A 72,089-nucleotide genomic window follows, 5' to 3' on the forward strand; every position below is an offset into this window, starting at 1 on the left:
TTCGGTGAAAGAAGAAAAAATATAATGGAGGATAACTTTTAGTTTTTACTTATAATTAAACTGATTAATCTTAATTAATTTAACTTAAAACTTAATTAATTAATTTTTAATCTAAATTAGCATGGTTGGTGGATGCAAGATGTATCTCACCACTTTTTGTCACAAATAAAAAGGCCCAAATACTTAATTAGTCCTCCACTTAATTAAAAATCCATAACTATTAACTTTTTGCCACTTTTATAATTTAATCTTTATACCTTAATTAGTCACTAATTCAAAAAAAATTCCTATCCAAAATTTAATTCACCTATAAAATAACTCTGTAATTATTTAATAAAAATATTTACGGGCTCGATTTACAGAAACAAGGTTCCAATACCTTATTTTTCAACACCACTAATTTTAGGGTTAATATACTTGTACCATAACTAACTATCTAATTAAAAAATTTGATTGATCAAAATTCAATATAATATTATAATTGAATCATAAATATTAATTAATAACATTTACAGACTTGATCATCAAAAAATAGGGTTTCAAAACCATCGTTTCCGACACCACTAGCTTTCAGGTCATTACAATTCAAGCCCACACTCGAAACAGTTCGTAGTATGAAAATAGTGGAGAACATCCTCGGTTGAAAGCCTAAAATGTCTAGGACCTTTCTCGCTCAAAGTATAAATATTATTTCAGGAAAAAGTGTAACACCCCTCACCCGTATCCAACACCGAGATAGGGTTCGAGGCGTTACCAGACTTAAACATTTACAACATGCAAAATTGGGCCACAAAATTTTTGTCCAAAATTAAAACATCTTAAACACATTCATATCATCCCTTATATAGGCCTTTGAAGCCTATAACACACATGTTATAAAACTAGGTCCCTATACATGCCACTCACTTGATAATTCTAACATATGTGATTATACTCTCAAGGTGTTGGCTTGATAGTGTGATGCGGCCTCCGACGATCTCCAATCCTGAGCTAACCTGACAACACTAAAAGAAATGGAAAAGAGGGGGTAAGCTTTACGCTTAGTAAGCTCACATGAAAATAATAAGCAATTTACTAACATGTTTTCCATAGTAAAACTAACCCAATTGTACATTTACACATGTTCTGGTTAAGCTACTTTCTTGAGTTATAGCCACTAAATAATTTATATCTGGAGTTACGAAACTCCAAATTAAGATCCGTAAATTTTTCCAGAAACTAGACTCATATATATTTCCACCATAAATTTTCAGAATTTTTGGTCTAGCCAGTAAGTGCGTTTTATTATTCAAAGTCTCCCCTGTTTCGCTGTTAGATAGCTTCAACCTTTCTCACTAAAATTTATTTATCTCATAGTACGAGACTCAGATAATATTCTCGTCTCTTTATCCTAAAATTAAACTCATTAAGGATTATAAGAATATAAATTATAACCCATAATTATTTTTCTACAATTTTTAACAATTTTTCCAAGTCAAAACTGTTGGAACGCCGGTGCCTCCAAGGCGCAGCGGAAAAATAAAATAATTAAAAACATTCCGGTGATCCAAACCATGGATCCATGTGTAAAAAATAAATTTTATATGCTTGAAATGTTATTAAATAAGCTTGGAAGCTTGGCCAAACCCTAACCATGGTTGCTTTTGGTACATTCTGCTGTATCAAGAAGAAAGGGACACATTTAGGGTTTAAAATTTGTCTTTTAATTCATTTTACCCCTAAATGACCAAATGGCCTTGTTTGTGTAAAATTTGACACCTCTAACATATAAAACTCAACTTTTACACTTTTTACAATTTAGTTCTTTTTACTAAATTGAGTGCCCAAACATCGAAATTTTCACGAAATCATTTTGTGAAATTGTAGACCACAAAAATATAATAAAAATGAAATTTTCCTCATCGGATTTGTGGTCCCGAAACTACTGTTCTGACTAAGCCCAAAATCGGGATGTTACAAAAAGTTATTGCTATAAATATCACAAATCGACTCGATTTTCAAAATTTTTATTTTTCATTGTGCAAGAAAACAATTTTCGAATCGAATTTTTTTCACCAGAGTACACAACTTCTGTTGTATGTAGCATCATTCTGTAACAGTAAAATTCATAACCCAATCAAAGGGTAAATGATATCCTCTCATTAGCATTACATTATAGATGAAAAGTAAACATGGTCATTAGTCATTTATCTTAATGATAAATGATTTAATTACTATTTGATAGTAATTGACTTTTCATGAAGGAAAATATAATGGTCACCATGAGATAAAATAAGATCATATTGGGAGAATTAATTTATCCCAAAGTGATTAAAGATATTATATGAGGGTAGCACACTTATGATAACGTCATTAGAGAAACACTTATTAAGTAGCTTTTGTAATAGTATATAATAAGGGAGAGCTCAGTCACGGTACTTTAGTGAAATGACTTCGTGACTAAATAATATTGTAAGTAATAGATGAGAAGCCAAAAATTAATTATAAATTATTTTAGCCCTAATCATATATGTCTAATCAGACCTTCTACTAGCTCGAGATAACCAGAAATTAATTGCATATAGAACCAATGAATAGAAATAAATGAAAAAAGATAAAATAAGATAAATAGATCACATGTATCTCTATCTACAATGAATGCATTTTCTTGCTAGGTACAAGAAATTACTTATGAATTATTTTAAGATTCTTCGAATTATTAATTAATTAATTAATTAATTAATTAGAGTTCGAAGATGAAATTAAATTAATTAAATCGTTTTGAATTTATTGAAATATTTCCTTATAGATTCTATTCTGGTAAAATTGTTATGACTTCAACGGAACTAGAATTAGGTTGAGAAATTTATTTAATTGAGAAATTAATTTATTTAGTTTGATTAATTAAATTAGTTGATTAAATAATATTTATTTTGAATAATAGAAAATAAATATTGGGTTGGATAAATTATAAATATTGGATCAAAAGTCTAGAAAACACATATAATTGGATCAAATACATGAAAAGGCCCAACTAGGCCTTGTATGATACATAGGGGTGATAAACCCTAGTAAAATATAGGGCTTGACGTTGCCCTTCTCTCTCTCCAAAAGTTCAAGTAGGAGTTGTATTTTCTATTAAAATAATATTATTTTATCAAAACTTAATCAAGCAGAAATCTTGTACTTTTCTCTATAATTAGAGATCACTGGTTAAGCAAAATATACACTTCATAAACGTCATTATTCGGCTAGAAAGTAGTGGTAATTTATTTACAAAGAATAAATTCTATTTTCTAGAAATGTTGAATAATTATCGGTTTATAGAGAGTATTTATTTTCCTATTGAAAGTAAATAAATCGTTTTCATTCTGTGAGTTGGTTTGTGTTGCTTGAGCCCACACTTGAGGCAATTTGTGGTTCAAGAATAGCGGAAAAAGTTGTTCAGTTGAAAGCCAAAATTGAAGTTAGTCCATCTTACACAAAGCACATGTATAATTCTGGTTAAGGTTTATTGTTATAAATATCAGAAAATGGCTTGGTTTTAGAAAAATTTTAAAACTTCCATTGTACCTAAAATAACTGTTTTTCTCAATCAATTTTTCCAATAGGGTTATAGAGATAATTTACTTTCCTAGTGAAAGTAAATTAAAATATTTCATTATGTGACTTGGTTCGTGTTGCTCAAGTCCACACTTAAGACAATTTTTGGTCCGAGAATAATAGAGAAGGTTATTTGGTTGAAAACCAGGATTGACTTCAGTCCGCCTCACACAAAGCACAAATACATCTCAGTTTTGGTTTATTACTATAAATAACACTACATGCTTAGTTTAAAAGAAATTTTTAAACTTTCATTGTACCTAAAATATATGTTTTCTTCACCTAGTTTTTCCAACGTGTTGTTCATGGTAGGGTTGAGTAAAAAAGATGACCAAGCCGAGAAATCAAGTTGAGCCGACAATTTGGTTCGAGTTCTTTTTTTATAGTTCAGTTCGATTAGATGATGTCATCAAACCATGTCATTTTGGTTCAGTTGCAATTTATTCCATTAGACACTAAAAAGTTAAAAAAACCTTACTAAAATTTTTCAAAAATAAACTCAATATTTCTTTGAACATATAAACCCAATATATAAACTCATTTAAAACCCAAAATAAAACTCATTAATTCTAAATTCTAAATATAGCGTTTATTATATTTTTACATATCTTTCAAATAAAAAATCATAAATCTTATTTCAGTCTCAATCTCTCAAGAATGAAGATCTTAATCCCAAAATCCACTATGTTCATCATTATACTCACCAACTAACGACAAGAACAACGGGTGTGGATTTAATAGACTTGCTTATTTATTATTATTAAAATTTCTAAGAATTCAAGTGTTGATAACTTTTTTGCTTATTATTTATTGTATTCTTTTTCTATTATTATTATTGTTAAAACTTCTAAACTTTTGGTTATCATTATTAACATTTCTAAATTATGGTACTTTTTTTTATGTTATTATACATTGAGATTTATAAAATAAAAATAATTTAACAATTGATTATATTTAAAGAAGATTGAAAGTGATTAAACTAGTGTTTAATTAGATTTTTAATAAATATTTATAATTATAGATTTTACAATTTGTTTTTTAGATAAATATATTAATTGAGATTTTTTGTATAATTGAAAAAATTTGAAAATTATCAAATTTGGTCTAGAAACATAAAACAAAGATAATTATACCAAATTAAAATTGAAAAGTCCAAATTCAAAGACAATTTTGTCTAAATAAAGTCCAAAAGTTCAAGGCCCAACAACAATATGGAAACTTGAAACTCGAACTGAACCAAACCGATTTAATTACTACGGTTCAATAATAACAAGTTTCTTATGTCCATCAGTTTGGTTTTGGTTCGAAAAATAGAAAAAATTAATACATTGGTTTAGTTAAAAAAAAAAACAAACTGAACCAAACCGATCTCACCCCTAGTTCTTGATACAACCCTTGTTGTTATGATAGTTAAGCTTCAAAGAGTTTCATTTTTTCTTGCATCTCAATGAATCATTGGGAACTTGACTGGGGGTTTTAAGAGGTTTGGTTGTTTGGCAGAACATTGATATTACCTTGATGGAGTTTGGGATAGTACCATGTGGTGGATATTGATAATTTGGTAGGTAGGCATGGTTATCGTGAGGGATAATGGAGGATATTCTTGGTAGAGGTGGGTAGTATTGTTGGTTATGCTACAGTTGTTGATTTGGGTTGGTGGGTGGCTGAGTAACTTGAGGATGTTGCTAGGATTGTGTTTGGGTTGGAGGGAGCTTTTGGTTTTGGTTTGATGCATTTTAGAAATGATAGTAGAATAGTGAGCCATGGTGGTTCAATCTATGTTTACCACATCAATTGTTGATACAAGTAGTCAACAAAGAGGAAAGGACGGTGGAAAGGAATGTTGGTTCACCTATGTTAGGAGGAGAGCTGGTGGAAGGAAGAGAATAATAATGAGAGGAAGGTGAGGAAAAATGTGATGCTCTAAGGTTGATGTGTAAAGTCCAAAGGAGGGTGGGTCGATCCTTAGTCCTTTATGCATCCAAGCTTATATAAGGGGACATTGTTTGTCCTTTAGTGCCATGCAGCCGACAATAGAGTGGCTTGCATAAATGTTCGGGTTGGTTATATGTCAGTGTTGTTACAGGTCAGTTGTCGCCATGAAGTCTAATTATTGCTTGGAGTTCGCTAGTCGAACTTAAAAAAAAAAGAACTTACAATCTAATGACTTAAATAAAAAAATGTTAAATAGTTCAATAGGGGCAAAGCCAGAAAATTGTTTTGGGGTAGAAATAAAAAAAGGGCCAAAGTGTAATTTTTACCATTATACTAACTTATAATTTCTTAAAAATTAAAGGGATTGATATATGATTTTCTACTTTAGAGGGCCAAGGCTATTGCTTGCCCCACCCTTCACTCTTGTAATTAAGTAAAAATTTTATAACTTTTTAAAGTTAAGTGACAAAAATAGGAAATTTACTATAATTTAATAACTTTATATGTAGTTTGCCCTTCATCTTTTTATATTTTTATATAAAATCAATAAAAATATAAGAATTTAAATTTGAACCCAAAATATAATAAATTTTTTACCTTTAAATTTACCATTTCTATTAAAACTTTATTTATTTTATATATCTTTTTAATACATATATCATTTTGTTATATTTGAGGGTTATGTAATCTAAGATTACATATGCGATTGAGCTGTCAACATTTGTTATATCAAGTCTCTTTAAATATAATTTCGAATATGAATGTTTATGAGTGCTATAAATAAAGAAAATGTTATTATGAAAATTTTACTTATATTTAAATATTTATCTTTACTTGACTTCAAATTTTTTCGAGCACAAAAATCTCATAAAAATATATATTATTGAGCTTAATTCAATTCTACTTATAAAGATATAAACCTCTCACCCTAAACATAAAATATCTGTTTAATTTGATTAATCAAAATGTTTTTTTTTAATACTCATAATAACAGATAAAGAAAAAGAGACCCAAAAGTTGTAGGTTGCACGTGCGATTTCATCTTTGAAAAACCTACCTTAATGTGAAAAAAAGCGACTTTTTTAGTCAATAACCAGTCTTGTCTTGTCATCATAAAAAAACACAAGTTTTCTTTTTTCATTTTTACCAATTTAATTTTTATTTTCCACGACGATCCATTCAATTGTGTTTTTTTTACTAGTAAATATATATTTTTAAACTATTTGATAAATATATCTTTTAATAAAATAAATATTAAAATATACTATAAATCTTAATACACTTAGTACATTTAAAATTTAATTCTACTATTTTTATTTTTAGGAATTTAATCCTTTTATGTTTTAGAGTAAAAAATTCAGATTCGATTGTTATTATCATTAAAATTCTTTTATTAAATTAATTGATGTGTAATTTTGAAAGTTAAAAAGAAAAAACACTTAGTAGTCATAAGTGACGAAGCCAGAAAATTCTTTTTGCGTCGAAATTAAATTGTATATTTTTACGATAGTAAAGATGTAATTTACCATTTTAATAGACTATATATTTATAATTTTTAAAGGATTAAATAAAATTTTTATTATTTTTGGGCCCAAAGTGTAATTTTACTATTATTAATTTAAAATTTTATAAATTATAAACTGTCTAAATAGAAAATTTTCCATTTTAGGGGGTTGGGCTCCTACCTGCCCCTTTGGCTCTGTCACTGGTAGCCATGTAACAAAAAATAACATTGAAAATGCCGAAGTAGATTTTTTTCATAAAAATACGCCTTCGAATTTGTTATGATAAAATAATTTTTCTTTTGTTGGAATAGTATTCTTAAAATAAATTGACGCCAACATTTTGATTGAAATAATTTATAATATTAACTATTTAGATTAAATAATGACACTACAAAGTAGAGGGACCAAGCTACATAAAAATTGAAATATATAGATTGAATATTAAGTTTCAACATAATAAAATGATTAAAACTAAAATTTGACCATTGTCTTAATACTAAAAAAAAGGCAAGTCAAACCCAAAAAAATGAGAAGCTAACATTTTAATGGAAAAATTAATATTACTGATTATTTGGATTAAATAATAATATTATAAAAATATAGTGATCAAATGATATTAGAAATTAAAATATAAAAATTAAATATCAAGTTTAAGCATAATAGAGAGACTAAAATTAAATTTGAACCATATTTAAAATGTAAAAAGACACTGATGTGACACAAGTCAGTTGAGGAAGGCCCTTATATATATAATTGTATAGATTTAAAATGTAAAAAATAAAAATAAAAATCGGTCGGACACGTGTTAGCCTTCCTTTTACTTACAGTTGTATGGATTAAATTTCTATGTTTAAATTGATATTTCTATGTTTTAAAAATGATACTAAATTTAATTTTCATCACACATTTTAATTCAATTTTATAACGGTTAAAATTGAAAATTGTATTTCATGCTATTTTTCCATTAAAATTTGCTATTAGTTTTTATATTTAGACTAAATTTAATGTTTAGCTCCTACATTTAAAAAGTTTAAAAATTAGTTCTTCTATTTTTATGTAAAAATCTCAATTATAAGTATTTTTTATTAAAATTTACAACTTAAAATTTTAATTAAGTGGTCCTCATATAATATGAAATATAATTAATAAAAAATATTAAATTAGTAAATGTTGATAAAAACTATTAATGACGATGATGTTTAATTTACAATTTTTAAATTAAAAACGTAAAAAGATTAAATTTTAACTTTTAAAGTATAAATGCAAAATCTCAAAATCTATACAAGAGAGGAGTAATAATAATTTTAACCTATTTTTCCTTAACAAAACTTAAAGCATTGGGTTCTTTTTTTCTTTTTCTTTTTTTTTTTTGAAAAATCACTCAGATTATTTAATCAATTAGCGCCGGTCCATTTGTTTATTTTCATGCTTGCTAAAAAAGAAGTGAATTTTACTTTACTAGACCAGATCCGGTGATGTTCGTTCCCTCTCTGTATATTTTACATCTCCGTCTGTTGGTTCGTACGTATCAATCGATTCTTCTTTGGATTTTCTAAAAGATTGAACTTTCGAAATCTTCTTCTTCTTTTTTTTTTGAAAATTTTCTAGGGTTCCTAAGAGGCCGGAGCTTTTTTTCTTTTTTTTGGGGGGGGGGGTGGATGATGGAAGGTGTAAGGTGGTGAGTTAGGGGTTTATATTGTTTTCGTGGAGGGTTTGGTGCATGAGGATTTAATGCTGCCTCTGGTTTATCGACGACGAAGAAGACAACCATGAAGGAAGGGTTTTTGGCAAATGCTGACGACATTGAGGAGAATATTGTAAATGACGGCGACGAAGAAGCTCCCGCCAGTGTCACCGTCGCCCCAGATCGATTTGCATTCTCCGTAAACAGAACACTTAACAGTCGACGACAGAGAGACGAGACATTCTTGTTGTTTGAAGAAATGTCCGCCGCCATGAGGTGCGGTGGCAATTGGGTTGATGCTAAGTCGCTCCCATTGGTTGGCTGCTCGCGTCCTTCCCAGGGTGAGACTAGCGCCTCCGCTTCAACTGCCGTTGAAGATTCTGACTACCATGATTCGCACCATAAACGAGCCAAAGTCTACACTGTTTATCAGTGAGTTAACTGGACAAATGTAGGCAAAATTAGTTAAGAAATTAATTTGTTGCGGTACTTATTCTGCAAAGTTTTTCACTGCAGTGAGAGCACTTCTTACTCATTAGTACCGAGAGAGTATAATAACCACCAATGCTCATCGATTTCATCCAATAAAGGGGTATTTTATCACAATTTCATGTTGAATAGTGGGAGTGATGGGCATCGTTTTGATGGTAATGGTGGGAAAGATGAGGAAAATGAGGGTGATTTGAGAGCTGAAGATTCTGAAATTCGAATGGATCTGACCGACGATTTATTGCATATGGTAGGCAGTTTGTATAATCTACATTATATGTTAGTTTTTTTTTATAATTTTTGTATTGTTTAATCTTATTGAACCTTTTTGTTTGTTTTTCCTGTTTTCAGGTGTTCTCGTTCTTGGATCATCGGAATCTTTGCAACTCAGCCATGGTTTGTAGGCAGTGGCGATCTGCTAGTGCTCATGAGGATTTTTGGAGGTGTTTGAACTTTGAAAACCGGAGTAGATCTCTTGAAAAATGTGAGTTTTAGATTTACTTAATATCTTTACTTCGTTTTCATTTGGTTTATACAGTGTATTCCAAGCAAATGAAGTTCAGAAATTGATTAAATTTGACACTTTCTTTTTTCAGATAAGAAAACTTTATGAGTATGCAATTATATATCAGTTGCGCTTTTATCTTTTATAAATTGAGAATTAACATGTTTGGTGCTTGCTTCCTGAGCAAGAGAATACTCACGTCATATGTTACAGATCTTCATAAATAGCTCAATCTCTATTAATTGTTTGTTCATTACATTATTTTGCATGAGCAAAAGTAGTCCATTGTTGTGATGAAATTTGATGCTGAACTGCAATAATGTTGCATTTTGATTTTGCAGTTGAGGACATGTGTCAACGATATCCTAATGCCACTGAAGTGAATCTGAGTGGAACTCCAATTATCCACCTTCTTGTTATGAAAGCTGTCTATTCGTTATGGTAATATTTTGTCACTATATTTTATGTTCTCTAATAAAATGAATTTTGCATAGCCTCCTGTTAATTTGAATAAATTTTCCAATTGGCAGAAATCTGGAGGCTTTAACATTGGGAAAAAGCCAACTAGGTGATGCTTTTTTCCATGCGTTGACCGAGTGTAGTATGTTGAGGAGTTTGGATGTGAATGATGCTATTCTTGATGATGGTGTTCAAGAGGTACTTATTAACCATGATCGATTATGTGATCTGAAATTAACTAAATGCCGTGTGATGCGTATATCCATCAGGTGAAACAAAGTCTTGATTTGATTTTAAAGTATATTGTGATGTCAATCTGGTCATTCTCTATGCTGACATCTGATCTTTTGCAGGTGCCCACTACTAAAAAGTTTGTCTTTGAAACGCAGTAATATGGCACAGGCAGCCCTTAATTGTCCTCTTTTAAATCTGCTTGATATAAGTGCTTGCCACAAACTTACAGATGTAGCAATCCGTTTGATAGTGACTTCTTGCCCCCAATTAGAGTCTTTAGACATGTTAAATTGTTCTTGTGTTAGCGATGAACCATTGCGGGAAATAGCTCTCACTTGCTCTAATCCTCATGTTCTGAATTCGTCATATTGTCCTAACATATCACTTGAGGTCTGTTTTTGCAAATGGTTAATTTAGATCTAATTGGTGTTGCTTTTTGGGTTTATTTTGATGCATTTACTTGTTTGTGAAGTCTGTAAGACTACCGATGTTGAAGGTTCTTAAGCTTGACAACTGCGAGGGTATCACTTTGGCTTCAATGGCTGCAATAGCTTATAGTTATATGTTGGAGGTTTGAATCTTTTTTCTCGTGTATATATAAATTGTCAGATGCCTTTGCTATCTCTATTAAAGATTTCTAGCCATCCGTACTGATTCTGCTCTCTGTTGCAGGAGTTGGAGCTTGATAATTGCCACATGTTGACATCAGTGTCATTGGATCTTCCTCGTTTGCAGAAAATTCGACTGGTTCATTGTCGAAAGTATATGGCTATTCTATTGACTTCCCTTCTTATTTCCAATCTTCTTCTTTTTCTTTTATAATAATATATAATTTCTTCCATGCAGATTTGCTGACTTGAATTTTCAAAGTTCCACGCTGTCATCCATAACAGTGTCCAATTGTGTCGCACTCCGTTGCATTAACATCAGTTCAAATGCACTTCAAGTATTTTCTCAACGCACAATTTGGTTTCTATTTCTACTGTCTTTGTTGTTGATAAGAGTTTGAATTATAGTGTTGTACATGAAAATGCAGAAATTAGCACTGAAGACGGAAAATTTGACAATATTGGCACTGCGGTGTCAAGGCTTGCAAGATGTAGACCTCACAGATTGTGCATCTTTGACAAATTCTATTTGCAATGTCTTTAGTGATGGTGGTGGATGTCCTATGTTAAAATCATTGGTTCTGGATAATTGTGAGGTTTGTGAATAGGTTTTTCCTGTGTAGTGAGTCTTCTCTCAGTTCTCATTTATGCGCATGGATGAGGGCCTTACTATAGGAACATGCAAAGATATGGTGATAAATGAGACATAAGATGTTATATACACATTCAATGACTGGGTGATAAAAAAGGCATGAGATGATAGAGATCTGTAAGATGGTTTCATCTCAGCCCTTTGGTCACTTAAATTGGCATCTTGGTGCCTGCATTGTTGTGAGTCGTTTTCTTATGCCTTCTGAAAAAAATTCTTTGTTTTTTTTTGTTTTGGCTAGAGCTTGACAGCATTGCAGTTCTCCAGTACATCTTTAGTCAGTCTTTCGCTGGTTGGTTGTCGTGATATTTCTACTCTTGATCTTGCATGTCCTTGTCTTGAGAGGATTTTCTTAGATGGTTGTGATCATCTGGAAAGAGCATCATTTTGTCCTGTAAGCTTAGACCGACTCTTAAACTTTATATGAAATTCATTTGCTGTGTTAACAACTATTTGGTGCATGCAATTTCTTGCTCTTAGGAAAAATATAATGCCTAAAAATTTCCCTCATTTTAGGTGGCTCTCCGGTCACTTAATCTTGGAATATGCCCCAAATTGAACACCCTCAGAATCAATGCTCCAGATCTGGTGTCACTTGAGCTCAAAGGTTGTGGTGTCTTATCTGACGCAACCATAAACTGTCCTCTACTAAAATCTCTGGATGCTTCCTTTTGCAGGTCTGTTTTTCTAACTTTTGATGATGCTTTACTTTGTTCTGTGGCTGATGCTTCTATTCAAATTTACATGCAGCCAACTTAAGGATGATTGCTTATCTGCAACAACTGCTTCCTGCTCTCTGATCAAGTCATTAATATTGATGTCTTCCCCGTCTATTGGTTCTGACGGTCTTTACTCTCTGTGCTGGCTTCCAAATTTAACAACACTTGATTTTTCGTATACCTTTTTGATAAATTTGCAGCCAGTTTTTGACACTTGTTTTCATCTTAAGGTAACTTGGAAATCCTTGATATGTAAGCATGAATTGATGAGACATATGTAAGCATGAATTGATGAGACATACATGGCATGTCGGTGTTGTTTGACAGTCAGTAGATCATATTATACCTACCTGTTGAACGCATGAATGTTGCATTGGTTTGTACTCTTGTTGAATTTGTGTTTTGATAAAAAAATGCTAATACCATTTTAGTCACTTCTGTGGAGAATTTTTCTCTAATGACATTCATTGTTTTGCTTAATCTTCTACCATTAAAGCAAGTTTAAGTAAATTCTCACATTCTGGTAAATTGTCTGGTTTAAGCTTTCTATGCTTTGGATGGTCCATGTTTTCCATATTTCCTGCCCATGTTGTTTTTCTCACTTTTCATTCTCTCTTTTAGGTGCTAAAGTTGCAAGCTTGCAAATATCTCTCTGACTCATCATTGGAACCTCTTTACAAGGAAGGTGCTTTGCGAGAACTCCAGGATTTGGATTTGTCATATGGTACCCTCTGCCAATCTGCCATAGAGGAGCTTCTTGCATATTGCACACACCTTACTCATTTGAGCTTGAATGGATGTAAAAATATGCATGACTTGAATTGGGGTTCTGTTGATAGCCGATTCGAGTTTCTTAGTGTACATAATGGATCTACTATGTTTTATTTTGAGAACATCAATGAGCCAGTCAAGCAAGGGAACCGTTTACTGCAGAACCTGAACTGCGTAGGTTGTCCTAATATTAGGGAAGTGCTCATCCCACCAGCAGCACGTTGTTTCCACATGTCATCCCTAAATCTTTCTTTGTCAACCAATTTAAAGGAAGTTAATCTTGTTTGTTTCAGTTTGTCCTTTCTTAATCTAAGGTATGTATGCATCTTTTTTGCTTATGGTTTCTATTTATTTTATCTGGTACTCCTAATTTTTCCGTCCATATCTGAATACAGCAATTGTTGCTCTTTGGAAGTTTTGAAGCTAAGGTGTCCTAGACTGACTAGTTTCTTTCTTCAGGTATGCACCCTCATTTCTCAGTCTTTGAAACCACAGATTTTTAATGTTTTAGGTCCATTTTTCCCCCCTGTTCCGGTTATTTTCTACTAGGAGTGTACTTAAAGATGCTTAGTTTTTACTAAATAGGCTTCTGTGAGAGATCTCTTTTTGTTGAAGGCTGACATGCATGAGTAGCTCCATTGATTTTACCTGATGAAATATCATGCGAAACTTGCCTATTTTAACTTTGATGTAAACAATACCGATTTTGTTGACTCTGAAAACTGTCTTTTTTTTCTGTAGAGTATTTGCGTTCTGCCCCTAAATCCTCTTCCGGATTCCTGTTTCCTTCGTGCCAAGTCTTTCTGATTTCTTTTGTCATAGACAATCATACAAGTGATGCTTTATATCCGTCCTTGTAATTAATGTACGGACATGAATTTCTTACCCCCGTCTTTTTTATTCTTTTTTGCATACTGGTCATTTTAGTCTTGCAACATTGAGGAAGAAGCAGTTGAAAGTGCTATATCACAGTGTAGCATGCTGGAGACTCTGGATGTTCGCTTTTGTCCGAAGGTGAGCATTATTTTTGTTTTCCCTCCTTTCTTTCTCGCATCTCATAAAGTGCGTAGCTTTCTTTTCTGGTGCACGGCTTATCATCCCCTATATTTCAATCTCTAGATTTTACTTGAGAAAAAGAATAAAGAAAGAAACATAATCCAGTTCATTGATGTTTGAAATGCGGTGACTGATAGATTTGCTCAACGAGCATGGGGAGGTTACGTGCAGTTTGTCCCAGTTTGAAGCGTATTTTTAGTAGCTTGTCACCTGCATGATGTGAATGTGATGAAAGAAGTTTTATTTCCCTTGGCAAGTAGATATCACCTCAAGTTATTGGCAGCAACAACGGCATGGTATTTTCTCATAATCCTCACACTGTATGTAAAATGCTCACTCATTATCGCCCCCCAGTTTCTTTTGGATATTTATATATATGTATGTATGCGTGTATATGCATATGCATATGCATATGCCTATGTTTATCTTATTGGTTGTTTTTGTATTGACAGAAGGAATTACAACGGGGGAAGGTTGGGAGCTGTCCCCACTGAATTCCTAAACTACATTGGGTTTGTAACAAGTTGTTGAGTAAAGTTTTGCTCCCCCCACAACAAAAGGAGTTAATTAACTTCGTTATTTTTTATTGTGTTATTTAACATAAAAGAAGGCAAAATAGTAGGCTATGACTTGGCTCTGAAGCAACTGCAAAAAATGGCAGTATCATTATTGCTTGGGTCAACAAGAATAATAATTTAACGTACAGAGAGTTAAGTAGAGACCCAACCGATGGCATTTTATCCACAGGAAAACTGAAAACGGTCTTATCCGTCAGTATATGCGTTTTAAAATTCACAAATTTAAGCTCGTAATTTTCATTAACGCTGACATTAGATTTTGCGGTTATTAATGCCCAAATATTTATATTACTCCTAGGAATTTTATCAAAATATGTGTTTAAAAATATTGTATAATACATATATTAAGCATTAAATAAAAATAAAATACATATGCGTTAAGTATTAAATTAAATTAAAATTAAAAATTAGTTTAAATTGAGAGTTAAAAAAGTTTAAATAATTATATTAAATTAAAAATACTAAAATGTACATGGTATGATAATTTTTTACATTGATAATTGAGTTGATAATTTTATAAGTATTGATGGTATGGGTTTAAGTATTAATATTTTTAATTTTTATTAGTTTTTTTAAACAAGAAAAAAAATACTCTTTTAATTATATAATTTATTTAAAATATTAGAAGTTATTTTAGTAATTTTCTTGAGTGATTGTGAATGGCTATGAAGTTGATTTGTGACATCAATTTAATCACATCCTTAAATATTAAACAATATTTAAAATCAAATTAATCTGAATGAAAATAAAATATTTTTAAAAAGTATAAAATTATGTGAAATTACACATTTAAAACAAAACATATAATAAATAAAGAAATGTATAGTTTGAAACTAACTAATAATAGCACACGGAATATGTATGATATTAAAATGAAAAAAAAGAATAAATTAAATTTGCGAGGGAAATGAATTTTAAACACGTAAATACATCATATTAAGAATAAATAACATACAATAAATAAAGAAACCTATGGTTTGAAATTAATTAATAATAACAAATGAAATATGTATGATATTAAAATGAAAAAAGAATAAACTAAATTGTGAGCGACATGAATTTTAAATATATAAATATATCTTATTAAAAATACTAAATGTGCTACAATTGCTTATTGTGTTGTTATGTCAATCTTGAGTTAGTGTCGAGTTGATAAAGTGTGCATACGAAGATAATAATATGTAAAATGATTTAAAATAAAACATTGGATGATCGATAAATTTAATATTTTACTAATGCAATTAGCTTGATTTCAACCTGACCATATGCATATCATTTATTGTTTTTTAGATAAAAAGATTTAAGTATTCGTGACTAATATAACTTATTTTAATATGAAATAACATTTTAGTAATTTTTCTAGTCGAGTTGGTGGTTGGTTGATTCGTGCCACCAATTTATTTATATGTTTAAATAATAGTGTAGATATTTATTTAGAATTGACATGAAAATTAGATATTATGTTTGTTGAAATGGTAAAATTGGGAGTGTTTGTTTGTTGCCTTGGGTTCAAACTGGCATTATAAGCATGTATTTTTTAGTTTGGATTTTATATAAAAATATTTTTAAATTAATATTTATTATTTTGATAAAATAACGATTTTTTATTAATTTAACAATTGAATTGAATTGAGACCCAATTATGAGTAACACTAATTCAAGTACACACTTAAATAATAAAATGATGATACATGTCCGAATAATAGCTAGAATAAAATTAATGCAAAGTGCAAATCAAATTGAAAATAGAAATATATCCAAATTTAGATTAGAATTAGGATATAAACTCCATATAAATTTGGAAGATAAGGCTAATTTTTAAATATACGTTGAAAACAAACCTTATCTGAGTATATGTGTTTTTTTTTTAATTTAGCGATCTATATTGTTTTTGGAAGAGAAAGGAAAACACGTCCTACATGGTGCGTTTTCATTGAAAATAAGCAACTCATCTTTTTTGGTTAGATGATTAAATATTAGTATTTTTGTTCTTGAGTCCCGGATTCGATTTCTTTCCTACTCACATTTTGTATTTTTTATTTCATGTTGTTTTAAGCTTTTTTTAATTAATATTTTTGACATATTAACTCTTTTTTGGTTAGATGGTTAGATAATTGTGATTTCATCCCTGGGTCCTAAGTTTGATTCCTTTTATAAATATTTTAATATGTATTTTTTATTTCATGTTATTTCAAGTTTTTTTTTATTTTTAATTAAATTTTATAATTAATAAATATATTGTTTTTGTTATAAAATAAAGAGAGAAGGAAAGAATAAAAATAAAATAAAAAGAGATGGAAAGAATAAAGAATAAAGAAAATATGAAAGCAATAGAGAATGTACTTTATTGATCAAAAGGGATGATTTACTATGCTTCATCAGAGTCTTTATTTATAGGCATAAGAAGTAGAGATCTAAATTCTAATAACTATTAGAATTTAAAGTACATTAAAACTTTATCTTGATCATGATGGACATCCACTTAATAAGATATTCATAACACTCCTCTTTAGATGTCCATTGATAGATAATATGTCTCGTTAAAACCTTAATAGGAAAAACCCTGTGGGATAAAAACCTAATGAAGTAAAAAGAGTACACAATCTATAATACGCATAATATGCTGCCTCATTAAAAACCTTACCAAGAAAACTCAATAGGACAAAACTTTGGTTAAGGAAAAAATAGTACAACGCGTATTTACTCCCCCTCATGAAAACATCACATACTTTCTCATATTCTATGTATTCAATCTTGAATACTAGTTTTTCAAATGACTATTTAAATGCATTGCTAAGCATTTATATCACCATTCTTTTAAAAGTCATGAGTGAGAAAAATTTGGAGAAATATATTTTGATTCCTTCAGGAGATTCAACAATAATCATAACAAACTTTAGTCATAATTCTTTTATAAAAATACAAATAGGTATTTTGGATCATTTTATAATCCTCCTTCAACTACTATTCACTAAGTCAAATTTACCACATATATTCAAATTATTTCAATCCATATAAATGAACAATTTCTCGAGAATTTCAATATGCTTCTAGCATCCTAAATCCTTCAAGGATTTTACTATAAACCTAACTATATAGTGATTCATAAAAAGTTGTAACAATAACCATTAGACGCAAGTTAAATCTTTTATGAATTGTCAATTTAATAATATATCTAAAGGTTATTGCATCCTCCACAAAAGAATATTATATCTTTTTATAATCAATGCTAGAACTTAGCGAAAAACTTCATATTTTTATTCTGCTTTTGCAGAACTACTTCAATTGAACCCTCACGGCTTTATACCTTTAGATATTTGGACTACGGTCCAAAAACTCCACAAATTTAATTGTACTTGAGTTACATCTTTCTATTTTGATCAATTTAATCCATATTTATATTTCTCAATAGATTTATTTAAATTCCTCATTTTATCTCATTATTTCAATAATAATATTGCATGCAAAATCATTGTCGACCACTTTTATTATTCGATTCCACATTTTCTCGAATTGACATAACTTATCGAGATCTCTTATTTTCATTATTTTAAAATTCAGTTTCAGGTGCCTAAATCTCTTTTGAAGTTTTACTTATTAGTTATATCTTGGGTCTCTTTTGGAGCACACGCCTTGTAACACCCCTCGCCCGTATCCCTCGCCGGAACAAGGTTCGAGGTGTTACCCAACTTAAACTCAGTCAATCACACAAAAACCGTGCCGAAAAATTTAAACATCACTAGCCAACATAGGCCTATTTACATGGCCAAAACACTTTATCAATACAAGCCACCACCTTTGGCTAAATTATAATATCATATACTCAACATTAAAACCTTATACATGCCATAGACTCGAAATACTAAGATTTACTTATACCAATAGCGTGAGCTCGACAGTGTGATAATATCTCCGGCGAACTCCAACCCGAGCAAGTAACTGGAGCCAACAATCTATAAAACAGGGAACATAACAAACGGAGTAAGCTTTCATAAGCTTAGTAAGTTTTAAGCAGTGCAAACAATTAAATGCAATTATACTTCGATTATTCAATTTCTCAACAGGCCATTTTCTACGTATATTACCATTTGGCCGAATATACACAAGCACATAATGCACATTCAGCATTCTTATAACATTTAATCTGAATTCATATAACATAAATAAATCAAAATACTTTCACACCTTGACCGAATGTATCATGGTCATAGATATAGTTATAACATTTATTCACATATGTATCACATTATACACTCGTGATTCCATTCAAATCGAACTCACATATGAGTATATAGTGCGTACTTGGCCCACTTAACGTATTGAATGTATTCATTTGTCAAACTAATACGAGGTGCCTTAACCTTAGACTTTTATTCATTCACCGGCATTTCGCCTGCTAGGCTCGAGGCCCGATATTATTTCACCGGTATTATAGCATGCTAGGCTCGAAAGGCCCGAATAATGTCTCGCCGGCATAATAGTTTGCTAGGCTCAAAGGCCCGAATATAATACCAGCACTAGGCCTGCGGGATTTAACCCGGATATGATACCAGCACGAAGCCTGCGGGATTTAACCCGGATATATTACCAGCACGAAGCCTGCGGGATTTAACCCGGATACAATACCAGCACGAAGCCTGCGAGATTTAACCCGGATATAAACCAGCACGAAGCCTGCGGGATTTAACCCGAATATCATATTTCGATAAACAATTCACATGTTCTTTCCCACTTTCATAACTTATACTTCAATCATGTATAATTGAAACACATATCTATGAACAAAGATTTTTATCCTTTCAACCACATAGGGTTTAATTTCACATTGGAATACATATCTTAGTACATCAGTTAATAGTATCAAATTCGACTAGATATGCTAGTCATATACGGCTCATAACTTAAATTTAATGTTCATTCAACACAAAGAACATATGTATATTTTCATTGAAGCATCATCTCAATACAATACATCTTGCTCACTGATTCACACGCAACCATTCAAATTAGCAATTATAAGATGGTTCCGCACATAGCCCATCCTTATCGATAATTTACGATGGTTTTACCCTTACTCACCTAAATGACATAGGCATTTTCACCTATGCTTCTCAATTCACATTCATGATTCAATTCCAATCGGTTTAACATGCATAAGTACATATCGCATACCTGACCAACTTAATGTATTGAACGAAATCTATTGTCGATTTAACACAAGGTCTCATAGTTGAACATAAACATGAAACCATTTCTTATATGTTCGATTCACATCAATCATCAAATTCATTTAATTCACATGAACTTAATTAGGTTGTTCGTACCTGGATAATTTACTTTACGGAACGAATCCACATATCGTAATATCTCTACCAGCACATATACGGCATAGTTTATTCATTGTAACACTCATTTAGTGCATCAAATTTCCAAATCCAATTCAACTTAAGCATAATAGCCATAATCAGCTTATAGCCTTAAATCATTACATATTCGACACATTAACTAAATAAAATTTACATTCTCTTTGCCATATTAATTTAACTCTTAGGCATATAAAAAGGAATCAAACTTAAACACTTAAGAACTTACCTTGAATGTTGCCGAACGATTACAATGGCTATTCGATTACTTTCTCTTTTCCCTTATCTGAATTTGCCCCTCTATGCTCTTGAGCTTAAATTCAACAATTTTAAACTTAGTCATTATTCGACTATTCAAGCATCACTTTCAAAATATATTATATATATATATTCGAATTCCACACCTATAGATCATAGTAAGCTTATAAGAAATCAATAAGCAACTCATTAACAAATTTTTGTCAATGTTTACCACATAATCAAAATTTCACTGTAAGCTGTCTTCCTAAGCAACAGTCACTAAACCATTTATAACTAGAGTTGCAAAACCCCAAATCAATTTCTGTTAATTTTTCCTAAAAATAGACTCATATATCTTCCATCCATAAAATTTTCAGAATTTTTGGTTTGGCCAATCAATACCATATTTTTCTTAAAGGTTCCCTTATTTCATTGTTTGACTAATCTGACCACTCTTCACTACGAATCGAATTTCTCATTGTACAGAATTCAAAATATGTTCTCATTTATTTCATTTGAAACTAGACTCATTAAGGAGTCTAATCATATAACCTTAATCTTATGAATTTTTTTTACAATTTATAATGATTTTATAAAAATAGAACAGAGGATCTAGAAGTCAATTTGACCCTATCCCACTTCACTTCAAATATCTCATTATCGACAATTCTTTTGCTTACACGGTTTCCTTTATAAGAAACTAGACTCATTAAGCTTTAATTAAATAATTTATTATGCTTCTAACTCATCTCCCACAATTTATGGTGATTTTCCGAAATCACGTTACTGCTGCTGTCCCAAGCAGATTTATTACCAAATCACTCTTTCACACATACCTTGCATGCATGTTATTTAAACATGCATATCACAAATCAATCATCACATACCTATGATTTCACTTAAGCATAATCTCTATCTCATCATTTTAAAGCACAAACATTACTCAATATTATCCAAGTTCACATTCAGCCATAATACACACAACATGTTAGCCGATTTTCCCCCTTAGCATCTAAGGCACATGCATGCTCATTTGCTTGGCTCAGCTTCACCTATCTTCCATTTTTCATCAAAAGAACATGAAACAACAACCATTTCCCTCATTTCAATTTATGACCGAATGCTCACAACACAACCAAAAAATAAAAATATGCTTCATGAGTTAAGGTAGAATCAAGAAGAACTCATGAACATCAAGATAGAAGCAAACTACCATGAACTTACCTTGCACCTTCTTCCCCCTAGTGACCGAATTTGTATAGAGCTTTCTCCTCTCTTGCTCTCCTATTTTCGGCTATGATGAACAAAGATGGACAAAACTTTGTCCTTCACTTCCTTTTGTTATTTTATTACTCTTTATTTATGACATAAAATGACACATATCAATTACTACCATAACTTCATGTCTTAATTTATTATTATTAAGTGCACATGTTGTCTACCACCAACATGATGGTCGGCCACTACACATAAAATGGGAGGTTTGACATGCAAATCCTTCTATTTTGCTCTACAAATTATTTGGCCACTACAAATTAGCCTGTAGCATTTTCAGAAATTTTCACATAAGTCTTATTTCATAATTTCACTCACAATTGACAAAATCAAAGCATGAAATTTTCACACATGCACTTTCACATGAAACAAACACAAAATATAACATCTAATTATTTTTGTGACTCGGTTTTGTGATCTCGAAACCAGTTTCCGACTAGGGCCAAATTAGGGCTGTCACACGCCTCCACTATATGACCATCTAGAAGAATTTTTCATCTTTGGAACCGATCAATCTATATAAATGCTTATCAAATACATCTAATAGTTAACTTGTAATGAGTTATCCTTATTGAACTTCTGGTTCAAATTACTCTCCCCTAACTCATTATAAGTTATTATTTCTCTCCCCTTAATGTTAGGAAAACTGAAAACTCATGTCATAATTAAACCTCGAATTAATAGCTCAAAAATATTATAAAGAGACTCATATAAATATACATTCCCAATATCTTATTATGAACCATCTTTGTGGTGGAGCAGTTGAAACATATACCACACATTCAAAAATTTTAAGATGGGAAATATTTGGCTCTTGACCAAAAATAAATTGTAATGGGGAGTATTTATAATTTATTGGCTTGATACGTACAACATGTAAATCAAAACAATCTCATGTTAAAATAAAAAGTTTTGTTCTCATAAGTAATGATTTAGTTATTAGTTGAAGGCATTTGATAAACAATTCAGCTAAATCATTTTGTGTGTGAACATGAGCTCAGAATGTTCAACTTTTATCCCAATTGACATGCAATGATCATTGAAAGCTTGGGATGTAAACCCACCAACATTAGCAAGATGAATTGTTTTAATTGCATAATCTGAAATTAATCATTTAAATAAGCACTCTCGCAAACGATAGGTTGCGAGTTGATAACGCATGTGATTATTTTGTAGATGCATCTACCAAAATCATATAATATCAAAACCATCCACATAGTGATTGAATGGACCCATATTCATTTCAGAGTTGCAAGACATTAAATCTCAACTTTAGCTAGTGAGTTTCTAAGAACCAATTTTTATTAAGAACAAGTAACAAATGAGAATTCTTTAAATTAAAGAATCTTCTGGTTCTTTAATGGATGTCCATATGAATTCTCAATTAATTTTCTCATCATATACGATCCAGGATAGTCTAACTGGTTACGCCAAGTAGTAAACGCATTTGTATTAGTAAACTTCTGGTTTACTTTAACATGTGTTTCAATTGTACTAAATTGTAACAAATTGATAATTTTATTATCATTCCTTTTAATTTGTATCCACATATAAGTACTATTGTGACATTTACTACTGAAAATGTCTAAATCAATGCAAAGTCTATAATGCTACCAAGTCAATAAATATAATTTCAAAATAATTATATACAGTATTCGCTTTAGGGAATATGCCAAAATTTTCAAATATTCAAAAATCTCTTAATTGCAAACTTTGAGAGTAAATCTTATTTTCCATGTGTATAACAGGTACATAACCAATGACTTTTCATACATAAGTTTTCTCTCTTACAAGTTCTCATCAGTAATATTTTACCACGTAATTTTAATTGAGAACTTATTCTGAATACTGTAGAGTTATACTCACAGTTTTTAAAAAAATACTTGCCACTTTAGGTGCATCCAACTATAATAAGCTTTAGATAGAATTATCATATTCTATTGCTCACGAGTAGATCTTTCACAGTCAAATATTTTGCTTTCAACCCTTTAATAAGGATGATGGCAAAAGAATATCATAAAGATTATAAATTAATAACTCAATCCCCTTTTTTTATTCATATGAAATATAATATTTTTCTCATTCACAATCTCAATATGGGATCCATTACAAATAACTTTTAAAAGTAATGCATTAACCATCACAAATTTTGTGCTTTTTAGATAGTGATATATTAGCTCTTCTGGAGCTTTCAACTAATTTTGTAGTATTAAATATTGGAATAATATTTATTTGTTTTAGTACCAAATAAGATAAATATTTTCTATTTGTAATGATAGAATTCCTTACTACATTTTCATATCTTTCCTCAAAGAATATTAACAGAAACAAAATATGAATCACTATTGCTATAGAATATGAAACATTAAATAAAAGAAACTTCCTGTAAAAACTTTGCATCTTGCTGTCAAAGATATTGAAAATCATGAAGGATAAATTTGATAATTGATAAAAGGAACTATCACTTTGAGCAAGATCGTGCTGATAACGTGTTATAAAATAAAGAGAGATGGAAAGAATAAAGAACAAAGAAAATATGAAAGTAGTAGAGAATGTACTTTATGGATCAAAAGGGGTGATTTACAATGCTTCATCAGAGTCTCTATTTATAGGCATAAGAAGTATAATAGGAGTAGAGATCTAATTCTAATAACTATTAGAATTTAAAGTACATTAAAATTTTATATTGATCATGATGGACATCCACTTAATAAGATATTCATAGTAGTTTTAAAGTTTTTATTTTTAATTCATCTCTTTAATTAATAACTCTTTTATTTATAAAATCAAATAATTATTGCAAATACCATTAGTTTTAGTAACTATAATTTTTATATGTGTAATATTTATCTTTCAATCCATATCATGAGTGTAGTAAATTGCCATATTATATATTTTTGTATGTGTACTTGAAATATTTTACATATAAACATAATGATATTTGAAATATTTCACGTATAAAAATATTTTAAATATCATAACCACAATGCAGGTGAAAAACAATAATATTTGAAATAATTATTTGATTTTATAATATTAGAAATCACCATACCCCAAAATATAAGTGGAGAAAATTAATATTTGACATATAAATATTATATATAAAAAAATATATCTAAAAATTAGTTAGTATTTTTTAAAAATAATTACATATTCATTATTTGATTTTATAAATAAAAAGAGATGAGTTAAAAATAAAAAAAAGTTAAAAACAATATATTTATTAATTATAAAAATTAATTAAAAATAATAAAAAGATTGAAACAACATGAAATAAAAAATATATATTAAAATGTTTATAAGAAAAATTAAACTTAGGACTCAATAATGAAATTACAATTATCTAATCATCTAATAAAAAGAACTAACGTGTCAAAAATATTAATTAAAAAAATAAAAACCATAAAACAATATGAAATAAAAAATAAAAATGTAAATAGAAGAAAAATCAAACCAAGACTTAAAACAAAAACATTAACATTTAACTATTGGTTAAATAAATGATTTATTTTTAATATAAATACATTCTATTTCAGCTGGCGTGATTGAAAGTGTGTCCCTTTTCCCGTTTAAAAACAATATAGATAGGTAAATTAAAAAAAAAACACATATACTCAAATAAGTTTTTTGTTTCAGCATATATTGAAAAAATTAGCCTGGAAGATAACTTGTATGGTATTTACACGTGGAATTATTTAAATTTAGAACATAAAAAATTTGAAGGTCTCACCGTTTCAACTAAGCTTTGTTGACAAATAAAAATAAAACTTCTTTAACTATAATTAGTTACAATTGTCCCAAATTAACATCTAAATTTTAAATTGGTCATTAAATTTTAAAATATTATAATTGGGTCTTTAAAATATTAGTATTGTATCAGTCATATCCTTTTGTAAGCCTAACCATCAATTTAAGCATTAAATGTTAATTCATTTTCAATGTGAGCATATTTAAAATGTATGGATCTAATTGTAAACACGTGTACCTATTTTTTGAATAAATTGAATCTAACGTGTTAAGTGTTGCAAAGCTAAAAAAAAAGATTGTTTCTTTTTCAACGGTTAAATTTAAGTTATTTATGCATTATATATATACATATTTATAATTTAACCCATGTGTTTTAAATATGCTCCATATCATATTTGAGTGGCATTTAACACTAAAACTAATGCCTAAGCTGATTGAATAAATTGATTAATATGATATTGATATTTTGAGACCAAACTAAAACATTTTTTAAGTTGAGAGATCAATTTAAGATTTGGTCATAGATGCCTAATGAAAATGACCCTATACTTTTAAGATACTAATACATGTGTGGGGACGTTTGTTGTAATTAACCCTGATTAAAGATCCGGGTTTTTTTTGGTTCAAATGTGGTATTGGGTCATTTTTGAAATAAAGATTCAAAGGGTTAAACCCGATAACCCCGATGGTGGCTTGTCGGCAACGGCAATTAAAGACCAAAAAAAGACTAGCCGTAGTTGTAAAGCAACAGAAACGAAACGGACATTTTACTCACCATTTTCCCTCTTATTTCGTCTCTTGGTTTCTTCTGTCTCTAATCTCCTCAGTTAACTCAAAATTACAACAATGGCAATGGCTATGGCAATGGCAGAGGCGTTATGGCTTCTCTTGTCTCCTTTTCTTTTCCTCTCTGTTTCTGCCCTTACTCAAAGTAAGTCCTGTCCCCCTTCTGGTGAAAACTAATCACTTGCTACAATGCATTTTATGTTTTCTATTTGGGGTATTGGTTCTGCCTACTGATTGATCTGCTTCATAACTATTGAAATATATCGGTTTTTTTTTTTGCATTTTAATTTTTGGATTTCTTTTTTCTCTAAATGCTTCTTGTTGATGTGAAATTTTAGTGAGAAAAAATATCAAACAGAAAAAATAAAATATTTGAGAATACAATGAAACTATGTGACTATTTGCATTTTGAAACTCTGAATAGAGTATAAAAAAATCAATTTCTATAAATAATTATTATAAAAAATTTCTGCAATAATTCTTTATAAAATAATCTGAGAATAGTAGAAGATGGAGGAAGAGTAGAAAGAATTTTTGAGAATAGTTGTTTGGTTTTTTGGTAAGTTGGCTAGAATTTTTTCCAATGATTGTCTATTTTTATTTGACTTGATTTTCTTTTGAGTTTTTATTGTTTGTTTTCGCTGGATCTCGTGATTAAATTTGTGTCTTTTAATTGATTGATTGGTTTTTTTTTATTTTGTTTCTATTTTTAGTGCTTTAATTTAGTGAGAGCAAGGAAAACAAAGGAAAGAAAATTTACTTTTTGCATTTTAGATTCCCATCCCATCATTATATTGAGATTTTTCCAAGCTTCATTACTTAGCAGAGGATTTGGGATAAATAGGTAGGGATAAAATTCATGAAAGCTTATCTATGCTAACATTATTAATTGTAGAAATGGGCTTTAGCCACTGGTTTTGATTATAATGTATATCTTATCAAGGACAGTATTTGGTCTATGTTGTGAGATGTGATCTTGTACTTTTCTTTCTTGTTTAAGATAGTATCGTTTAATTGCGGTGTTTTATGGTTTTCCAAATGTGTTTGTTGAGGTGTTTTTTTTATTAACCTTTTTGTTTTTATTATGGATGTGAAAAAAATCCGTTTATAATTTGGTATCTTTAAGCTTCTAAATCTCAATTCGTAGTAAACAAAGAATTCAGGACATTGGTGTTTTTAGAATACTAAGTTCTAGCTCTGGTATAAACCCAGATGAAAATCTTTGATCATGAGATGAGTCATGCTTATGTATGATAAGGAATAAACATCTCTTGTAGAAAGAGCTATGTTGCTTTGATTCTTCGGTTCTTTTAAGTATCACTATCCAAGACCTGTATCTGACACATTTTTGAATACGAGTATTCCGAGTAACAGAGAGAGAATTGCCCAAGTGAGCACGAGATGTTGAAACTAAGCAATGCATCAAGAAGAGAAAGCTATGCTGTTTTTCCAATATTTCACCATTACCCACTTCTATGAGGCATAATAAAAAAAGTCTTCAACTTCATTGAGGCAAACTAAACATCTTTGATGACCTTCATGTTGCAAATGGTCCCTTCTCTTTCAATTTCCCAATACCTTGAAAGTTTTGCATAATTTACACCTGATTCTATATGCTGTTCTAGTCAGGATCCTCAGCATACAATCCAAGGGTTGCCCCCATCCGTCTTAACTTCACTTTTTCTATGGTACAACTCTTATGAAACAAATAATGGCTCGAAAGAATGCAAAGCATATACTCCTTCCATCTGTCAGATGCTCGAGTGCACTCCTTGTTTATGGTCCGAATTTTGTGTTTGTGTCTTTTGTGCTTTCACATTATGATCTGATTGTATCATTATTCTTTAACACTAACTGTTGAATACAAATTGTAGCCAAACTAACCGATAACCCAGCGGATGAGTTGGTGGCTGTGCTTAATGCCAATAGAACGGCACACAAGTCATCATCCCTCGCAGACAACCCAGGCCTGGCCTGCATTGCTTTGCAATATATAAAAGCATACCAAGGTGATTGTGAAGCTGTAGGAGGGTCTGATGCCAAGAAGCCTCCCGACTCCGAATTTGCACAAACTTTTGCCCCTTACTGCGGAGTCGACGCGTCGACCCTCTCACCAATCACCGGCCGTTTTCTTGGATGCCAATCCAAATATGTCCAGCCTTCCGAAGCGTTCTCAATGTTGATAAAAAATGAAAAGAGTTTGGAAATCCTCTACAACAAGAACCAGACAGAAATCGGGGCTGCTGTGACTGGCATTGATGGTGGAGCTCCCTATTTCTGGTGTGTGCTGTTGAGCAACGGTAAGCACAACAGTAGCTTTGTTCTGGAAGACGGTGTGGCTAAAATCAGCAGACCTGGGTGCTTCAGTGGTGCCAATGATGATTGCAGCGGTGCTGATGGCCCATCCCCGTTTGGTCATAAGTGGGTGTATGCTATTACAGCTTTCATTGCTGTGGGATATGCCTTCGGCTTATGATCATAGCCTGTAGTGTATGGACCACTTTTTCACTTGATTGTTCATTCTGGGGCCAGTTTCAGTCCATTGCCTTAAATAGCTTGGTCCCCTCTAGTATTTGTTTCTGGAGGGATTTAATTTATCATTCATTTCACATGAGTCCACACTTTATGCTATTAAATTTTCTCCTGTTTTATGTCTAAATTGGAAATGACATTTTTTTACAGGGAATGGTATATGTTGTTTATGATGATTTTATTGGCCAAATTATGATTTTCATCTCAATATTATACTCAACTTAGCAATTTAGTTTTATACTTTCATTAGGCATAATTTGGAAGTCTTGTATTATTAATTTATTTTAAGCTCCAAAATATTAACAACTTAAAATTTTTTGTAGAATTTTAAAAAAATCAAATACTAAAAAACCCAAATTCTCTATTTCTATAATTTATAATATATAAAAGGCTTAATCCTCAAGTTGATATTTAAACTATACCCTTTTTTCTATTTTAGTACTATTTTTTTTTATCATAAGTGGTACTTAATTTATTTTTTTCCCAAGTTGATACCTCCGTTAGTTTAACCGTTAAGTCTTCTTAAAAAAGAGTTTAACTCACAAATTAGTACTTAAACTTTATCCTTTTTTCCAATTTGATGTCTAAACTTTTTTTTTTTATCACAAGTGGTATCTAAACTCTTCTTATGTTACCCAATTTATACCAAAATGTTATATTCCTTAAAAGAAAAAAATATTTTTATTTCTTTTATTTTCTTTTACATTATTTATCTCTTTTTATTTCTTTTCTATTCTTTTCTTAGCAATGCTCAAAATTTACCTTCTTGAGGTCAAAATGATGGCGATTAATTCAATTTTCGAACTTCACTGCGTGCTTGCTCTACTTGATGGGAGTAAAAAAAAATTATTTCATCGATAAAATTAGTGTTTCCAAAACTAGACCTGAAATCGATTGGGGTACTAGTCCAAAGATAAGGGTCGAACCAATTGACTCTCAAATCAATATAGATCGATTAAACCAAGCTAAAAAACCAATTGAACTGATTTTATCTATTTTAAAAATATTTTTATTGTTATAATTTTTTAATAATTTATTTGATCAAACCAGACGAAGTGATCAAATTGGGAATTGGTGGCTTGATTAGTTCAATCACTAGTCTAGTTTTGAAGAATAAAAAAAAGAGAAATAAATATACAAGAGAAAATAGTACTTTTTTTGTCTTTTTTACCACATGTCAATTTTTAATTTGTTATTTTTTAAGATTGGCTTAACATTTTTTTGGTCATAAGTGGTACCTAAACTAAACTAAACTAAACTATGATCATAAACATTTTTTTGGTTACAAGTGGTACAAAAGTACCAATTTAGAAAAAATAGTTTAGTTTAGGTACCACTTGTGACAAAAAAAAGTTTAGGTACCAAAATGAGAAAAAAAAGCCATAGTTTAGGTACGTATCACACCCCTCGCTCGACCCGATCGCTGGGTTCGAGCTAACGGTTACTATATTCGTTGCTGAAGTAACTACAACCAAATTCACAATAAAATAGTCATTTTCTCATGCATTCAAACATTAATCATGATTAAATTATAATAATTCACCATTTTCGGGTCTTATTCGAGCTTATGAGAGATAGGACCAAATTGTAAAGTCTTTAAAATATAAGAATCAATGTCGTGAATTCATCTTGTTCTTGTCACGATGTGGCCATTACATCATGTCACGTCGCAACAACAAGTTCTAACTTGTCATGACGTCACTCATTATAATGGCAATGTTGCGACGTGACCCTTATTTTTGATAAAAATAAATCATTTTGTACCTATTTCATAACTTTCAACCAAACCTTACACCATATACACTAGATTCCAATTTTAATTGGTTTAAAACATACAATAAAATTATGCCAAATAGTTCAAGTATCCATGTTCAAGTCTCTACCAAAACATTTACTATTTATACATAATTTATTTCTAAGTAATTCAATGCCAACAACCACATAATAACCAAGACATTTCATGCCAAAGTTTTCCCATGTCAACCACCTTGAAACATGCAATTTCAATCTTATTATAAACACTTACGAACACATGTACGTAGTTATGACTTATAAACATTATGCATGACCATCAACTATTCAGCTAGGCAACATTTCACAAGCATTCTTCAAGTTATAAGTGTTAAATTTCATTCCATCTTGTACCTATCAACAAGCTACCTGTAAGGCCCCGAAAATAGGTCTAGTAGTTTCGGGTAAGTTTACTGGGTTCCAAGTGAAAATTAGGAATTAATCGGGTTAATTAGAGATTTATATTCTTAATTAGTTAGCTTAATTTCCTCTAAAAAAATTGGTAAATAATATTCCAAAAAATAAAAATATTTTTATAAAAATTAATTTTATGGTTTTAAATAATTTTTGGGTAAAAATAAATATTTTGGGTTAAATTGGAATTTAAAAATAATTTAAAATGGGGGTTTAATTGGATGATTGAAAATATTAATTAAATGACACTAATTTGAAAAACAAGATAAATGTGTAAGAGGTTTTATAGTAAATAAACCATATTTTCGGAATTTTGGAGGGAAATGAGCAAATTGTAAAACAAGGGAAAAGAGGGAGTGGCTTGATGGCAAATTCCCCAAATTTTGAAAACCAAGTGGGGGTTTTCAGTTTTAAAAACTCTGTATCTACCTCACTTTTCACCCGAATTGAGAGCTTTTTCTTTCACTTTTTTTTTTGCTTGTTTTCATAAACCAAATATCAGAGAATAGATCTAAACCTTTTCTCTCCCAAAATTCTCTCTAAAATCTCTCGAAATAATTTTCAAAGTTGGGCAAAAAGTCATCTGAATTTCTTTAAGCATTTTGATTCAAACTTCCAAATCAATGATTTGAGTTCAACTGAAGGTAATTCTCATCTCTAAACTTATTTTTAAGTTGATTTCAATCATTATTTGTTAATTAAAGTGATTATAATGGATTTTCAACTTTAATGTCTTCTTTCTTGAACTTGAGGATCAACAATAGTGAATCTTTAATTTTGAGCTAGAATCCAAATATTAATGGATGTCAAAGCTCAAAATAGGTCTAATAAGAGGTTCTTAATCTTAAACTAAAATATCAAACACATTTTATGGATCAATTTCGAGAAATTCGAATTTGACCAAGAACATGGATGATTTTTCCAGAAAATTATGAAAAGAATTAAATGATGAAATTAACACTTAGAATACATGTTATTGGACTAAGAATGGAGATTAGAAGTGGTTGAGGTGCTGAAAAGGGAGTTTAGTTGAGAAATTTTATATTTCGGCTGATTTGTGCAATATCAATAAGGTAGTTTAGAGTAATGATTTAGATTCGTATACTTTATCAAATTTCGTGTTTCTTGTTGCTATTGTTAGTTTGTAATGCATACTTTGTCTCTGTTAAAGCTCCACATCAAGAGGAGGAACATGCAAATCAAAATTGAAGCTCAAACTTGCTTGTTTGAATATATATTTGCTTAAAGAGCTAAGTGTGGAGGTGAGTGATATTAAGGGTAATTTGGTAAGTTGGCCTTATTATGTGTTAAATTAAAGGTTTAATTGGTGTTATTAATGACTTAATTTCATATTGGATGGTTGGATTTGCAAAAATAGGTTTTATTTTATAAAAGAGCAAAATGGCAATTGGTTTGATAAGTTGTGTATTATGCTTTTAACATGATTAAATTGTATGGAATAAATTGATATTTGGCGCATGAATTGTTGATTTATTGAACATTTGATAATGGTGTTCTAATTGGTATATGAATATTGGGAAAATGATATTTGCTATGCTTAATTTTACTGATGTTAAAATTGCTTAGCACCATGCTTTTACTTGCATTTTAACATCCTAAATTAAGTGATTAAACATCAAAATTTATGCCTTATATGTATGATTATATTGGCAACATTGCATGGTGGATCCATTGGATATAGTTGGCATGCCATAGGATTTGTGAGTATTCACCATTATTTGTGATATTGTGAGCATATGGCTCTTGGTAGACTAATTTTTTTGGAGTAGATAAGGGACTATTGAGCTTGAGTCTCCACTCATTAGGTTATTTGAGGCGCTATAGGGAGCGTGTGGCTTTAGCCCACTCATTTCGGAGGATTGTATTTGATTTGTGGGAGTTCGGAGATCTGTTTATCCAATGTATGATCACATATTTACTTATTGCCATGGATGTATTATGCCAATATAATTGAATGTTTATGAGTTAAAAGATGATTTTGCATGCCATGGAAAAATTGATTCTTAATTCTTGAAATAGCATATGATGTTATGGTGAAATATTAACATGTTGTGACTGAAAATTTAATGCTTAATTGCTTTGATTTATGCATGATTGGGTGCAAATTACTTGATGTTTTTACTATCATTCATTAAGTTTTTTAAGCTCACACCCTCATATTTCGTGCAGAGAATTTCCAGGCGTAAGGAGTCGAGAAGCGAGTGCAAGGGCAATCCAAGAATAAGGCTCGGTAATGGCCTAAGAAATTTACTTTAGAGACTATATAGGGGCATTGTGATGCTTTTGGGACTAGTGTTATTTTACTTGTAATGGACATTGGATATTAAATTTTGGACATTAATTTTGGTGATTTTATAATTGCTTTAGTACATGATTTTATGTTTAATTGATGTTTGATTTTTGGTATGTTAATGAGCTTTCGTATGGTGGTTGTTAACACGGTGTATCTAGCATGTATTTATTAATAACAATGTTTAATTGAAGCTTACATGGAGTAGATTGCTTGCGGCTAAAGTATGTAGCTTGTGTGAATTAATTGGTGTTTGCTAAGCATGTAATTGGGTGTTAAATTTTGATTAATTGTTGCATATTTGTTGTAAATAAATTAAATTGGAGATGTGTGAATGTTTATGATAATTAATTGTAGCTATTTCAAGTTTAATGGATAAGTAGAATATGTAAAATCAAGGTTTTAAACAACACACGGGCTGAGGAAATAGCTATGTGAGTTTTTGGGGTTAGATTTTTAGTTTTTGTAATCTAGTATTCTAATTTGCTTAATTTATAATTTAGTCATAAAACTTGATTAGATTAATTGAAGCCTTCAATGATAGGGAAACTTGGTAATATTTTAGGATTAGACTTGTAACTATTAATATTTGGTAGAAACACTCTTAATTTTTAATTTGAAAAATGTACTAAAAGTTTGTAAAAGTTATAATTTAGTCCTTAATAATAAAACTTGAATTAGACATAGTAAATGAACTTGAATTAAGCTAAAATTTTTAGGGCTTGCATAATATGACTAATAGAAGGTTAGTAACTATTTAGAAACAAAATCGGGATAGTTTAACCTTAGGTGGTAAAATAACCAAAATACCCTTAGGTTTAAATATATAGAAAAAGTTTAAAAATGGTTCACAAATTTCTTGCGCGTTAATAAATGATTGTTAATTAGTCATAAATGAGGTGTTATAAGGTAGGGGTGTGCGTCAAGTGGTCATTAGCTGGAGAGCCGCTATGATATCTAATGTAACGCTTGGAATTCAGGCTGGTCCATTTTGGTCAGGTTTGGGGTGTCACACTACCAATTCTTCCTCAGTTTATACCATTCCATAAGCCAAACATATAAATATAAATCATCACATCTTTTAGCTTAAAAGCACACATACATATACATCACCATATGTGAATCACAACACCAAATCATCACAAGTTACTAAGCTCATCAAGACATCTTTTACATTAAGGAATATACCAAAAAACTTATCTACATGCTACAACCCTAGGCTCAAAACGATCAAATATCTACCGATTCGGTGACAGGATAGTATGAGCTTCAGAATGATTCGACTTGACGTGTTTTGCAAGGTGACAATATACAAAAGAAAAAAAGAAAAACAAATAGGGTAAGCATATGGTAACTCTTGAAAAGAGTTATATTTCATACATTTGGACCTAGTTAATTTCCTGTACTTAAGTACATCTAGTTGCATTTTAGGATATACCATTAGTATTTTTAGCTTTGCATTAGAACTTGGGTTGCATTTAAATATTAGGTACTTTTAATTGCTTGTGGAAGGGCTGTGTTTTGTGGTATTGGCAGGTGCATGGTGAGGAACAAGAAATAAAGTAGTGAAGTTTTGTCAAGGTAAAAGGGTGGTCAGATTGCCAACTTGTATGCTGTGGCAATGCTGGGAAGGTGTCTAGTTAGCATTCAACGCATATCAATTTTAGCTCAACTCTAGTTGTACCAAATAAACCTGCCGAGAAAAGAGAAGCAGATAAATCTTGGGCTGTTTGAATTATCCTGAAAAAGAAAAAAAATATAAAAAGAAGAAAATGAGGAAACCCTAGAGAGTGAACGAAAGATAAGATCCTTAGGTGGAATAAGAAGGTAACGACTGAATGGAGAGAGGAAGGGGAGAAACAAAGGTAGTCCCTCTCAGCCACCTCAAGACACTGCGCAGCTGGAGTGTGGATTGGGCAAGTAAACGTTGTCTTTCCCGATGTTCTTCCATTATTTCTAATTTGTTCCTTCATGAATTAGAGTGATGAAAATGATGTTTGAGTTTAATTTTATTTGCCAACCTATAAGCTAAATCTCATAGGGTCGGGATTACTTTGATGAAACTTTAACTGTCTTTAATGGCTGCAATATAAATCTAAATTTTTTACTGTTTCATTCAATTGTTTTATTCTTTAAATTGTATGTGAGCAATCCTTAGACATAGTCGACTGTGCAACATACCCTTAAATTAATCTAAATTCTAAAAAGGTTAGATTAGTTAGACTGTGGTTGAATGATATGAACAAATACTTGACATATACTTGTAGTAGACTATAGACATATGGCAACGCTCATACAGAAGGAAACAGTGTAAGGTACCATATTAAAGGCTTATGGACATAGACAAGGTAACTTAAGGTCTTAGCTCTTGAAAGAAGCAGTCCACTTTAGAACTCTTCTGAGCAGTAGGTTAAGTATGATTTTGCTGAGGCATTGCTGACAGGCAAAATAGATTCTTAGTAATCCCGACCTTCCCACTCAACATCGCAGAACCCTTATCTTTTGCCCTAGTATCTTTTCCATCACATACTTAGTTGTTTATGTGTTAGTTACATATTATTCATATAATCATTTTCATAATTGCCATTACATTTCTACTCTCGTTTTGCCATAGCATTTCCAAGTATTCATTAATTCCACATATTGCATACATCATTATTCCTTTTAATTGCCACTGCATACTTACCATAGCATTAATTGCATTTTATTATAATAACTTGACCACTTTTGTGCCTCAATCCGATCCTCGTGGGAACGATACTCACTCATATTATTACTTGATCTGATGTGTATACTTGCTCAATTCGCATATCATATTCACAAGTCACAACATATAGGATGCTTAGTAAGATCATATGGAAACTAAATCTTACCTTGATCATTTAAGCATAAACAATCATTCTATTTTGTTACCAAATTAACTTTCCTTGGAACATTAATACATATATATACATGAAACATCACCACAAATCGAATACGTTAGTTACGTTATCAAATCGTAAATATTGTCAACATTTAAAACATAATCATATAACATTCTACATGTCAAGTATTTTCAATGCCAATTCATTTTCAATTCATGATTTAAATTTTATTTCCAATCAATTGAACATTGCCCGATGAAACTATAGTAAAACAAACTCGGATACATTGAATGTAATGCTCACACAAGTTGATGTTTTAACAGATTTCCTTACACAAGCTAACATCGTATCGAGGTTACTCGTCTGGGCTAAAACTACAATACATATAATCTAAGAATTTGCAACAAATGCTAGATCTTATAACATCATGTAAATCCCTACTCAGTTATGTGTATAACCCTAATAACATGCCATATGTATCCTAACCTTTTACTAAGTTCACTCGAGTACCATTTCTATATAAATGACATTATCAATTCTTGTTCACTATTTCATTTCCCATATGATACATATATTCAGTCAACAATCTCATTTACAACATTTTCTATTTCCATATAACCAATATTCTCATGAATTTACAATTCAGTATATTTCAAATCATTAGTGTAGAATTTACTATTCACTTCAATCTAACACATAAATGTAATAGAACAAAATCAACATAGCATAAAATACAGTAGTAAGTTCCATATGAATTTACCTGATCAAAATAACAAACAAATTGAACCTTCAAGGACTATTCTATAATTTTGGCCTTTTTCCTATTATCTCTGATTTGATCCAATTCTTGATCTATACAATTATTCCATTCAATTCATCAATACCAAACACTTATGTGGAAAAAAAACCGGTTTGAAAACGGTTTTCTTGCACAATGAAAAATAAAAAAAATTGAAATTCAACCTAATTTGTGATATTTATAGCAATAAACCTTAACTGAATTCATACCTGTGTTTTTAGCTTAGCGGATGTTCGTTGTTCCAAATTTTCAACCAAACAATCTTCTCCGCTATTCTCTTAACATGAACTACTTCGAGTGTGGGTGTAAGACTGGGGTTTGTGCAAGTGTACACAGTCGTTATCAAATAGTAAGTATGTAATGGCCCAATTTCGTCCTGCCCAACAAAAACAAACAAATAAATAAAAATAATAAAAAAGTCCATTACTAAAGTTCATTTACAAAAATTGGTGGCCCATAAAAAAAACCCTAAAATAAAAAAAAGCCCAAAGCCCACTATCTTAAAAAATTTCAGAAACCCTAGCCACCTCTATCCCCTAAGCGCGCTGCTCCTGGCCATGTTAGCAAATACGTCGCTCGAGGACTGTCCCCTGCCATTGTTTCACCGAAATGGCATGGGTGCAACTCCCTATCATTGTTGACCTTGCGATGGATACTTGTAAAGAAGAAAAAAGGAATAGAGAATAGAAGATAGAAATGACAAAAAAAGCAAAAAAGAAATTGAATATTATGTAATCGACTATAAAAGCCTTAACAATGGCATGTAATTTTTTTACACATGCACAAAAGATAGAAAGAAACTACAACAGTTTTTGTTAAAAAAGAAGAAGGTATTTTTATTTTTTTTTCTTTTTATTTCGAACATCGCATATATATATAAAATAAATAAATACAAAAGGTTGGATTTTTACCTGCGTTGCCGTAGTCGATGGTCTTCTCTGGCCTAGAAGGCTGTCGAATCCCTAGGGATTCGCTTGAAGCCGCGTTAAAAAGGAGGAGAAACAGAAAGGTCTCTTAGGGTTGTGGTAGGATTGTGATCCTTTTTTATTTGTTTTGACCCAATAATCACGTTCTCTTAAAAAATGAGTTCAAAAACGGACTTTTTTGGGTTTTTGGCCACCGGAGGCGGCAGTCACCATCATCGATGACCGGTAGCCTCGACGGACGTGCGACGGCCTCCATGGCTGGACATAGGGAGCTTGAGAGAAAAAATGGAAGGAAAGAAGTTTTTTTTTTAAATTTTAAAAAGCAGGTTGGAAAATGAAATTTTTTAAATAAATTTTACCTTATATAGGCTCCCAAAACAACGCCGTTTTGGACTTGACTTCAAAAGTCCCAAAACAATGTCGTTTTGAGTTTGACCCGACGATCCGACTCGACCCTTCCTAGGATCCGCATGTTTTTGAAGGGAGGGGCTATTTTCTATTTTGGTTCTTCCACTTTTTAGTATGTTTTTAAATTAGTCCTGCATATTTTTTTATTTTATTTCATTTTTATCCTGTTATTTTTATTTCCTTGCGATTTGGTCCTTTGACCCACTGTCAAACTTAAGGGAATGACACGGATGGAAAAATAACCTTATGAGTCCCTGTATATTTCTATGTTGTTTCAATTTGATCCTATAACACCCCTTACCCGTGGCCGACGCTGGAACAGGGTACAAGGCATTACCGAACTTAATCGTTCACAAACATGCAAAAACCAGGCTGCAATTTTTTTTAATTCAAAACTTTTCATACACATGCATAATGTCCCATACACGGGCCTATGAAGCCCTAAACATACATCAAAATTAATTCGGGACTAAACTGAGAACTTTGAGAAGTTTCAGGAAAACTTAGAAAATTTTCCCATGGAACAGGGTCACACGCCCGTGTGGACATAGGGATACGCCCGTGTGCCTTTGGCACGCCCATGTCCTTAGTCCGTGTAACTCTATGTTTATGACGTCAGGATGCAAATTGAACCACGCAGTCGGGCCACATGCCCGTGTGTCCAGGCCGTGTCCCTCACACGACCATGTCTCAGCCCGTGTAGTCAACACTTAGGATATTTTCCAAGCCTTCTTGTTACCCATAAACCCTTACAACCTTATGCCTATTAAAACCACAAATCATGGCATCATTTTAGTGATTAAACAACCTTTATTAAGATATTTTCATAACATTAATGTGTCCTATTACAAGCTATGCATCTACTCATGCAATACCAAGCCTAGATTCCTTAATCCACATTCATAAGACTTGTCATTTTGACGATCACTTTTACCATTATACTATGGTTACCAACTTATGCATCGGGCACTCATGTTCAACCATTATTACGTTGTTTTTATAACGTGCAATTACTACATTACTATGACCACCTCAATTGGTCATAGAGCATACATCCAACACACATGTCATATTACCAACCAAGCATGGCAAACAAACATAATCGTATCATAAAGATTAAACATGACATGAATAGCTAGGTTTACAAGCCATAATCAATATGAGCCACATCTCATGGCCATATACATATAACTCAATATAAGCCAATACGTTTGGCCAAAGCATAATAACACATGTCAATAAACTAGATCACTATACATGCCACTCACTTGAAATTTCTAATTTATGGTTCATTATTCCAAAGGTAGAGACTTGATAGTGTGATGCTGCCTTCGACGATTTCTAACCCCGAGCTAACCTGACAAGATAAAAGAAATGGAAAGGAGGGAGTAAGCTTCACGCTTAGTAAGTCCATATGAAAATGATAAGCAATATGCCAACATGCTTCTCAAGGTAATACAACCATAATTACACTTTTACTTATATTCTGGTCATGTTGTTTTCTCGAGTCATAGTTACCAATTTATTTATATCTGGAGCTACAGAAGTCCAAATAATATACTCTAATTTTCTCTAAAACTAGACTCACATATATTCTTACTATAAAATTTTCAGAATTTTTGGTCTAGCCAATAAGTACAGTTTATTCCTTAAAATTACCCCTTTTTCGTTGTTTGACAGTTCCGATCCCTTTTGACAAAAAAATAATTATCTCATAATACAGGACTTGGATGATGTTCTCGTCTATTTCTCTTGAAAATAGACTTATAAAGAATTCTAAAAATATAAATTATAACCCATAACTATTTTTGTACAATTTTCAATGAATTTCTCAAATCAAAATAGGGGATTTCGAAATCATTCTAACTCTGTCTCACAACAATTTAGATATTTCATAGTATGAAATTCCTTTGCTTACATCATTTCTTCTTTGTGAAACTAGAATCATTAATATTTAATTTCATATTCTACTCAGGCTCTAACTCAATTTCCACAATTTTTGGTGGATTTTCAAATCCGGACTACTGCTGTTGTCCAAAACTGGTTTAGTGTAAATTAATGATACTAAGTTTATCACACCTTATTAATTCATTTTCACTTTATCACACCTTATTAATTCATTTTCACCACATTGATAAAAATACATGTTTATACATTATAAGTATAGACCTATAATCATAAGGTCATCACATGTGATCACAAAATCATTCTGACAGGCATGACTTACCTATTACATCATGACCAAATGTGTATCATAAACCGAAATCATTTCTCATGAGTTTGGCATACATACCTGGGTTACTCAACATGCTCATATGCTTACTCATATTCATTCCTTATCAATCATACAACATGAATTAGATTCACATCTTATCAATTTCATGTCAGTGCCTGTACCACTCATAACATAGCCATAAGCTCTATCACTCGATATAAACCATACATCTCCTCTTGAACCATTTGGAATACTACAAGATATTCAATAGCCCCAAACATGGGATAAGATGGCGACCCCATGTCCTAGACATGGTCTTACAGTGGCTAACACATCAAATTCGATGCCATGTCCCAGACAGGTCTTACACTAACTTTCATATATCGAGGCCGATGCTGTGTCCCAGACAGGTCTTTCACTAGCTCTCATCTATCGGTGTCGATGCCATGTCCCAGACAGGTTTTACACTAACACACAATAAGCTGACGTCATGTCCAGACAAGTCTTACACTAGCTTGTATATCTCGTGGCCGATGCATGTCCCAGACATGTTTTACACTAGCTCTCGTCTCAATACTGATGCATGTCCCAGACATGTCTTACACTAGCACACATATCACCCAATGTCATGACATGAATATCCAAATCTATTCCTAATGTTCAACCGAGAGTCTTTATTACATTAATTTCTCATCATGTGTACTCATATTCACAATCAAAACAATTTATGCAATATCAATTCAATCACACATCATAACAATATGGTTGCATTATTAACATAGAACTTACTTGTTTCAATGGAATGTCATATTCCATCAACATATAATTAAATACAATCATAGCAAAATAGATTTCAAGTATATTAACAATAATATGGATAACATGCTTATTTAGTCACACGGACTTACCTCGAATGCAATTCCGGCTAATTACTCCATTTTAGCCCATAACTCGTACTTTCCGATTTAAGCTCAAATATCAATTTTCTTGATCTAACATGATGAAATTCACTCAATTAATAATTAAATTAATTAAAACATTCTATAATTCACAATTTTGAAAAATGACCATTTTGCCCTTAGACTTTACATAAATTACGATTTTACCTTTAGGCTCGTAAATCGATTTTTATCAAATTTGCTCACTACCCCAGCCTAGCCGAATTCTTTTTATACTAGGAGCAGCCCAAAATTCTCATTATTACTCATACTTATCACTCATTTTGCCATCTTTACAAAATGGTCCATATTAGGTGTTTTCATGAAAATCCTTTCACAAAAGTTGTTTATTACACAACTAAGACTCATTTTCTTCCATTGAAAATTTAGAAAACAACATAAGTCCTTTCATAGAAAATCCCTAGACTATCAACCATTTCACAAAATAGTCCCCCCATTAGCTAGATTAAGCTTTAGGGGTTCCAAAAATACAAAAATTATCATGAAAGACCACCAAGAAGACTTACTTGCAAGAGTTTAAGGTTGCTGAAAATTTTGAGCTTCCATGGCTGTTTTCTTGAAGAGAAACCGGTGGAGAAAGAAGGAGAGAGATGAGAAAATGACAACTTTTCCTATTTGTTTTATTTTATTCAATTTTATCACCTAATTTCCACCAAATGTTGACTTTTCTATTTCTTTGTCTCCCATGGCCGGCCACCTCTCTCAAAAGGGTCTATTTTCCCTTTAAAGACCTCCACAATATGATTCATAGTAAATTTACAACTTTAGCTAATAAAACTGGACTTTTGCACTTTATGCGACTTAGTCCTTTTTCACAATTAAGCTCACAAACGCTAAAATTAACTCACCAAATTTTTTATGCACTCATATAATCATGCTATAACACATAAAGTAACATTTAAAATAATTTCTCTGGCCCCAGAATAGTGGTTCCAAAACTACTGTTCTGACTAGGCCCAAAATCGGGTTGTTACATATCCTTTATATTTTTTTATTTTTTTTACGATTTATGCCTTAAATTTTATATATACTCAATCCAGTCCTTATACTACCAACCTTTGGGAGTGACATGTGCTAGGTCTGAGATTATTTGCCTTTTGAGCCCTTATATTTTTTTGTTTTATTTTACTTTAATCTTTATTTTTAAAATTTTCATAATTCATCCTTTAAATTTTACCATAGGCTTGATTAGGCCTCTATTTTAATTTAAAGCATTTATTCTTATTGTATTCTTGTATTCTTAATTTAATTTAATTTAATTTAGAGTTAATTTAGTGTTAATTTTTGTTACTTGTATTTTTACCCTTTAAATTAAACAATTTTTACTTTATCATTGATTTATTATTACTATCATTTTGTTTTTTTTATTATTAAACATGACATTAATTACATCATTATCATCATTATTATTATTATCATCATCAATATATTATTAAAGCTGCTTCATCACCATTTGATAATGGTATCTACCATTATTTTGTTCTTATATTATTATTTTACGATAGTCATTTCAGAGTTTTATCTATGTTTTATTTTTTATGTAGTTATTTTAGTTTATTATAGTTATTACCATGTTAACCATTGTGTTTAGATGTATTTAATCATTCCCGCATTATGCTCAATTGCATATCATTTCAATTGATGTATTCGTTTTTACATAACTCATGAGAAGAAATTAAAACCAAGGCGATATTCTTTATTTTGGGGATTCGATAAATTGTGCCCCTAACTTACAAGGTACGATTTTTTCTTGAACTAAAATAATTGAATATCCCTTCTTCTTTTTTAAAATAATAATAAATAAATAAGATTGTAAGATTTGAGCTATAATTAAATGGAGAGCGTCCTTATTTTTGAAAATTTGAGATTTTGTGCCCTAACTTACGGGTCATGATTTTTCGTCTTGATCGACTAAAAATGACAAATCCTCATTAAAAATTCAATTTGGATTAGATTTCTTTCAATACCATCAAATAACATGATGCTAAGAGGGATCGTATTTTAAATTCCTTTCAAATTTTTAATTTTCGACATCAAAACACCAAGTAATCAACTAGGTACCAATTTTGGGCGTTCTGAGGGTGCTAATCCTTTCCTCATACGTAACCGACTCCCGAACCTATTTTCTTAGATTTTGTAGGTCAAAATTCATCATTTTGGTAAACCTAACCTTTTATGATTAAATTTTGAGGTGGTTCAATCAGAACTAAATAAAAAGGATTGGTGACGACTTCATTTTCATTTTTTAATAAAAAGTCAATTTCCAAAAAGGTTTCGACAGCTTGGCAACTCCATTGGGGAAAAATAAGAAAGTCAAGCTGCGAGTTGATTACTTTGTGGTCTTTTTGTCAAAAATTGATAATTCAGTTTAAATTGACGATCCCTTCATTTATTTTATCCTTCATGTTTTATTTTAGTGTTAAATAATGTCTTTGTTATCTCGGGTTACACAATGATTTAGTATGTCTGCTTTATTGGTTTGAGTTTCTCTTAGTAATTTTCACATATATTGCATGGCATAATCGTTTCATTTTACCCTTAAGTGGGAGTGGGAAGCTATTCCTTCGTAAGGTTTTCACCTCCATATAGGATAGTGGATTGCTTTTAGAATACATTCGTACCTATGTCTTCGTGAGGTCTTCATCTCCGTGCAACCATAGGGAAATGTGTTCCCCTGAACTGAACACAATCCGTATGAGCCTATAATGGGTGAGGATTGGGGAATCTGCTGGTTCAGGGACCCCTACTTTAGAACCGAGCCACATATAATGAGTCCTAAAGAACCTACCTTAGGTAAAACCATATCAAACCTTTAGTGGTCACCCGAATAGATGTTTGATTTATTATTTCTTGCTGTGTATTCTAGCTTTGTATGAAATGTATTGACTTGTTTCATTTTGACTGTGTTTGCATTACATTTTCATCATAGGAAAATGTGTTGATTCACGTTTAGTTGCTAAATAGAGAGCTTGTCATGGAAAAGGGATTTCTTGATAAATTGGAAGACAATACAGCCGTATGAATATAGTCTGAGAAAACATAACAAGAGAAGGGTGACAGCCTGGCGGTGGGGTATATGTTGGATTTATGGGATTTCACACGCATTAGTGTGACTCAGAATAATCTTTAAGAGTTGAAAGAAATATGAGACCAATGGGATGACGAAATCAAACAGTTATTCAACCGTGAATATGGAGATTTACCTTATTTACTTGATTTCAAAGTGGATAAGCACCTATTTCCTAGTATTGGAATCCCGCCTATAGCTGCTTTACTTTTGGAAAGGTAGACTTGGTGCCCACCGTAAAAGAGTACACAACTCTACTCCATTGCCTGTGGATCCAAGTCGACAAAGCTTATTCTAGAGCTGCCAATGTCTCGACTTTCTTAAAGAGACTAATGAACATAGCTGAGATTGAGTGAGCAATGGGTCGCGACTCAGATTAAACAAAAAGGGGATAGTAAATGCATCCAATGAAAAGTCTGCAGGATTAGATCTTGGTAGATCCGGATGCGAGGAAAAGAGTCGACGTTTTCGCTTTTAGTATTTATGGGTTAGTTATCTTCCCCAAAGCACTAGGGCACATTGATGATGCAGTTTTAGATCTATTTGACTAGCTTGACAAAAAGGTCACGTCTGTCCCAGTAATTCTGGCTAAAACTTTCAAATCTTTAAGTGCATGCCGAAGAGCGGGTGAAGGAAGATTTATCAAATGTGCAGAACTCTTGCTAGCCTGGTTCCATAGCCATTTTTGAAAGGTAGGAAAAGTCTCTTATCGAGTGTTCTCTGAGGGCTACTCTCCATTGAAAGAATTTGTGGCTATCCCAAGACGAGACAACATTTCTGAAGAAAAGCGGGTGACAATTCTCTAGAGCTTCCAAGATGAAGACGTTGAATGGAAGGCCCCTTGGATAAACATTGATGAAATTTTATACAGATGTGGAGATTTTGATTGGGTCCCTCTACTCAGGATATGGGGAGCTATTGGATATGACCCTCTACTTATATTGAGATAGTATAGGTTGAGGCAATTTATACAAGCAACGCAAGGGTTGGCTCAATGTGAGTTTGCGTACAAAGTGGACAATTAAAAAAAAAGGTTTATGAAATTTCGAGAACGTGGAAGCAAACTCTTAAAATGAAGAGATTTTTTGCAAATCCCATGATGACCTCAGAATATGATTGGTGGTGGGGTAAAAGAATCAATGAAAATGTCTCTTCAGCAAGCCAAGAAAGTACCCAGTCGATAGAAGAACACTTACAAGTGATCTCATTTGAGTTAGAGATCGTAAAGCAAGACTTTGAAAAGAAGAATTCAGAGTTGGGGAAAAGGATAGAAAAGTTGGAAGAGGAAAAGGTTTAGCTAGGATTAGACGTCGATGTCCAAAATTTAGAAGCCGAGAAAATGAGGAAAGGAAAAAACAAGGCTGAGGAAGACTTGGACAGTTTAAAAATAGATTATAAAAAACTGCGTCTGTCAATGAGGACTTTCAGGTTGGGTAAAACATCGGAACAATGGCGGCAAGAAATCCAAGTAGGAAAGATTAGAGCTGATCCATGGGAAAAGAAATTCCAAGATGCTCGAGCCCGAGAAGATGCTCTAAAAAGGGATTTGTTAGAAAGTCGAGATGAACAAGTTGGATCGAGATCCCGGGTAGCGAAATTAGAAAGGTCACTACGTCAACATCGTAGTCGCAACTTTGTGATTGAGTTGAAAGCAAGCCTGACTAAGATTTAAGAGTTGAAGGGAAAGATTGAAGAGCTTGAGGTAGCACTGCAAAATTGTGAACTTCGAGTTGAGCTTCTTAATACTAATAATGAACATTGGAAAGAGCAACTCCAACACTCTCAAGGTCAGACCAGGGATAGAAATCACATCATGGGCGAAGCTTTAACTCAAGTACGGGAAGTAGCCAATCATTTGCAAACCTTAGCAGTTCAAGCTGACATGCTAAGCTTGAGATATGAATCAAAATCAAATCGGGGCCTGGAATTAGCTTGGCTTTTTAGGAAAGTCAAGGCTTTGAGTATTAGGGCAAGGCCGTATATGTAAAATGTATCGATTTTATGTAAATAAATTTGTTTTCTATTAAAGTTGTTCTAATAGAGTTGAACCAGAATGAATGCCTCTTTTTGCATTCATTCATTAGCATTACATTTCATTACATGCATTAAATTTCATAAAAGACCCTAATTAATCGAAATTATGACTATTTCCTTGGAAATCAACGAGAATCTGCAAACTAAATATTGTTACGGTACTCGCAGTAAAACCAAAGCCATGGATCAAAGGTTGAGAGACTAAAACAAATTCAGAAAGACATGCAAGATCAGTTGAAAGCGCAGCTGCAAGACCAATTAGCTAAGGTACAACAAGACACGAGGGACGCATTACAAGAGTCCCAACAAAGCATAATAAGCCAATTAACCTAGTTACTAGCCGGAGGGTCGAAACACAAAAATTTACACACTTTTTCATACCCTTTTTAACTTAAATTCATGCGAATTCGATTAAATTCTTGTCGAAAAATAATTAATTTTTATAAAATAATTAAAGTGCACTTAAAATATGAACATATTGAATTTTAGTTAATTTCATAATTATTTTTGATTAATTTTGGTTATTTTCGACAGATTTGCACAGAGGGTGAAAAATGGCTCGGCAGACACTGCTAGAAGTACAAAATCGAAAACCAATTTGAAGTATTGAGGCAAACTAAATTTTAGCCTAAGACGGTCCACAATTATATGTATATATTCATAAAATAATTAATTTTAATTTATATCCAATTTAATTTGGGTTAATAAATTATGAAAAAGCGGTCTGATTGAACCGAATCGGCCAAGAAAAGAACAGCCCAAAACCATCCAAGTGCTGACCCAATTCAGCTCATTAGCAGATTATTTAAGCTGCAAAGAGGCCTTTGAAGACTTGTTCAAATTGCAATTCAACCCCTCCACAATTGGTGGCTTTCTAGATTTGCCCCAAGCCATATTTAGCAAAGTTGAAGCCATCAACTTTGCCACATAGGTGGCCGGCCAAGGGGTGGCTCTTTGGCTGCTATTTTTAGCAATTTTTAGCTGCCACATTCAGCTATAAAAACCCCCCTTGGCTGGTCATTCAAAGCATCCCTCATTCATTCACATCCTTTCTCTCTTCTCTTATTTTCTCCTCTCATTTTCCCATTCAAAGTCCATTACTCTTTTGCCGATTTCTCCCCTTGAGAAAGGGTTCTTCTTCATCCATTTTGGAGTAGCAATTGAGTGTTCATAATAGCCTTGATCAGTAAGGACAATGAGAAGGGAAGAATGGAGCAACCTAGTCAAGCCACGGAAAAACACCGGATTTGATTCTTGTTCCCTAGCTCTTTAAATTTTGTTGTTTTTTGTGATGAATATATCTATGAATATTTATGTTGTTGGAATAGTTAATTTAATCAGCTTAGCTTGAGTTTAATTCGTGTTGGGTTGATTGAATTTCATCCTCTTAAATTATTAAAATTGTGTTTATGCTATTATAGGCCTCGGTAAAATGCTTGATTAAGTAAAATCATGCCTAAGTTGTTCTTGCATTATAATTGTGAGGGAACTAATGAATTAATTATTTAAATGGATTGAAATTGTAATTAATGGACACAATACTTAATCAGTGCATGTTTATTCTTCTAAGGTAGCTGAAGGTTAAATTAGCAATGTATCTGGTGATACACTTGCCTTGCATAACTTGCAAGAATATTGTAATTAAACTATTTCAAGGTAAGGATACCTTGTTACCTCACATAGTCTTTTATGTTCTTATTACATTTAATTAATCATTTGAATTGACATAGGAATATGCAAAAGATTAGTTGAATTTAATGAGTATGTATGTGCAATAACATGTTTGCTTATTAAAATCTATTTAATCGTTTGGATTGACATAAGGATATGTTAAATGAATGTAATTGTGTAGGTGAGTATGTTCATAAGTTAACAAGTTACTGAGTTGCCATGAATTTTTTCATAACAACTGGAAACACAAAAATTTACACATTTTTTTATGCCCCTTTTGACTTAAATTCATGCAGTTTCGATAAAAAATTCCTGTCGAAAAATAATTAATTTTTATAAAATAATTAAAGTGTACTTAAAATATGAACATGTTGAATTTTAATTAATTTTATAACTAGTTTTCATGAATTTTGGTTATTTTCGACAGATTTGCACAAAATGTGAAAAATGGCTCAGCAGACACTGCTAGAAGCACAAAACCGCGAAGTAATTTGAAGTATCAAGGCGAATTAATTTTAATCCTAAGACGGTCCAAAATTATGTGTATTAATTCATAATATAATTAATTTTAATTATATCCAATTTAATTTGGGTTAATAAATTATTATTAATAAATTATGAAAAGTGGTCCAGTTGAGCCGAACCGTGTGAATCGAATCGACCAAGTAATGGACAGCCCAAAACCGCCCCATGTGCTGACCCAAATCAGATTATTGGCTGATTATTTAGCTTGCAAAGAGGCCCTTGAAGACTTGTTCAAATAACATTCAAACCCCTCCACAAATAGTGGCTTTCTAGATTTGCCCCAAGCTTAATTTAGCAAGTTTGAAATCATCAAACTTGACACATGTGTGGCTTGCCAAGGGAGGGCTCTTTGGCTGATAATTTTAACTATTTTTAGCATCCCTATTCAGCTATAAAAACCCATGAAGCTTATCATTTGAAACACATCTCATTCATTTACACCTTTTCTCTCTTCTCTCCACTTTCTCTCATTTTCCCATTCAAAGTTCCTTACTCTTTTGCCGATTTCTCATCTTGAGACAGGGATCTTCTTTAGCCATTTTGGAGCAGCAATTGAGTGTTCATAGTAGCCTTGATCAGCGAGGACAACAAAGAAGGAAGAAAGGAGCAACCCAGTCAAGCCACAGAAAAACCCCGGATTTGATTCTTGTTCCCTATCTCTTTAAATTTTGTTATTTTTGTGATGAACACATCTATAAATATTTATGTTGTTGGAATGGTTAATTTAATCAGCTTAGCTTGAATTTAATTTGTGTTGGGTTGATTGCATTTCGTCCTCTTAAATTATTAAAATTGTGTTTATGCTGTTATAGGCCTCGGTAAAATTCTTGATTAAGTAAAATCATGCCTAAGTTATTCCTGCATTATAATTGTGAGGGAACTAACGAATTAATTATTTAAACGGATTGAAATTGTAATTAATTGACACAATACTTAATCAGTGCATGTTTATTCTTCTAAGTTTGCTGAAGGTTAAATTAGCATTGTATCTGGCGATACATTTGCCTTGCATAACTTTCAAGATTACTGTGATTAAACTGTTTCAAGGTAAGGATTCCTTGTTACCTCACATAGTCTTTTATGTGCTTATTAGATTTAATTAATTGTTTGAATTGACATTGGAATATGCAAGAGATTAGTTGAATTTAATGAGTATGTATGTGCAAAAACATGTTTGCTTATTAGAATCTGTTTAATCGATTGGATTAACATAGGGATATGTTAAGAGATGAATGGATTTGTGTAGGAGAGTATATTCATAAGTTAGCAAATTACCGAGTTGCCGTGAATTTATTCATAACAACATAAACATGAGTTTAATAGTTCTAATTTAAAGAAATGTAATTAATCCAACACAATTATGTCATCTTGATTAAATCACATTTTTTAATCGTGCATTAGAACTTTTATTTTTATTTATTTTAAAATCTTACTTTTTTTAATCACCCTTTTCAAAACAAAATATTTTTTTACCAAAGTGTTTTAAATTGCATTCATAAATAATTCTTTTCACAGTCCCTGTGGGTACGATAATTCGACATCTACTTGTCACTTTATTACTTTTTGTGATTGTGTACACTTGCACATTTATGTCGTTCCAATTTTTTGGCGTCGTTGCCGGGGGCTGTTTTAAAAGACATTATTTTGAAATTGTTAATTTTGCATTTTGGTCTACTTTTTTTTGTTAATTTTACATTTATCAAATCATTGACTTACTCCCTGTAAACCCTGAAATTGAAAGTATTTTCTGACAAAGGAGAAGACAAGTGAACCAAGGAAGGACCGAAGATATGAATTTCGAAAATCAAAACCAAAATCCAGGAGGAACATTCGCTTATAGTACTCACAATCCGATCATTGTTGCCAATGACAGAAATTGTGCCATTCAACAATATGCCATTCCTTTATTGATTGAGCTTAATTCGAGTATTAGGAGACCTAAATCGAGCCACAACAATTTGAGCCAAAGCCGGTCATGTTCCAAACGTTGCAAAATATGGGTCAATTTAGTGGGATTCCTACTGAAGATCCACATCTTCATCCTCGGCTATTCTTGGAAGTGAGTGACTTATTTAAACTAGTTGGGGTGACTGATGATGCCTTGAGACTGAGATTATTTCCATACTCCTTAAGAGATAGAGCAACAACGTGGTTGAACTCCCTACTGTCTGGTTCCATAACTACATGGCAAGAGTTGGTTGAACGTTTCTTAATGAAATATTTCCCTCCATCTTTAACTGCCAAGATCCGAAATGAAATCACTTCATTTCAGCAACTTGATGAAGAATATTTAGATAAGGCATGGGAGCTATTCAAGGATTTATTACGAAAGTGCCCTTATCATGGCATTCCTTGTTGTGTTCAAATGGAGACTTTCTATATTGGTCTCAATATTTATACTAGAATGATGGTGGATGCTTCAGCAAATGGAGCTCTTCTTTCTAAGTCTTATAACGATGCTTACGAGATTATTGAAAGAATTGCCAGTAATAACTATCAGTGGCCAACCAACCAAGCAGCCTCAGAAAGATGATTTGTAACATCCCTTACCCAAGATCGTCGCCGGAGTCGAGCACGAGGCGTTACCAGACTTATCTTACTTGTTCAGGGCATAATTTTTTTTTACTTTTAAAAATTAATTTGCTCATATTTATCCAATAAATCCCTAAAAATGGCATTCAAGGACCTAAAACATGCAATTGGAACGGTTCGGGACCAAACCGGGAGCACTAAAAATTTTCCAATTACTTACACAAATCAAAACAATTTATTTCACTATTCATAATAAAATTGTCCATCTAAGTAATAGTCACTAAATTAATTATAAATCTAGTTATGAAACTCTAAATTTAAATCCATAAATTTTCCCTGAAACAAGACTCATATATCTTCTTACCATAATTTTTCCAGAATTTTTGGTTTGGTCAATTAGTATAGTTTATTCATTAAAATTTCCCCTATTTTGTAGTTCAGCGAACCTGACCTCTCTTCACTAAAAAATGATTATATCATTATAAAAACTTTGAATAATGTTTCCATTTCTTTCTAATGAAAATAGAATCACTAAGGAATCTAGCCATATAAACTATGACTTATAATTATTTTTGTACAATTTCTAGTGATTTTCCAAAGGTGGAACAGGGTATCACAAAGTCACTCTGAACCAGTCTTACAAACATGTAAATATCTCAGAATATAGACATCCTTTACTTGCTCTGTTTCTTTCCTATGAACATAGATTTAATAAGCTTTAATTCTATATCTCATTCACCATTTAATTCCATTTCTAAAATTTTTAGTGATTTTTCAAACCCACGTCACTGCTGCTGTTACCTAACTGTTCCATGGCCAACTCTTATTCCTTCATAATTTCTTTGCATCAAACCTCATTTAGGCATACATAATACCAAAACATCTTATACCAAAACATGTTCTTATCTAGCTATATCATAAGCTAATCATTATCAATTCACATGCCATTCTTTAATCATATCATAAAGACATACACACAAAATAGCCAAGTCCCTATACATGCCATGACTTAAAGTATTTCTAGTCACAAAATACCGAGATAGCTCGTTGATAGTGTGAGGCGATCTTCGACATCCTTACGATTTTCTGAGTTGGCTTTGCAATACTATAAAAAAAGAGAGAAAAGAAAGGGAGTAAGCATAAAGCATAGTAAGTTCGCATGTAAATAAATAACAACGTTCTAAATGAATTATCAAGATAACCTGAACCTTTCGAACATGGACTTATCTTACCTTCCCTTTAGTACACTCTTTAAATTTTCCGTTGAACCACTTGGAATACTAAGGATACATGGGTACCTTTCCTTTTTAAACTTACCATTGCCATGTCTTGACATGGTCTTACATGGTATCCTTGCCTTATGAACTCACCATTGCCATGCCTTGGCATGGTCTTACATGGGATCTTTGCCTTATCGTAGTTTATTAATGCCATGTCTTGACATGGTCTTACAAGATTTCCTTACCTTGTAAAACTTACCAATGCCCTACCTTGGCATGGTCTTACATGGTATCCTTAAACCCTAATGTCATGACATTTGTATCCTACACATTCCTAAGGTTCAATTGGGACTTTTTGGTATCATTTCTCTGTCAATTCTTGCTTGAATCATCAAGGAATAAATTTACAAAATAAATATATAAATGCTGAAAAATAACATCATTAATTATAAATAATAAAAAATAGCATTTATTTACCGCAAAGTTACCTCGATACAAAATACGATCAAATATTTTGATTTAGTCCTCAACCTTTTTCTTTCCTCGGTCTAACCCCAAATTCCGTTCTTCTTGATCTATAATAGAAATTTAACTTATTTAGTATTCACATTTATCAAAACTGTCCTTAACTCTAACTTTGAAAAAATTATAATTTTGCCCCTAAACTTTTGCATATTTACACTTTTCCCCAAGGCTCGAAAATGAAACTTTATCCCTAATTCTTATGTTTTATGACATGCTGATCATTTATTTACCTACGGCAACATCAAATTCCTACTTTAACATGTACTTATGACTATTAGGTATTTTTACCGTTATGTCGTTTTACTCGTTTTCACTTAAAATCGCTTAGCTCAAGTCGTTTAACATAATTTCAAGCTTTATATTCTACCATAAAACATCAAAATAAACACATTTCACCTATGGGTATTTTTCCAAATATGAACCCTAGGTTAAATTATTGCTAGAATAAGCTAAATCAAGTTACTAGGACTTCAAAAATGAAAAGAACATTAAAAACGGGGCTTGGAATCACTTACTATGAAGCTTGGAAGCTTGAAAAAACCCTAGCTATGAAGAACCCTTGAAATTTTGGCCTAATGAAGAAGATGGCACATTTTGCCATCTTTTTCTCTTTTTTAATCTTTTAATTACCAAATGACTAAAATACCCTTCATTAAAACTTTAGTTATTTTTATCTATGTATGTCCATTTTTGTCCATGAAAACCTAATGTTCTAATTACCATTTAAGGACCTCTACTTTAATTATACTCTTCAATTTAATCCTTTAGCATCTAAAACTCATATGTACCAACTTTTGCAATTAAGCCCTAGTAGGTAAATTAAGCATGCTATGTATAAAATTTTCCATCGATACTCTAACACATGCATCTAATCACTCGATAAATTATAAAAATTAATCGAAATAAACTTTTCTATCTCAAATTTATGGTTTCGCAACCACTATTCTGTTTAGGCCCTATTTTGGGATGTTACATTTCTCCCCCCTTTATGGATTTTCGTCTTCGAAAATCTTACCTGTGAAAAGATTTGGATACTGTTTTCACATAACCTCTTCAGGCTCCCATGTAGCCTCGTCTACCACATGCCTATTCCATTATACTTTCACAAGTGCAATACTTTTGTTCCTTAGTTGCTTGACCTCTTGAGCTAAAATCTTTACCAGTTTTTCACCATAAGTCATATCTTGCTAAATCTCAACCTCTGTCTGTGAAATCTCATGTGAAGGATCAGAATGGTAATGACGTTACATGGACACATGAAACACATCATGAATCTTCTCTAACTCTAGCAGCAAAGCTAACCGATATGCTAATGGTCCAGCTCTTTTAGTCACCTCAAACGGTCTAATAAAACGTGGACTTAGTTTGCCTTTCTTGCCAAATCTAAAGACTTTCTTCCATGGGGATACTTTCAAGAACACTTTGTCACCAACTTGGTACTCAATCTCTTTTCTTTTCAAGTTTGCATAAGACTTCTGTCTATCTAAAGTTGCTTTCAACCAACCTCTGATAACTTTCACATTCTCTTCAGTTTCTTTAACTAAATCAACCCTGTAAATATGATTTTCTTTAAGCTCTACCCAATACAAAGGTGTGCGACATTTACGTCCATACAAAGCTTCATAAGATGCCATTTTCAAACTCGTCTGGTAACTATTATTATAAGCAAACTATACCAACAGCAAATATTTCTCCCAACTACCTTGAAATTCTAAGACACAACATCTGAGCATATCCTCAAGAATCTGAATAACTCTCTCTGACTGACCATCGGTCTGAGGATGGAAAGCTGTACTAAAACTCAACTTTGTGCCCAAAACTTCCTGTAAATTCTTCCAAAATTGCAAAGTGAATCTCTGGTCTCTATCTGAAATAATCGATAACGGTAAACCATGTAGTCTGACTATCTCTGAAATATACAATTCGACCAACTTGTCAAGTGAATAATCCATACGAACTGGATATAAAATGAGCCAACTTCATTAGCTTATCAATCACAACCTATACTGCATCTTTCTTTCTTAGTGTCAATGGCAATCCTGTCACAAAATCCACGGCAACTCGGTCCCATTTCCACTCAAGAACTAACACAGGCTGCAATAAACTTGAAGATACCTGATGTTCGGCTTTTACCTGCTGATAGATCAAGCCTCTAGAAACAAACTCTGAGATATCTCTCTTCATTCCTACCCATCAATACATTTTCTTCAAATCATTATACATCTTTGTACTACCTAGATGGATAGACAAGGAACTGCTATGTGCTTCCTCTAAAATCTTTCGAATAAGCTCATCATTTTTTGCTACACATATCCGATTTCTGAACATTAAACAATCGTCAGAACTGATCTGAAAATCAAACTCTATACCTGAATCACACCGAGCTCTTTTGGCTTGCAACTCATTGTCATCTTTCTGAACTTCACAAATTTCTTCAAGAAACATTGGCTTAGCTCTTAATTCGACTAAGATAAAACCATAATCTGATAAGGTTAAACTAGTGTTCAAAGCTCTTAATGCAATTAAAGATTTTCTACTCAAAGCATCAGCAACTGCGTTTGCCTTACCCGGGTGATAAACGATCACTAGTTCATAATCTTTAATCAGCTGTAGCCATCTTCTTTGCCTCAAGTTCAAATCTCTCTGAGTCATCAAGTATTTAAAACTTTCATGATCAGTAAATATTCGGCACTTCTCACCATACAAGTGATGTCTCCAGATTTTCAACGCAAATACAATGGCAGCTAGTTCTAAATCATGTATCGGATAATTTTTCTCATGTGGCTTTAGCTATCTAGAGGCATAAGCAATTACCTTTCCTTCCTGCATAAGTACACAACCTAGTCTATTTGAGGATGCATCACTGTAAATTACAAACGCTTTACCTGGTTCTGGTTGTACTAAGACAGGAGCTTCAGTCAACAATGCCTTTAACTTGTCAAAACTCTGCTGACACTTTTCAGTACATTCAAACTTGACATCTTTCTGTAGCAATCTTGTCAATGGAGTAGCTATCATGGAAAATCCTTCTACAAATCATCTATAATAACCGGCGAGACCAAGAAAACTTCTAACCTCTGATACATTCCTAGGAGGTTTCCAATCAACAATTGCTGAAATCTTACTCTGATAAACTCTAATACCTTCACCTGAGACTATATGTCCAAGAAAACTAACTTCCCTTAACCAGAACTCACTTTTGCTAAACTTGGCATAAAGATGATTATCTCTCAAAGTCTGTAAAACTGTTCTTAAATGCTCTGAATGCTCAGTCTTATCATGAGAATAAATCAAGATATCATCAATTAACACAACTACAAATTTATCCAAGTAAGGTCTGAAAATTTGATTCATTAAGTCCATGAAAATGGTAGGAGCATTAGTCAAGCCAAATGGTATCACAAGGAACTCATATGGCCATACCTAGTCCGGAAAGCAGTCTTCAGGACATCTGACTCTTTAACTCGCAACTGATAATATCCGGATCTCAAATCTATCTTGGAGAACACAGTAGTTCCCTTCAATTGATCAAACAAATCATCAATTCTAGGCAGTGGATACTTGTTCTTAATAGTCATCTTGTTAAGCTGCCGATAATCTATGCACAATCTCATCGAACCATCTTTCTTTTTCACAAAGAGCATTGGTGCACCCCATGGTGAACAACAGGTCTTGCAAAGCCTTTCTCTGTTAGTTCCTGCAACTGAACTTTTAATTCTCTAAATTCCATTGGAGCCATTCTATAAGGAGCAATAGAAATAGGTGTTGTACCCGGAACCAATTCAATACCAAAATCAACTTCTCTGATAGGAGGTAAACCTAGTAGTTCTTCTAGAAACACATCAGGAAACTCACATGCCACAAGCACTAATTCAATTTTCAACTCTGGATTTTTAGTATTCAACAAAAAAGAAAGATAAGCTTCATCTCCTTTTCTCAAGCATTTCTGAGCGACATAACAGAAATGGCAATTGAACTATCTAACTCATCTGAATTAACCCGAAGAATTTCACCATTTTCGCATTTCAACTCAATGAATTTCTTTCCACAATTCACTATCACGTCATGCGCAATCAACTAATTCATACCAAGAATCACATCAAACTCATCAAATGACAATAGCATGAGATCGACCGGAAAACAGTAACCTCTAATCATCAAAGGGAAAATTTACATACTTTGTCTACTAAAACATACTGACCCAATAGATTCGATTCTTTAATCACAAATCCCGTAGACTCTATGGACATGTTCATACTAGGCATCAATTTCATGCAAACATAGGAATGGGTCAAACCCGGATCAATCAAAGCAATAACATTAACATCATGAAGAAAAAATGTACACGTAATTATATCGGGGGAGGATGCCTCTTCACGAGCACGGATAGCATAGGTCCTACAGGTGCTCTAACATCTGGTCTTTGTAACACCCCTTGCCTGCATCCGACGCTGGGACGGGGTTCGAGGCGCTACTTGACTTTTACTAACACTTCCATACTAAACAGGGCCATGAAATCTCAAATAATTAAAAACTTTTCTTTTCACATATAATCTGTAACACTCCTAACCCGTATCCATTGCCGGAATAAGGTTATGAGGTATTACTTAACTGAACAAAACTTCTATAAGGTCAAAGATATTTACCAGACATAAATTATCAACAATGCAACCCGTCTCATTGATTTTTCATAAGAGCTCTTATAAATTTCCAAAATGACTAACTATCAAAACATAACCGAATATCTAATAACAAATTAAGTACTATCAAGTTATAACTAAAACATTTCAACACATTAGTTCAATTATAAGGCTTCTCTAAACAAAATAAGCGAGCCATCTTCGCATGGCTATAATGTATACAAAGTCAAAATATCATTCTACCTATAGTCTATCATATACATGCCTTAAATCATGATGATATACCATCTTCTCAACTCACATAATGACTCGATAGTGTGATGATATCTCCGGCTCTTCCAACTCGAACTAAAGGATAAACCTATAAGGAATGGAAAAGAGAACACGGAGTAAGCTTCAATGCTTAGTAAGTTTTAAGCAATGCAAACAATTAATTTACTTATAGATCGATTATTTCAAATTTTCAAGAAATCATTCCTAGGTAATTGCCATTTCGGCCAAGTATCCATGAACCTAATGCATATTTAGCAAATTCACCTCACTTGAATTTGAACTCAATTAAAACAAAATATTGAAATCACAAATAAGATCATAAGAACTCGAAAAGTATCTCATTAACTAGTTTTAACCATGTTTGCAACAAAATCACAAATTCACTACAAGCTGTTTTCCTGAGCAACAGTCGCTAAATTATTTATATCTGGAGATAAGAAACTCCAAATAAAGTACCGTTAATTTTCCTGAAAATAGACTTATATATCTTCCATCCATAAAATTTTCAGAATTTTTGGTTTGACCAATCAATACCAGATTTTTATTGAAGTTTCCACTGTTTCACTATTTGACTATTCTGACCACTCTTCACTACAAATCAATTTTCTCATTATACAGAATTCGAAATATGTTATCGTTTACTTCATTTGAAACTAGACTCATTAGGGAGTCTAAAAATATAAATTTTATCTTATAATCATCATTGTACAATTTACAATGATTTTCTAAAGACAGAACAGGGGATTTCAAAGTCATTTTGACTCTGTCTCACTCCACTTCAAATATCTCATTATATAAAATTCTTTTGCTTACACGGTTTCTTTTATAAGAAACTAGACTCATTAAGATTTAATTTCATAATTTATTCCGCTTCTAATTCAATTTCCACAATTTATGGTGATTTTCCAAAATCACGCTACAGTTGCTGTCCCAAGCAGATTTATTACAAATTTGCTCTTTCACACATTCCTTGCATTCACATTATCTAAACATGTATATCATGTCATTCAAGATCGAACTCATATAACATAGGCATTAAAATGCTTCACTATCAGCTTTAGTTCAATTGAAACGAATGAAATACAATATCATATTCACATTTAATTTTCCATGATCATAATCACCTAAAAATAAAATCATATACTTCCACAAACCTTTCCACAAGGACCAAGTGTTTATATTTGAATATAAACATAGAATCACTTCACATAACTTCACACATTTACCGAATATATCACAATCACATTTATAGTCATAACACTTATTCACAGATGCATCACTTTATATATTTATAATTTAATTCAAATCAAAATCGCATACGAGTACATAATACATACATGGCCAACTTAATATGTAATGCACTTTCAATTTGTCAACTTAGTGTAGGATCTTGTAATTGTATACTTTTATCAAATTCATCGGCACTTGGCCTACTAGGTATAAAACCCGAAATTATATTACCAGCACAAAGCCTGCGGGACTTTAACCCGGATACATTTCCAGCACGAAGCCTGCGGGACTTTGGCCCGGATACATTTCCAGCACGAAGCCTGCGGGACTTTGGCCTGGATACATTTCCAGCACGAAGCCTGCGGGACTTTGGCCCGGATACATTTCCAGTGTCTTGCATATTTATTCACATGTTAACACATTTCACATAATATTTCACATTAGCAATTTAATTGCTTCATTCGAATATAAGCACAAAATGTACACCTACCTTTTAACTTTCGGTTCAATAATCATACACAAGGAACACATAATCTTTTCATTATCCTAGTTTCACTTTTAATAACCATTCGACTATATGCCATATTCACAAATTATTTCACACACAACCTCGATCAAGTAGGAACAATAGTCACAATTCATCTATTATACAAATATCCCATTCTTTAACTTGGTTTCATAATAGCTATTCTGTCACCACATATATACCATTCAATTCACATTCGACTTTATACAAACAAGTACAATAAAATTGTATACACATATTACACACTTTCACATCATCACTTAATAGTCATTCGGCTACATTATATACATAAATCATCCATTTCATATTCGGCTTTATAGCCGAAATTCAATATACTTATTGCAAATCGAACTTGTAAACGTCAAATAATTACTTATCATATTATATAATCTTAAGCACGCAGCAAATCAAATATAATTACTTAAGGACTTACCTCGGAAGACGACAATTGGAACGAGACGACTAATCGACCATTTTGATTTCCCCCCCGATCCAAATCCGAATTCTACTTTTGCCAATCTAATTAATATCAAAATTAACTCACTTATTCAACATTTCATTAAATTTTATCTAAAGACACATAATTTGGGCATTTTTCATTTTATCCCCTAACATTTCACATTTTTACAATTTAATCCCTATTTCAAAATAACACAAGTTACTCAAAATTTCATCAAACCCATGTTAGGCCGAATTTACCTTAGGTCTCTAGCAACCCATTTCTTTTATTTATTTCACGTTTTGACCCCTCAATTTACAAATTTTTAAATTTAGTCCTTAATACACATTTATATCAAAAATCACTTAATCAAACATGAAAATCAAACATCAAAGATTTATTACTCATCATCAAACAACAAGATACTCAAACATTCAATAATGGCATCATCCAAATACTTTAGCAATTTTAAAATTAGAGGTACGGGCCAACTAGATTACGAAGCAACGATCTCAAAAACGTAAAAATTATTAAAAACCGAGACGACATGGACTTACATGCATGAACAACCATGGCCGAACCTTCAAAGCTTTGAGAACATTATTTTCTTTCTCACATTCGGCTATTGATGAAGATGATAGCATGTAATTTGGCTTTTGTTTTATTTTATTTTATTATAATTACCAAATACCATATTTAACCTTAATATACATTAATAATTTCCATTATACCAAGCCATGGAATTCCACTATCAACAATTATGGAATAATTACCACTTAAGGACTCCCACTATTTAATTCCATAGCTATTTAATATCTTTAACTTATAGAACACAACTTTTACGCTTTGCGCGATTTAGTCCTTTTTGCTTAATTAACTATCAAAACAATAAAATTTTTCAACGAAACTTTAATATCATCTTATTGCCACTCCGTAAATATTTATAAAAATATTTACGACTCGGTTTATAGAAATAAGGTCTCGATACCTCATTTTCTAAACCCACTTGACCTTAGGGTCATAGCACTTGAGCTTAATAAATCGCTTATAAAACAAAAATCACAATATCAAAAACCTTTTTTAAACTCACAATTAACTCATAAATATTAAATATAATATTTACAAACCTACTCATCGGATTTAGTGGCCCCGAAACCACTGTTCTGATTAACCCTAAAAACGGGCTGTTACAGTCTTGCTGCTGAATCTCTAGATGCACCTCTACCTGCCCCTATTCCTAAACTTCTCTGAGGTCTGCCTCTAACGGGGGCATTGCTTGATCTTACACTCGGTATTACTTCTCTTTTAACCATCTCAGGACACTCTCGAACGAAATGATCTGATGCAGCACATCAGGAACAACCAGTCTCAGTTTCTCGTCATTAACCTGGATGACATCGACCACATTGAGGACACTTGGGTCTATCAGGCTGAATACTGCCAACACTCGCAATTGAAGTGGCCTAAGCTTTCTGACCCATAAATCTTCTACCTCTGTTTTTGCTAGAATACCCTGTTGAAAATTTAGATCTCGTAGAGAACTCTCTAGGCCTCTTGGATGTAGACTGAAACGACTTGCTCATCTGTCTTTTCTTCGTGTGTTGCATCTCAATTTTAGCTTTACCCTTTCCTTTCAGCAACTCTTCTGCCTTACAAGCTCTTTCAACTAAAATAACAAACTCTTTTATTTCTAAAACACTGACTAACAATTGAATATCATTATTGAGCCCATATTCAAATCTCTTACACATAATAACTTCAATAGACACACATTCTCAAGCATAATTACTGAGTTTGACAAATTCAAGTTCATATTTAGTCACTGTCATCTTACCCTACTTTAGTTCAAGGAATTATTTTCTTTCTGGTCGATGAACCTCTGACTAATGTATTTCTTACCGAACTCCTCCTGAAAGAAATCCCAAGTAACCCCCTCTTTTGATACTACTGACACAAGTGTCTTCCACCAATGGTAGGCTGAGTCTCGTAAAAGTGATACAACACACTTCATGCACTCTTCAAGTGTGCTGGATAACTCATTAAAGACCTTGATAGTATTCTCGAGCCAAAATTCAGCTTTCTCTGTATCGTCATCTTTAGTAGCCTGAAACTCTTCGGCCCATTGTTTTCTAATTTTATCAACTGGTGGCTTCTCTCTTCTGACTGTATCTGTGACTGGGGAAGCTACATGGGTAGTCTGAGGATCATAAGGGGGTGGAGGTCTAATGGCCGGATTTGTACGAACGAACTTGGCAAACCATTCATTCATAGCTTGGAAGAAGGCTTCTCGAGCCCCTCCTCATTGACTAACTGTAACGGGCCTTTCACTACTATCTGGTGGCACCGTCCCTTCTGCGAGAGTGGGCGCGTTACTTTTTACATCATCTGCACCAACTCGTTCGGGATCCATGACTATAAAAGAAAAACATTTTAAAATCGTCAGAAGCTGTCCACTATCAAAATATAAGTATGGCATGTATAGCTAGACTCTTACTCATACTAAATATTCTGAGAACTAACTAAACTCTTACTCTAATACCAATAAATGTAACACCCTTACCCGAGACCGTCGCCGGAGTCGAGCACGAGGCGTTGCCAAACTTATCTTACTTGTTCGGGTCATAATCTTTTTTTTCACTTTTACAAATTAATTCGCTCGCATTCATCCAATAAATTCCTAAAAAGGGTCTTTGAGGCCCTAAAACGTGCAAATGGAATGGTTCGGGACCAAACCAGAACATTAAAAATTTTCCAATTACTTATACAAATCAAATAATTTATTTCACTATTCATAATAAAACTGTCCATCTGTGTAACAGTCACTAAATTAATTATAACTCGAGTTACAAAACTTAAAATTTAAAAAATTTTCCTTGAAACTAGACTCATATATATTCTTACCATAAATTTTCCAGAATTTTTGGTTTGGCAACTTAGTACAGTTTATTTATTAAAGGTACCCCTGTTTCGCAGTTCAGCGGACCTGACCTCTCTTCACTAAAAATCGATTATCTCATTATAAAAAATTTGGATAAAGTTTTTGTTTATTTCTAATAAAAATAGGATCACTAAGGAATCTATAAATATAAACTATGACTTACAATACTTTTTTTACAATTTCTAGTGATTTTCAAAAGTTGGAACAGGGGATCATGAAGTCACTCTAAACTAGTCTTACAAAAATTTAAATATCTTAGAATATAGACTTCCTTTGCTTGCTCTATTTCTTTCTTATGAAAATACACTCAATAAGATTTAATTCTATATCTCATTCACCATTTAATTACATTTCTAAAATTTTTAGTGATTTTTCAAAGCCACATCACTGCTGCTGTTTCCTAACTGTTCCATGGCCAACTCTTACTCCATAATTTCTTTGCATCAAACCTCATTTAGGCATACATAATACCAAAACATGTTCTTATTCAGCTATATCATAAGCTAATCATTACCAAGTATTCACATGCCATTCTTTAATCATATCATAAGGATATACACACAAAATAGCCAAGCCCCTATACATGCCATGACTTAAAGTATTTCTAGTCACAAAATACTGAGATAGCTCGTTGATAGTGTGAGGCGATCTTCGACGTCCTTACGATTTTTTGAGTTGGCTTTGTGATACTATAAAAAAAGAGAGAAAATAAAGGGAGTAAGCATAAAGCTTAGTAAGTTTGCATGTAAATAAATAACAACATTCTAATTGAATTATCAAGATAACCTGAACCTTTCGAACATTGACTTATCTTACCTTACCTTTGGAACACTCTTTAAATTTTCCGTTGAACCACTTGGAATACTAAGGATACATGGGTACCTTTCCTTTTTAAACTTACCATTGCCATGTCTTGACATGGTCTTACGTGGTATCCTGGCCTTATGAACTCACCATTGCCATGCCTTGGAATGGTCTTACATGGGATCTTTGCCTTATCGTAGTTTATCAATGCCATGTCTTGACATGGTCTTACATGATTTCCTTACCTTGTAAAATTTACCAATGCCCTGCCTTGGCATGGTCTTACTTGGTATCCTTAAACCCTAATGTCATGACATTTGTATCCTACACATTCCTAAGGTTCAACTGAGACTTTTAAGTATCATTTCTCCGTCAATTCTAGCTTGAATCATCAAGGAATAAATTTACAAAATAAATATATAGATGCTGAAAAATAACATCATTAATTATAAATAATAAAATATTGCATTTATTTATCGCAAACTTACCTCGATACAAAATACGATCAAATATTTTGATTTATTCCTCAATCTTTTTCTTTCGGTCTAACCCCAGATTTCATTCTTCTTGATCTATAATAGCAAATTTAACTTATTCAATATTCACATTTATCAAAACAGTCCCTAACTCTAACTTTGGAAAAATTATGATTTTGCCCCTAAACTTTTGCATATTTACACTTTTTCCCTAAGGCTTGGAAATGAAACTTTATCTCTAATTCTTATGTTTTATGACATGTTGATCATTTATTTACCTATGGCAACATCAAATTCCCACTCTAACATATACTAATGACATTAGGTATTTTTACCGATTATGTTGTTTTACTCGTTTTCGCTTAAAATGCTTAGCTCAAGTCGTTTAACATAATTTCAAATTTCATATTCTACCGTACAATATCAAAATAAATACATTTCACCTATGGGTATTTTTCCAAATATGAACCCTTGGTTAAATTATTGCTAGAATAAGCTAAATCAAGTTACTGGACTTAAAAAACGTAAAGAACATTAAAAACGGGGCTTGGAATCACTTACTATGAAGCTTGGATGCTTGAAAAAACCCTAGCTATGAAGAACTCTTGAAATTTCGGCCTAATGAAGAAGATGGGCACATTTTCCCATCTTTTTCCTTTTTTAATCTTTTAATTACCAAATGACTAAAATACCCTTCATTAAAACTTTAGTTATTTTTATCTATGTATGTCCATTTTTGTCCATGAAAACCTAATGGTCTAATTACCATTTAAGGACCTCTACTTCAATTATACTCTTCAATTAATCCTTTAGCATCTAAAACTCATATTTATGAACTTTTGCAATTAAGCCCTAGTAGGTAAATTAAGCATGCTATGTATAAAATTTTCCATCGATACTCTAACACATGCATCTAATCACTCGGTAAATTATAAAAATTAATTGGATTAAACTTTTATATCTCGGATTCATGGTTTTGCAACCACTGTTTCATTTAGGCCCTATTTTGGGATGTTACACGAGTAGCAAGAGTACATAAAGCGGACACACTTGCTTCTTTGGTAGCTCAGTTATCCTCTATGTCTTCTATGCTTAAGAACTTAATTGTTAATGGTTTCAATGGTAATCTGATAGGTCAACAATTGAACTAGTTTGAGAATATTTCTTGTGAATATTGTGGAGATGGCCATTTATTTGAAAATTTCCCATCGAATTAAGAGTCAAATTATTACATGGGAAATTAGAATTTGAATGGTCCGCAATCAAATTTTACAACTCTTCATGGCAGAATCATCCAATTTCTACATGGAGTAATCAATGGGCAGACCATAGCGACTCTGTTATGCCATTTTGACCAAATTATCCATCGGAATATTCTCAACAAGTGCAACAACCCCCACCAACTGAATCTTCAAGTGATGTTGAGAATCTGCTGAAGGCATACATAGTGAAGAATGATACCACTTTAAGAAATCTGAAGAATCAAATGGGTCAGCTAACTGATGAACTTCGAAATAAACCCCAAGGTATTTGGCCAAGTGACACAGAAAATCCAAAATTTTGGGCGAAGAACATTGCAAAAACAATCTCTTTGCCAAGTGGAAAGACATTGGAGCCCAACGTCGTTGAGGTTCAAGATGAGCCTGTTCTAGCTCAAGACAAAGTGGAAGTTCAACAAAGAGTTGAAACTCCTGTATAATAGAAGTTAGATTCAGTGATCCTTGATGAGGTAAAATCTAAACCAATTAGTTCTGATTACCTAACACCCTGTTGGATATAGAAAAATTTTCACAAAAGAATTGTCTGGTTAAAGCTAAGATTCCACCACTGCCATATCCTCAACGATTCCAGAAGCAGCAAAATGATACTCAGTTGAAAGAAATCTTTGATGATGAGGTGACTTTTAATGACTTCGATGTTGCTGAATCCCATGGTATAGTTGAAGATTGCTCTGCCATTTCAAAGATGGAATCGTTGGCTTCTACAAAGTTGGAGCTCAATTCTATAGATGATCCGTTAGAATGTATTTTGCTAGCGGATTCGCCAAGTGATGATGAAGACGAGGAATGTTTGGCTTTGTTAGAAGCTAAAACGAAGGGATTCACTCAGGAAGTTCTATTGGAATTATTAGATTTATTATCTCCAGAGTACACACAACCAAAAGTGTTGATTGAAGAGCCAGCTAAATTGGAACTGAAGATTTTGTCTCCTCATTTGAAATATGACTATTTGGGTCTGTCTTCAACTTTGCCTATAATTATTTAAATTGAGTTCACCAAAGATCAAGAAGAAGAGGCACTTGTGATTTTGGAAAGGCACAAGAAGGGTACTGGATGGATTATTTCACATATTCGAGTCATGGGTTGGAGGATTTGTAGAAATTACAGGAAGTTAAACAAGGTCACCAGGAAAGGTCATTACGGGTTTTCTTTCCCTAATAAGATGTTGGACAAATTTGATGGGAAATAATATGATTACTTCCTAGATGATTATGGTTGTATGACAAATGGCCATTTGACACCACCATGGTCAATGACGATCCTAAATAAAATGGAGGGAGTTCTATTCACTTTCTCTATCATTATTTTATATTTTTAGTTTTTTTCCTCATGTGAATAAAATGGTAAACTTAGATAAAATTTTCTATAGTTTATTACATTAATTATGTAACGCCCCGTACCCGAGACCGTCGCTGGAGTCGAACACGAGATGTTAACAGGCTTAATTCATTACTTAAACAACTCAAACAATTTATTTTTAAAATTTCCAGTCAAGCTAGCAATCTACGTGTACAATCGCTTAAAAATTCATATCTCGAGTTCTGAAACTCGAAATCCAATTCTATAAATTTTCCCTAAAACTAGACTCATATATATATTTACTAATTTTTTTTAGAATTTTTGCTCAAGCCAATTAGTACAGTTAATTAGTTAAAGTATCCCGTACTTCAGGGTTCGACTGCTCTGACCTCTGTATATTACGAATCAGATATCTCTCTGTATAGAATTTCAATGACTATAAAGTTTGTTTCTCTTAAAAGACTTAATAAGGAATCTGTACATATAAATTATGACTTCTAATTATATTTTTACAATTTATGATGAATTTTTAAAGTCAGAACAGGGGATCCAGAAATCACTTTGGCCCTGTTTCAAAAAAATTCAAATATCTCATAAAATATAATTCATATACCTGTTTTGTTCAATACATAATATACACTCATTAAGATTCAATTTCATAACTTACTATTCATTTAATTCCATTTATACTATTTTTAGTGATTTTTCAAATTTACATCACTGCTTCTGACAGATTCTGTTTTATGGCAAATTTCACTTTACTAAGGATTTTCATGCACTAAATAGCATTTTAAACATACATAACATCAAATATGACTTAGATTGGCCATTCCAATGGCTAATCATTTACAAACCCTTTTCTTACCAAACCATAGCCATATCATAAGATCAATTACACAAAGTGAGTGTTTTGCCATACATGCCACATTCAAAATACACAAGCCATTTTACCAATTTAAGCCTTCGGATAGTGTGAACGAGTCTTCGACCTATCCCGATTCTCAAGCCGGCTTGTCAAAACTACAATGAAAGAAAAGGAGGGAGTAAGCATAAATGCTTAGTAAGTTCACATGCAAATAGCAAGTAACATAATCACACAATCCCACATAAAACATCATTTGCATAAACAACACCAAGACATTCATGTTTCATTTGTACTTAATATCTTTCTACGATTTCATCATACAAAGTTTATAACCTGAGGGTTTAAGCACATACCTGTCAAATTTTCTCATTTACCACACTTACCAACATGTAACCTTCGTTTTAGGCCTTCTTCTTATTCACTTAAGATTCACCCGTTGAACACATCGGAATATAATTCGAATACACGGATTTCATGAACGTAAGTGTCATACCCGCAGCTAGACAAACTCAATAGCATGCGAAACTTATGTTGCCAAGCTACCATGTAACCTGCCCATAAGTGAACTCGGACTCAACTCAACGAGCTCGGGCATTCGCATCCATAAGTGAACTCGGACTCAACTCAACGAGCTCGGATGCCTAGTTACATCTCACGAACTCGGACTCAACTCAACGAGTTCGGAACTCAAGTATCCTAGTGACATGTCACTTGTATTCTAATCTATTCCTAAGGTTCAAATGGGCGTTTTCCTCGATCACACATCTTTGCCATCTTCCACGGAATATCGAAATCGATTCTTCGGTGAGAGTTCATACTCATCAAGTAATTCACATAATTACATATTATAAAACAATAACCACAAAGCATAATATTTCATGATAATAATCAGCATCATATCATATAAACAACATTAAATTGCTTAAAATGACAATTATGTTACTACATTTACACATGAACTTACCTCGGTACAAAATTATTAGCAATCGAGCCTATTCTTCGTAAACTTTGTTTTTCCCTCGATCGCGACTTGAATCTCGTTTCTCTTGATCTGTAATGCCAAATTAATCTTATTTAATACATACATTCATCAAAACAACATTTAATACGAACTTTTGAAAAATTACATTTTTGCCCCTAAACTTTTGCATAATTACACTTTTGCCCCTAGGCTCAGGAATTAAACTTCATCCCTTATTGTTATGTTTTATGACATGCTGTTCATTTTTCCCTTCTATGGAAACATCAAATTCACACTCTAACATGTACTTATGACTATTAGGTATTTTTACCGATTAAGCCCTTTTACTCGTTTTCGCTTAAAACCGAGTAGTACAAGTTGTCTAACATAATTTAAAAACTCATATTCTATCATAAAACACCAAAATACACAAATTACACCTATGGGTATTTTTCCAAATATGAACCCGAGGTTGAATTATTGCTAGCATAAGCTTAATCGAGCTACCGGGATTCCAAAAACGTAAAAAACATTAAAAACGGGGCTCGGAATCACTTACTATGGAGCTTGGAAGCTTGAAAAAAACCCTAACTATGGAGAACCCTTGAAATTTCGGCCTAATGAAGAAGATGGACAAAAATTGGCTTTTAATTTTGTTTTTAATTCATTTTAATAACTAAATGACCAAAATGCCCTTACTACTAAACTTTCCAAAAATTCCATCCATGTCCAATTTTTGTCCATAGACTTAGAAATTGGTCAAATTGCTATTTAAGACCTCCTCATTAATATTCCAAAACAATTTCATACTAAAAACTCCTAGAATGCAAGTTTTGCAAATTATTCGATTTAGTCCCTAATTTCAATTTAAGCACTTTAGGCATAGGATTTCATCACGAAATTTTCACACAATCATGCAATCATATCATAAACATCAAAATAATTATAAAATAATTATTTCTATCTCAGATTTGTGGTCACGAAACCACTATTCTGATTAGGCCCTAATTCGGGGTATTACAACTCTCCCCCCTTTAAGAATTTTCGTCCTCGAAAATCTTACCGGTAAACAGGTGTGGGTATTGGTTTCTCATAGTTTGTTCAGGTTCCCATGTAGTCTCTTCTACCTTGTGCTTTTTCCATAATACTTTCACGAGAGCGACACTTTTATTTCTTAATTGTTTGACTTCTCGGGCTAAAATCTTAATCGGTTCTTCTTCGTAAGTCATATCCGGTCTTAGTTCAATTTCTGTCGGTGAAATTATATGTGAAGGATCTGAATGATAACGACGTAACATAGATACGTGGAACACATCATGAATCTTCTCTAATTCAGGTGGTAATGCTAGTCGATATGCTACCGGTCCAACTTTTTCAATTATTTCATATGGTCCAATAAAACGCGGACTTAACTTGCACTTCCATCCAAATCTAAGGACTTTCTTCCATGGAGACACTTTCAAAAATACCTTATCACCAACTTGAAACTCAATTTCCCTTCGTTTCAAATCCGCATAAGATTTCTGTCTATCTGAAGTAGCTTTCAAACAATCTCGAATCACTTTCACCTTTTCTTAGGTTTCTTTTATTAGATCAACTCCATAAATCTGATTTTCCTTGAGTTCAGTCCAATACAATGGCGTCCGACATTTACGACCATACAATGCTTCATAAGGTGCAATCTTCAAACTCGTCTGATAACTATTATTATAAGCAAATTCTACCAACGGTAAGTACCTTTCCCAAGTACCTTGAAATTCCAATACACAACATCTGAGCATGTCTTCAAGAATCTGAATTACTCTCTCTGATTGTCCATCAGTTTGTGGATGAAAGGCATTGCTAAAATTTAACTTTGTACCTAATGCCTTTTGCAAATTTTGCCAAAACCGTGAAGTAAATCTCGGATCTCTATCCGAAAGGATTGACAAAGGTATTCCATGAAGTCTAACAATCCCACGGATATACAAATTAACCAACTTATTAAGAGAATAATCCATACGTACCGGAATAAAATGAGCCAATTTAGTCAGTCTGTCAACTATTACCCAGATGGCATTTTTCTTCCCCAGAGTTAACGGCAACCCTGATATAAAATCCATAGTAATCCGATCCCATTTCCATTCAGGAACCATGATAGGCTGGAGTAATCCCGAAGGTACTTGGTGTTCAGCTTTCACTTTTTGACAAACTAAGCACTTTGATACAAGCTTGGAAATATCTCTTTTCATTCCACTCCACCAGTACATTTTCTTCAAGTCATTATACATTTTCGTACTGCCCGGATGAACCGCCAAACAACCATTATGTGCTTCATGCAAAATCTTTTGAATCAACTCATCATTTTTCGGTACACAAATCCAATTTTTAAACATCAAGCAACCATCAGAACCAATTCTGAAATCTGATCCCGTATCAGCTTCACACTGGTTTCTTTGGCTTGCAAATCTTGATCATTTTTCTGAGCTTCAGAAATCTCTTGTAAAAACATCGGTCTTGCTCTTAACTCTGCTAGAATCGAACCATCATTTGATATCTTTAACTGAGTGTTCATAGTTCTCAAAGCAAATAGCAATTTTCTGCTTAAAGCATCAGCAACCACATTCGCTTTCCCGGATGGTAATCAATAACAAGCTCGTAATCTTTCAATAACTCCAACCATCTTTGCTGTCTCAAATTCAAGTCTTTTTGTGACATCAAGTACTTAAGAATTTTGTGGTCGGTATATACTCAGCACTTTTCACCATACAAATAATGTCGCCAAATCTTCAAACCAAACACTATAGCAGCCAATTCTAAATCATGAGTCGGATAATTTCTTTCGTGAGATTTTAACTACCTCGAAGCATAAGCCACCACTTTTCCTTCTTGCATAAGTACACATCCTAAGCCATTTCGAGAAGCATCACTATACACCACAAATTCTTTACCTGATTCGGGTTGTACCAACACTGGTGCTTTAGTTAATAACTTTTTCAATTATTCAAAGCTCTGTTGACATTCTTCCGTCCATTCAAATTTAACATTCTTTCGGAGCAGTCTAGTCATAGGAGCAACAATTATAGAAAATCCATTTACAAACCGCCGATAATACCCAGCTAGCCCTAAGAAACTTCTAACCTCGGTTACATTTTTCGGTGGTTTCCAATCAACAATGGCTGAAATCTTACTAGGATCAACCTGTATACCATCACCTGAAACAATATGACCAAAAAATCCAACTTCCCGGAGCCAAAATTCACTTTTACTAAACTTAGCATACAGCTGCTTATCTTTCAAAGTTTGCAAAACTATCCTCAAATGCTCAGCATGCTCTGTCTCATCTTTTGAATAAATTAAAATATCATCTATAAACACCACAACAAATTTGTCCAAGTATG

At 32.3% G+C, this 72,089-nt stretch overlaps 1 protein-coding gene, 1 non-coding gene and 1 pseudogene across 3 annotated transcripts; 2 read left to right on the forward strand and 1 right to left on the reverse strand.

Annotated features, from left to right (window-relative positions):
* The first annotated feature begins 8,422 nt into the window (after window positions 1-8,422).
* On the forward strand, window positions 8,423-14,492 carry LOC107959998 (F-box/LRR-repeat protein 15-like; annotated as a pseudogene).
* An 11,555-nt stretch (window positions 14,493-26,047) lies between these two features.
* On the forward strand, window positions 26,048-28,893 carry LOC107959996 (uncharacterized). 2 transcript variants are annotated; one of them, XM_041115823.1, is made up of 3 exons: window positions 26,226-26,330; window positions 27,560-27,966; window positions 28,060-28,893. In XM_041115823.1, exons 2-3 carry the CDS (start codon window positions 27,885-27,887, stop codon window positions 28,659-28,661), a joined length of 684 nt encoding a protein of 227 aa, XP_040971757.1. In that variant the 5' UTR covers window positions 26,226-26,330; window positions 27,560-27,884; the 3' UTR covers window positions 28,662-28,893. The 2 variants fall into 2 exon arrangements, with proteins under 2 accessions (XP_016751681.1, XP_040971757.1); XM_016896192.2 differs by lacking the exon at window positions 27,560-27,966 and having other exon boundaries at window positions 26,048-26,330.
* A 22,050-nt stretch (window positions 28,894-50,943) lies between these two features.
* On the reverse strand, window positions 50,944-51,050 carry LOC121231756 (small nucleolar RNA R71). The gene has a single exon (XR_005929811.1). It is a non-coding gene; the product is annotated as a small nucleolar RNA R71 (small nucleolar RNA).
* Between the last annotated feature and the right edge of the window lie 21,039 nt (window positions 51,051-72,089).

Source organism: Gossypium hirsutum, chromosome A06 (genome assembly GCF_007990345.1).
Source record: "Gossypium hirsutum isolate 1008001.06 chromosome A06, Gossypium_hirsutum_v2.1, whole genome shotgun sequence".
Taxonomy (NCBI): domain Eukaryota; kingdom Viridiplantae; phylum Streptophyta; class Magnoliopsida; order Malvales; family Malvaceae; genus Gossypium; species Gossypium hirsutum.

Bases quoted from the DNA above. Each gene is read 5' to 3' on its own strand.
- LOC107959996 (XM_016896192.2), top strand. From the start codon at position 26,246: ATGGCAATGGCTATGGCAATGGCAGAGGCGTTATGGCTTCTCTTGTCT. The intron at 26,331-28,059 runs GTAAGTCCTGTC...TACAAATTGTAG, and splicing joins TGTTTCTGCCCTTACTCAAA to CCAAACTAACCGATAACCCA.